A 72089-nucleotide genomic window follows, 5' to 3' on the forward strand; every position below is an offset into this window, starting at 1 on the left:
GTTCCTCCTAGGCTAGTCTTGGTGCAGAAGCCCCGCGGCTCCGGTTTTAGAATCCCCCAGCAGGCCCTCTCGGGCCAGAGATTTGCCCCTTTGTCTCTCATACGTACAAACCTCCCTCAAGAAGGACGAGTGACTCGTCCAAAGCCGCGCGGCGGAGCCGCGGTTCCCTCTCCTGTAAACTAAGCAGACATACAAGGATTAATTGCGCGAGCGACAGGAGCATCCGGCGCACGGCGGACAGTCGCTAAATAAGAAATTAACGGGGGATGGACGAGAAAGCTGGCTGGTAAAGAAGGCGATGGTAAAGGAGGTCTGGAGGGTGCTGGGTGGAGGTGCTGAGGGAGGAACCGGGCCGAAGGAAGGAAAGCAGACAGAACAGGGCCGGCGGGAATCGAGCGCAGCAAAACAGCTCCAACCTCAATCCAACGCCAGCGCCCGGCCGGCACAGCACGGAATCCCGGGGAAGGCGGAGGTGGGGGTCCGAGGCCCCGCCTGTGACCCCACCCCTTTCCTGGCCCCGCCCCTCCCAGCCCTGAGGCCCCGCCTCTGACTCCACCCCTGTCTCTCTCTCCGCTCCGCCCCTCCTCCTCGTCCCTCCCTCAAGGCCCGGAAGCGAAAGCCTCTCCACCTCTTCCGAGCGGGGTCACGGCCCGGCAGTCGGTAGCCTGGTTTCCGAGAGTGCGGGGCGGTCGGCGGGTCAGGGCAGCCCGGGGCCTGACGCCATGTCCCGGAACCTGCGCACCGCGCTCATTTTCGGCGGCTTCATCTCCCTGATCGGCGCCGCCTTCTATCCCATCTACTTCCGGCCCCTAATGAGATTGGAGGAGTACAGTGAGTGATCTCTAACCCCTTGCGGTGACCTGACCCTCCCACACACACACACCTCCCCCTCTGTGAGCTCCACGTGGTGCCGTGGAAAGAACTTGGCTCGAGGGTTAGGGAGAGCCGGGTTCGAATCCTGCCACGTGCAGCTTTGTGACCGTGGACAAGTTGCTCAACCTCTAGGACCCTCAGTATCCTCATCTGTGAATGTTTATGGCTACATCGTCTATGCTAAAATGCCGAGCCTCCTGTGAGACTCAGGTGGTCATGTATATGAAAGCAGCCCTCACATAAGTCGACGCTAAGTACCAGTTCATATTTACAGTTAAAATTCACTGAGTGCCTATTATACGTCAGGTTAGGCATATGTTGGATCGTTTCATTTGCACAAGCTCACCTTGAAGTATATATGTAAAACATGCCCATTTTACAAATGAGGGAACTGGGGCTCAGAGGTTTTATAACGTTCCCAAGGTCACACAGCAAGTAAGTGACAAGGCAAATATATCCAACCCCAGGCCTCTGTCCAGAGCCTCCGCCAAGCACCCAGGCTGGGAATGGTGACTGGGGGAGCCAGATGGAACCCTGATCCTCCTGAGTGGAAAGGTGCTTTTACTGCACTTCATTTCCACTCCCAAAGATGTTTTTTTTGAGTGGGACTGTTTCAAACCCAAACTGTTAACCTGGGGTTTTTAGTTTTTTCTCTTCTTTTTCCTCAAATTGTTTTTCCGATTCTGCTGGTTTCCTTCATGTTAAGCCGATTGCTCACATGGTAATGGTGAATATCCTGGGAGTAATTTTCCTTCTTAATCATTCCAGTCCTATCATTCTAAAAGCCAAACCCTTCTTCCTTGAGACCTATACCTCAGCAAGGATTAGCACTTTGATACATCTGAAACCATCTGTCAGAGAGAAAATATTAGACATTAGAGGCTCATTTTGTTCACCAGGAAACCCGAATCATCTTGAAGATGGAAGAGGGCCAACCCTGTCCCTTGGGAATATTAACAGACACTGAAAGCTTGGCGAATTGAAGGCAAAAGCTCCGTGTAAACGTTCTGCCCATTACAAATGTTACAGCAGTCTGTGCACACTCAGATTTCCTTGTAGCTTCTTGTCATCAGCCAAGACTGGAATGGCCACTGTGTTCTGCCTTCCAGCTTATCTGCATGCACCATGCGTGGGAGTAAGGTGGGCTGTGTGAAGCCCTGTGGAATCTGTTTCCACCATCCTTCTTCACCGGACGCCTGCCCCAGCGATTATATTAAGGCCACTAGAACTTGGGACAAAGGGTCTGCTTTGCATCCCATTGGAAAAGTCAGTTCGAAAACTAGAGCTGTGGTTCTCTTCTAGGGGTGATTTTGCCCCTCAGGATATTTGGCTCAATCTGGAGACATTTTTTCTTGTCACAACTTGGGATGGGGGGGGTCGAGTGTTGCTACTGGTTTCTTGTGGATAGATGCCAGGGATACTGGTAAACTTTTTGCAGTGCATACAAGACAGACCTCCATGACAAAGAATTACCTAGCTTAAAATTCAAGTGGTGCCTTGGTTGAGAAACCCTGCTTGAGATGAAATGGTCAAGATGTGGGCTTGTACTGTGTATCCCAGCAACAGTCTTTTAGGGATACTCCAGAATCTGTGGTTGTCTGAATGTCTTGAGACAGACAAATCAGGTGATGTTCATCTGTGGGTGAACATTTAGTGAATGTAACTATAATATCTGCATTTTTAACTGGAAGGCAGTCTGTGCCTTCCCACTTTTCTGGTTCCTTTTTTTTTTTTTCTTTTTTTCCGCTGTCACCCAGGCCGGAGTGCAGTGGCCTGATCTCGGCGCACTGCAGTCTCCATCTCCCAGGTTCAGGCAATTGTCCTGCTTCCGCCTCTTGAGTAGCTGGAATTACAGGTGCCCACCACCATGCCCAGCTAACTTTTGTATTTTTTAGTAGAGACGGGGTTTTGCCATGTTGACCAGGCTGGTCCCTAACTCCTGACCTCAGGTGATCCACCTGCCTTGGCCTCCCAGAGTGCTGGGATTACAGGCCCGGCCTCTGGTTCCATTTTGATTAATTTGGCCAACTCTTTTCTAGGGATCATAACTGATTCTTTTTTCTGAGACAGTCTCCCTCTGTCGCCCAGGCTGGAGTGCAGTGGCATGATCTTGGCTCACCGCAACCTCTGCCTCCTGGGGTCGAGTGATTTTTGTGCCTCAGCCTCCCAAGTAGCTGGGAATCCAGGCATGCACCACCAGTCCTGGCTAATTTTTGTATTTTTAGTAGACAGCATTCTGCCATGTTGGCCAGGCTGGTCTTAAACACCGCACCTCAAGCGATCCTCCTGCCTCAGCCTCCCAAAGTGCTAGTGTTACAAACTGACTGCTGTAACATTTGTAATGGGCAGAGCGTTTACACAGCTTTTGCCTTCAGTGCCGGCAACTGATTCTTTTAAACAGGTAAATATTGCTGAACAGGTAATATTTGTGGGAAGTTAACTATATGTTTGGCACTCTCTAAGCACTTCCTATATATTAACCCATTTAGTGTTGATAACAGCCCTTTGTGGCAGCTGCTATATGATCATCATCCCCATTTTATATGTGGACAAACTGAGGTGCGAAACAGTTAAATTACTTACACAAGGACCCACAGCTGATGAGTCACAGATCTGGGACTTGAATTAATATCCTTAATCCCTAAACCAAGACAGCATACTGCTTGTCTAAGGGGGCAAGAAAAGGCAATGGGGGAGATGAGTGTCTGCATAGCCTACTAGATGAATGACCCTCATCTAAGTCACTTCACCTCTCTGAGCCCTGCCTGTTTCCTCATCTGTAGCAGTGTAGTTCACTGGATTGAATTTACAGGGTTTGGGGTGAATTAAATGAGGTAACAGGTGTGGAAACACCTAGTATAGTCTTATATTAGACATTTTATTAAAATGTTTACAAAATAATGAGCCACAAGGGCAGGAATGTGAGACATGGAGATTTTAGCAGGTGGATAGGCCTGGAGCTGGCTGACCTCGCAGTAAACCAGGGTGAGGTGTTCATGATCAGGTCATGGAAACCCACTGTGTGGTTGGAGCTTCAGCTCATTCCAACACATTCAACTAATATTTATTTAGCATCTCACTCTCTTTTTTAGAAGAAACCTGGATTCTAGCAGTCGCTGGGTACCTGGCACTGTGCTGGTTGTGGACTGCACCTAACCAAACAACATGGTCAGTCACTAACTTCCATCGCACTCTTCCCACCCTTGTCCTGTCCACCTCGCTCCACCCATTCCTGGGACTGAGCTGCTTCCATTGTGTCCCACCTACTACCCATTCTCTACCTAGCAGCCACCGTGGTCTTCTCTGGTGACTTTTGGTTACTGGTTTCTATCTTATTTGCATTTGTGGTCAGAGAATGTAGACTATATGATTTTGATTCTCTGACACTGGTCAAGACTTGCTTTGGGGCCTGGTACAGGTCAGTTTTGTAAATATTCCCTGTGTGCTTGGAATGGTGGCTATTCTCTTGTTGGGTACAGAGTTCTGTATCTGTGTATGTTAATTACAGAGCAAGCTTCTTAATTCTGTTTGTATTTGGATGTCCTGCGGCCATGTTATTAGGTGCATACAATCTACAATATTCTGGATAATTTTTTCTAATTATCATTATATAAGAATTCTCTTTATCTCCACTGTTCTTCCCCATCTCTATTTTATCTGATTTTATTGTGCTACCGGATTCCTTTTTTATTTTTTTTTTGAGATGGAGTTTCACTGTTGATGCCCAGGCTGGAGGCTGGAGTGCAATGGCGTGATCTTAGCTGACTGCAGCCTCCACTGCTCAGGTTCTAGCAATTCTCCTGCCTCAGCCTCCCAAGTAGCTGGGATTACAGGCGCCCACCACTATGCCCGCCTATTTTTTTGCATTTTTTACTAGAGACGGGGTTTCACCGTGTTGGCCAGGCTGGTCTCGAACTCTTGACTTCAGGTGATCTACCCGCCTCAGCCTCCCAAAGTGCTGGGATTACAGGTGTGAGCCACTGCACCCAGTCCAGATTTCTTTTAATATTTTCCTAGCTTATCTGTTTCTCTCCTCGTACATGCAGGCTTTGTCCTTATGTGAATATCTTAAAACCAACATAAACTAGATATTTTAATCCGACTTGATAATCTCTTTTAACTATTGGATTGGATTAATTTTCATTTATTCTATTTACTGATATATTTGCATTTATTTTTCTCACCTTATTTTGTGTTTTCTATTCTTTTTTTTTCTTGAGACAGAGTCTTGCTCTGTAGTGCAGTGGCAAGATCTCGGCTCACAGCAACCTCCGCCTCCTGGATTCAAGTAGTTCCCCTGCCTCAGCCTCCCAAGTAGCTGGGATTACAGGCGCATGCCACCACGCCCGGCTAATTTTTTTTTTTTTTTTTTTTTTCCTGTATTTTAGTAGAGATGGGGTTTCACCATGTTGCCTAGGCTGGTCTCAAACTCCTGAGCTCAGGCAATCCGGCCGCCTCAGCCTCCCAAAGTGTTAGGATTACAGGCATGGGCCACTGTGCCTGGTCTTCTGTTCTATTTCTATGCTTCCTTTTTTCTTCTTTTCTGCCTCAAGCCTTCTTTATTTTTCTCTTCCCGCTAACTAGTTTGAAAGTTTTAAATTCTATTTTTGTTCTTTTGTAATTAAAGTTTAGAGTTGGTCAGTATCTTTACCCTTGAACAATACAAGGTCCTTATAATGCCTTAGCCTTTGTCCCATGCACCTGACATAATATATTTGTCCTGCCTGGTGCCTATGACTCAGCAAATCAATTAACACCATCACTATTGTATATGGTCACTGACTGTTTATCTTCACCCGCGTTGTTTACTCACTGACGCTTCTTACATCTCACTCCTTTCTAGCTTCAGTTTTCTTCCTTCTGACATACATCTGTTACTACTTCTTTGGTAAGAATTTGTAACTGGGAAACTGTCTTTGTCTATTGGAAAATGTATAGAACTGCAGGTCTTCTGCTGTGGTTTTTGAAAAGTTTGTCACGCCATCCAAATTTGATCATCTCACTTGCTTAATTACAGCGCTCCAATAACCCTTTGGTGTCTTGGAAGTCCAGCCAGAGGAGGATTATTGAAGTATAGTCATGTGCTGTATCATATTTTGGCCCGCGATAGACCACATGTATGACAGGGGTCTCATAAGATTATCATGGTGCTGAGAAATTTCTGTCGCCTAGTGATGTCCTGATGATCCCGTCCCTGTGTGGACCTAGGCTAATATATGTGTTGTATCTTAGTTTCTCACACAAAAGTTTAAAAAGGAAAAAAAAATAATGATTTTAAAATAGATGCCTGTAGAATAAAGATATATAAAGAAAGAAAATATTTTTGTATAGCTATAGATGTTTGTGTTTTAAGCTAAATGTTATTATAAGAGTCAAAAAGTTTTAAAAATTCAGAAGTTTATAAAGTAGAAAAGTTAGCTGAAGTTCATTTATTACTGAAGAAAGAAATTTTAAAAAATAAATGTAGTGTAGCCTAAGTGTGCAGTGTTTATAGAGTCTGCAGTAGTGTACAGTAATGTCCTAGGCCTTCACGCTCACTCACCACTCACTCACCCAGAGTGACTTCCACTCCTGCAGGCTTCATTCAAGGTAAATATCCTATTTGGGTATACCATTTGGAAAATCTTTTATACAGTGTTTTTACTGTACCTTTTCTAGTTTAGCTATGTTTAGACACACAAATCTTTACCATGTGTTACCGTTGCCTGCAGTATTCAGTACAGTACCAGGCTGTACAGGTTTGTAGCCTAGGAACAATAGGCTATATCACATAGCCTGGGTGTATAGTAGGCTACGCTGTCTAGGTTTGTGCAAGTACACTCTATGATGATTGCACAACAATGAAATCACCTAAGGACGCATTTCTCAGAATGTACTCCCACAGTTGGTGGGACACAGGACTGTATGTTAGTAAGAGCAGTGATCATATTCAGTCTTTACAAGCATCACTCTGATTGATTGTATGTTAACTAGAAGCTGGAAAGGTCAAATCTGGGGACAGGAAGGCCGTGTTTCCTGTGACCTCAGGGAGAGGTGACTGTACCCTAAACCAGAGTGGTGGCTATGGGAGTGGAGATAAGTGACTGCATTTGGGAGCCATATTTAAGAAGCAAACTGGTGGGCATGGTGGCTCACACCTGTAATCCCAGCACTTTGGGAAGCTGAGGCAGGAGGATCGCTTGAGTCCAGGAGTGCAAACCAGCCTGGGCAACATGGCGCGACCCTGTCTCATTTAAAAAAAAGAAAAGAAGTAAACTCTACAGGGGTCTGTGGCTGATTAGCCACGGGGCAAAGAAGGAGAATGGCACCCAGTGTTCTGGCTTCAGCAGCTGAGGAGATGGAGATGCTGGTCATTAGCTAGAAAACACAAGAAGGAATTGGTTTTAGGGGTGAAAAGACAAGTTAGTTTGCTTTTGGGCATTTAGGTAGCTTTTGAAGTTGAGGTAGCTGATGTGCTCTTTGAGATTTCCCATAGACAATGGAATATACCGATCTGGGGCTGAGATGCCGGATGTGAGCTGCAGCTGGAGATGGGGCATCATCAGCACGTGGCTGGGAATCAGGTCACTGCAGTAGGCAAGGGTTCCCAGGCAGCATTCAAAGATTGTAAGGGGCAAGCTGGCCTGGGACAGTGTGCTGGGTAACACCAGTGTCAGAAGGGCTGAAGCATAGGGGGTCAGAGGAAGAGAAAGGCCCTCTAAGGAGACTGAGGAGGAGTGGCTAGACAGGTTTTAAACCAGGAGAGGCTGCAGTCACAAGCCCTATAAAGACAGCTCTTCATGAAAAGGGAGTGTGGTCAGCAGGGTTAGGCTGCTTAGAGACAATAAAAGAGATAAGTGAAAATATCTATTATATTTAACAGAAATAAGTTAAAAGTGATTGGTTATATTGTTAAACATGCCTTCAGTGGTTTGGAAGTAGGCAGAAGGCAGGTTGCAGTGGATTGAAGAGTAAATAGTGTATTAAGTTGACTATTTATAGATGTTTGGCTGTATGGAGAGGAGAATGGCAAAGTTTCCAGCAGGTCACAGGGTCTGGGAAGAGTTTTCTTTTAGTTTTGGCTGGAAGAGATGGAGGGCCAAGAAAGTCTTAGACAGAGAAAGCTGCTGGAGAGAGAAGACAGTCCGTAGAGTGGGAGGTGACATGCGATCCTGAGCTCAAGTAGAGGAAAGAGCCTTGGACCAAAGGCAAGGTACCTCTTCCACCAGCTCAGGAGGAAGGATGATGTGGATGCTGCCATATCTAGGTTTGATGTTGGCAAGTTGCGGGCACTTCCAGGTGATGGCGTCTATTCTCTTTGTGACATGGGAAGTCAGGTCATTTACGAGTAAGAGGCACCAACTCTAGGCCATCCTCTCCTTCCTTGGAGCACTGTCTTCCCTGGGCCTCTCCACCATGGAAGGTCCTCCTGGGTTTGCTGTTTTGCTCCTGCCTTTCAGCCACTCCTGTTAGCCTTTCTTGTTAGGCCTTCTCTCCTGACCGTCGTTCATACATTTCATTCCCCAGGATTCTGAGACTATGGGGCAGAAGCCCGTCATTCTTGGATGGACAGGGCAGAAGCCTAGTCCCTGAGAACTGGGTTACTAGTAAAAGCAAGACTTAGGGCCAGCAACTGGCAAGGCGGTCCGTGTAGAGCCAAGTGTCAGATCAGTCCGGGCCCTTCACCTGTGCCAGCACGGGTATGGGGACAGGTATGTTCCAGGTTCTCTGCTGGAACAAGCATACAGGCAGCAGAAAAGAAGGGGAAGCCTGCTTAGGTAAAACAAAGCCAAGGAGATCTTCCATGGTTGCAGAGCAGGCAGCCACTGTCACCAGACTGCCTTATTGGATTTCATTTTGGCCTTCAGCATGATCTTCAGCTCTTTCGTTAACTTAATTAGCAAGGCTTTCCTAAGTGTTATGTGGAGTACAAGGCAGTTCTGTACATGATACCTCAAGTACTGAAATGAGCGCTGGACAGATGATGGCATCAGTGGGTCAGTGACCCAAAACCAGAAGTCTGGGTACAGTTCTGCTGTACTTCTGGAGGGAGTCCCAGACGCTTTTTAGCTTTCACCCTGTTTGGCATAGCGTGTTTGGTCTGAAGAGGCCACAGTTAGGGAACAGTACAGATGGCTAATCTGTCTTTGTTTCCTAGAACTAGACAGTGACCCTGAATATGGCCTTTTACAAATAACATGCATTTGAGGCCAGCCTGTGAAATTAGACAGAATAAGATCATTTTCTGTTATCCTCTTCATTTGAAATTTTAATTGGATGTTCAGAAGCATAAAATCACAGGGTTTGGCCAGAAAGGGCTTGAGCTCATTTCCATCCCCTCATTTAGTGACTTGTCCAAGGTTACTCAGCACATTAGTTGCTGGGTGGACACTAGGCCCTAACTCCCTTGACCTTGCCTGTACTTAATGCCCTGCCTCACGATGCCTGCAGACAGTGAAGAATGTTCAACAGCCAGCCAAGTGAAAGGCCACAGGGGAGAGCTGTGAGGCCTCAGTTCTGCTGCTTCTCAGTCCTGTTGATTTCTGCCGCACCTTGCTGCCCCTGCCCGAAAGGAGGCTAAGCCTAGGCAGCGCACGGTACTGGAAATCACCTGATGCAGAAAGAATTCTTACCTTGTAAGAGCATTTTCCTTGTGACATGCCAGGTGCTTAGAATATGCTTTTCAGTCCTTTCACCATATAATCGAATGAAATGCACAGGCAGACTGGGTCTTGTTTTCTAACTGGCATTACACAGTTCCCTGGATTCAACCGGGCTCTGGTGAGGAAACAGACCTGTTGACACTGTTGGGAGGAGTGCAGTGCTTCAAGTGGCCACTTGGTCCCCCTCAGCCAACTGGGTCGCACTTGCTGCTGCGGTCATATGGCTTCCCCTTGGCCCCTGGCTCACACTCGCCACCAGTGAACCTCCAGTTCTGGAATACCCCAGAGGCAGATGGTGTATGTATCTAGGTAACAGCAGCAACAAAAGCAACTGAAAAGCTTTTGGAAAAAATTTTATATTTGCTACTTTTTAAAAGATAGCTTCTTTGAAATAATCACCATGGAAGAGTCAAAATGGTGTTGGACTTTCTTATGCGTGTTGTACAGTTATGTGGTTTTTGTTAGTGAAAAAAGAAACTCAAACTTGGGGAGGCTGAGGCAGCAGAATCACTTGAACCTGGAAGGCAGAGGTTGCAGTGAGCCGAGATCACGCCACTGTACTCCAGCCTGGGTGACAGAGCAAGACTCTTTCTCAAAAAATAATAAATAAATAAAAGAAACTCAAACTGACAAAAGATCCAAGAACAGTGCAGTAAATTCCTATATTGTCCTTCACCTTGATTTACCAGTTCACATTTTGCCACATTTGCTTCCTCCCCCTATATATAACATACAGATACATACATATACACAGATATATGTACTATATATTATAATTATTACTGTTATTTTGCTGAACCATTTGAGAGTAGGTTAAAGACATTGTGAGCTTTCATTCCTAAACACTTCAGCCTGTATTTCCAAAGAACAAGGGCATTCTCTTATGTAATCACAATGCGGTTTTCCAATCTAGGAAATTTAACATTGATACAGTGCTATTACAGTTTGAGCATTTCTAATCTGAAAATGGAAAATACTCCAAAATCTGGAATTTTTTGAGTTCCAAAATGACACAAGTGGAAAATACCACACATAAGTACTTAATATAAATTTAGTTTCATGCACAAAATTATTAAAAACATTGTATAAAATTATCTTCAGTCTATGTATATAAGATGTATGTGAAACAAATGAATTTAATGTTTAGACTTGGATCCCATCCCCAAGATATCTTGTTATATATATATGTAAATATTCCAAAATCTGAAAAAAATCCTAAATCAAGACCAATTCTGTTCCCAACCAATTTCAGATAAGGGATATTCAACTTGTATGGAATATACAGCCCACGTTCAAATTTTGCCATTTGTCACAATTCAAGTTGTGAGTTGCTTTTATTTTATTTTATTTTTTATTTTTATTTTTTGAGACAGAGTTTTGCTCTTTCGCCCAGGCTGGAGTGCAGTGGCATGATCTCGGCTCACTGCAACCTCTGCCCCCCAGGTTCAAGCAATTCTTCTGCCTCAGCCTCCCAAGTAGCTGGGATTATAGGCGCCCGCCACCATGCCTGGCTAATTTTTGTATTTTTAGTAGAGATGGGGTTTCGTCACGTTGGCCAGGCTGGTCTTGAATTCTTGACCTCAGGTGATCCACCCGCCTCGGCCTCCCAAAGTGCTAGGATTACAGGTGTGAGCCACTGTGCCCGGCAGAGTTGCTTTTAAGTATTTATTGGCAGGAAGAAATAGGGAGGTAGGTTCCCAAGGTCATACCTTGCACCAGCTTTCATTTGCTTTTTTATTTTAGGTTTCTATCTGCTGGTCCTCCACTAGAGCACCCTCAACGAATAATCCTGAGACTGCTGAAGGAGCTGGGGCTTGAGTATCCTGCAGTGTTTGCATTGTTGTGAATGTTCAAGTAACAAGTCACACAGTTGATGTATTTTCCGGTGTGGACATTTGATATAAGGATATGTTTTTGTTTTTAAAGACTTAAACATTATTAGGTAGATTCTTTTACTACCATACAAAAAATCAGCCGGTCTGCATGTATTACTAGTTTTAATAATACACTTTCCCCCTGGACTAGAGATAACGTCCTCAATTAAAACTACAGATCACACCACTGCCTTAGCACCAGGGGGCAGAGTCGGGCTTGCTGAGACACTGGAGTGGGGAGTTTTTTAACCCAGTGTGCCATATTTAGGTTTAAATCATTTCACTCCTGATAGAAATGTGCTCACTAGTGAAGTTGGTAATAAGCTTATCCTGATTTGTTTACATAGTTAAACCCCTGACTTCTGCCATTACCCTTTTCCTGAGGTTTATATGCATTTGCTCTTTTCCAAAGATAGGGAAATAGCAGCTTACTGTCAACCTCAATCAAGATGAACTGCTAAATCGTGAGGGACTCGTTTCTGTTTTCCTTTTAGCGTATTCTGCATTCACAAATAAAGTGTCTTTGTGTTACATCATGAATTTACATAAGACTGCTTTGGCCTTAGAGTATTTATAAAACATTAATGGATTAAAGAACCAGGGGATGTAGATAGGATGCTAATACCTGGTTATCATTTGGTAGGAACTGGCTCAGCAAAGTGGTTTAAATTTCCTGACCAAGCCAAATTACAGAGGTGGTTGCATTAGGACAAGGATTATAAAGAGATTATGGTCTATTTAAAATAAATCTTCAGCCTTGCTTCAGCCTCATTAGCAATTAGCAAGAAAGTGTGAAGACAGGGATTTCTTTCTTTTCACTTGGTTCTCCATTGCATCATAAGAGGTTAGAACACAATTAGGCATTCGGTCCTTGCCACCAAAAGTCAGGTTCCTTTGATGCTTGGCAGTCTGCCAGCTTCTTTTGCCTTGCAGTACCTGCCTCTGGAGAATGTGTTTGGTACACCAGGATGTCTGATTTTATGAAATCTCTAAGTCTAGAATGCTTTCTGATAGTGATTTTTTAAAACTCAAATCTTCCCTCTTCCATAGTATCAGAAAATAGACCTTTTAGTTAGATATAGAAAATTAATTCTATTTTCGTTCCTGGCGAGACTGATGACTGTGGGCTTTTACATGTTGGCATCTTCCAAGAGCATGTTTGAGACATCCATACTTTGAGACTTACATGTCTATAGGATGGTGGGGCTCAGTTCTACAATGATTTAATGTCTTAAGAAATGAGGACACCTTTTTTGTTGAGTTATTTCAGAAAGTCTAACACTTTAGAGGCTCCATAATATCCACTCTAAATGGAAGAAATCTTTTGATATATCTTGAGAGAATCTTGGTTGCCATTCACCCGCTACTTTTCAGAGACGAACAGTGAAAGCATCAGGCCGCTTGTTGCCTGTAATAGGCCTGAGTATCCTATGTGGTCTCTACATCCCTCTTAGACTTAGATATCAGGATTCCCATAATCCCCATTGCCCAGTGTTTTATTTGCCACAGCAAAACTTAGTATTGATAAAACTATCAGGTCGGTCATTTAGGATTGACTTTCTGTCACATGACTAGAGAAACAAGTTCAATGAATATTAGATTTGGCCAAACCCTGTTTCTTGTACCTTTATATTTGTGTAACTTTATGAGAATCCAGAGGCTAAAGTAAAGAAAATGGCCTAATACTAAATAAGAGCTAAATGTGTATTTAAAGAAACACTGTCAGCCTGATTAAAACAAAGGTCCGATTACGACATTTCATTACTATAATTTAGTGGTAAACGTCCTTCGGCTCTAAGGCTTTCTCCTGAAAAGCTGTCATTTGTTTGTCAAGATACTTAAAATAATAACTCTTTGTTTTCACAGACCTTGGGTTTATTCTAAACCACTTAGAAAGATGTGTCAGAGTGCTTCAAGCCCACAGATATGAAATGCCCAATTTTTCTTGGCCCTTGCCTGTTGGACATCTCCAGAGAGACTGGCTTAGTTGCTGTCGCTACAATGCGCTTACTAATTGGCACAGCACCTGCAATCAATTAGGGAAGCTTCAATTATCCAAACCAAAGCCACCCACCCAAAGATTAATTTTCTGCTCTATTTCCTATCAAAAACATAGCATATTTAGCTCTGAGTCTGGTCCTTCGGTGGAGTGCATTTTAGACATATAAACTACATCGTTTTCTTAATTGTACTTTTTCCTTCAATTCAGCAGCTTTCCCCTCGTGATATCACGCCCACCAGTTCTTTCAAAATTGTTCTTTTTTTGTTGTCATTTTCTTGTCTTTCCAAAATGCTGAGATCACAGAGAAGAGATGTTAGTTGGGGAGCTTTTCTTTTGAAGTATGGATTTCTTTATTCTTTTGAAAATACCCAGTCTCTTTTGCATTATAGGATCTAACTTCCACAACCTAAAAGCTTTGCATAATAGCATATCTGAATTTAACAGCACTCATAAATACTGTTTTCTAATTGTCCCATGTCATTGGCCCATGTAAATACAAAGATTTCTCTCTCCCCGCCCCGCTTCTAAAGAATGATTTTTCTCTTGTGTTTCTCAGAGAAGGAACAAGCTATAAATCGGGCTGGAATTGTTCAAGAGGATGTGCAGCCACCAGGTGAACTGAAAAAAAAAATCAAAACCAAATCTTATTTGTACTACTGTGTTGTGTGGTTTGTGTGTGTTTGCCTTGGCGTGGAGAGTGGGAAAATGCCTTTTAGCTTAGAGACAAGATTGTGATTTTGCTATTTATTTCTCAACAGTTACCATTTATAGATGCCACCTAAGGCGTCATTCTAATATTTCACTCCAGAATACTTCTTGCGCTTTTGCCAGGTTCCTCTTTTCCATTTTATAAGTGGGCATAAAAATGTTAACAAGTGTGCGATTCGATATGAGACGTGAATAGCTGTTTGGCAGACTTATTTACCAAGCACCTATTTAAACACTCCCCTCATGGGAAAATAGTGTTTACTTGTCAGCTATTTGAATTGATGTGGGGTTCTGCTTTGCACAAGGGCTAAAAAGCTCCCTTTATGGCTGAATGGTTAGTTCCTTTAAGAGGATCCAAGTTAGCCAGGAATGAGAGGTTTCTCATTTATTAACCAAAGCTCTTATAATCTGTGGCAACATTCTTTTTTATTTATTTATTTTTTAACTAGGCCAGATGTCGGTCTTCCCGTTATGGGGTACAATTCCTGAGCCATTTAAAAGTCCCTTATGGCAGCCATGGCTTCCTGGCCATTTAATGCCAAGGTTCCGGCAGCCTGCTCACACCATCTCAAACTACACTGTAAATTGCACAGCTCAATTCTGATGTCATTTTGTTTGTTTGGGGTGGAGGAAAGTGGAAGGACATTTAAAAATGAATCCTGTTTTTATTCCTGTTTCTTTCCATAGGGTTAAAAGTGTGGTCTGATCCATTTGGCAGGAAATGAGAGGGCTGTCACCAGCTCTGATTAAGAAAGGAGATTTCTTCATGCTTTCGATTCTGCATGGGGTACAGTCAGTCACCTCACCAGAGAATGACGGCTGGAGAAGAAAACTCTAATACCATAAATGAGAGTGCTTGTAATAAAAGACTGTGCACAAGGATTAATATTTCCCTTCTTAAGTATCAAAAGAACTCTGGAACAAATTATACCATTAGGAAGGTTTTCATGATTCAGTAGATTTTCCAAAAATGAAGCTATCTCACCCAGCTGGGTTTGGAGCAATCTGCTTATTATTCTGTCGTTACCACTTACTCAAGCGAGCTGTGATATGAATACAAGCAACCAGTGGGCTCGGGAAGGTCCGGGTCTATTTTGCCATCTTCCAGATAAGAGATTTCAGTAAAAAACTGCCATGCTGAGCTGCCTTATAGAGCTCTTTGAAAATGTTCAAGTTGATAAAGCTCTTTGAGAACAAGGTACTTCGTGCACCTCATGCTGAAGATTGCACCATGTTGGAAAATAAAAATGAAGCAAGTCAAACTAGATGCATACACTTGTGTAGAAATCAATAATCAATTAATAGAAGTGAAAAAATAGACATTAAAATGATTTATTTCTACTTTGCAGTGGTGTCTTTTTGTAAATCGTCTTTTGTAAAGCAATTAAATTATAGTGCCGAGAAGTACAATTTGACTAGATTATATTTGACTAGGTATCTGTGTGCGATTCATCTGTTTGTACTCAGGTAAACGTTTTAGAGGTGAATAACAAATTTTTTGAGACAAATATTGAATGGTGATTCTCTACCAGGTACCTCACTAGGTGCTGCAAAGATGAAAGTGAGAAGACTAGTTGAGTATCCCTTATCCAGAAAAGCTTGGGAGCAGAAGTGTTTTGGACTTGAGATTTGTTTGGATTTTGGAATATTTGCATATAAATGATGAGACATTTTGAGGATGGGACCCAAGTCTAAGCATGAAATTTGTGTTTCATATACTTTATACACATAGCCTGAAGGCAATTTGATACAATATTAAAATAATTTTGTACATGAAACAAACTTTTGACTAAAACCATCACATGAGGTCAGGTGTGGAATTTTCCACTTGTGTCATGTTGTTGCTCAAAAAGTTTCAGATTCTGGAGCATTTCAGTTTCCAGATTAGGGATGCTCAACCTGTCTTCTTTCCTTCCTCCCTCCCTCCCTCCCTCTTTCCTTCCTTCCCTCCCTCCCTTTCCTTCCTTCCTTCTTCCTTTGCTCTGTCTAGCCTCTTACTAGATGATACGCTTCTGAAGTGGCACACTTTTTTCATTTTTATATGGGAGTGTCTTGCATATTACTGTAGGCTGCCTATGAGCTGCCTGATGACATTTTATTATTGTGAACCTGGAGTTTTCTTAACAGACAGCTGGCCCAATTAGGTAATTACTGTCAAGAAGACTTAAGGTTGATAGTTCTAAAACCAAAGTCAACATTTTCGGTCGGCATACCCATTCTCTAACATTTAATTGACTTGACTTACAGTTCACAATCCAGTAAAAGAAGTTGACTTATTAGGGGTACATTTGACCACTTCTTTTTTTTTTTTGGAAAGGGCACCAGGAAGTTATATAACTTAAAGTCAAACATTCTTTGGGAGCATGATTGAGATTTCTTTATGACCGAAGCGAGCATGTGGTACCATCTGCTTTGGAAGATGTCCAGGCTAAAATGACTATGTCTGAGTTCTGTAGAGAAGAACTATGGGGACTCGATTGACTGTCTTGGATGGAACAGACCCAGATTTATCTCCTGAGTGGAGTCTTTGTCCCAGGCCTGTTCTTGCCCTCAGCCCACCTCTTTACAGAGATAAAGGGGCTGTCTGTCCTGCTCAGTTGCCTTGACGTTTATAAAAGGATCACTCTTCATGTTGCCAGAGATGTTAGCTTCAGACTCTCTGCTGTCCACACGTGACAGAGGCCTAGTTGTAAGAGATGCTATTTATGAGGACTGACAGAGGGCCTTGCGATTTATCCATGAGTTTCCCAGGTGCGCCCCCAAGATGATGACAGAGCACTTGAAAGAGGGGGTCCTTAGTCAAATCCATTTAAGAAACAGAGTTAAAGTTGATTATGTTTATTTGCTTCTAATTTTTCTGATTTCCAAGAAAGGCATAACATTTGTCAAATGCATTTGATCACAGGACAGTTTTTATAGATTATCTCTTGGGAGTTGCGAACAAGCAGCAACTTTTGGGGGAAATCTTCCTTTATGTCAGAGATTCTTAAACTTTTTAATCTCAGGGCACCTTTACACTCTTAAAAATCAAGAAGTCCAAAGTGATTCTGTTTATGTGGGTTACATCTATAGATACTTACTGTATTAGAAATTAAAACAAATTGGAAAAATGTTTATTAAGTCATTTCAAAATATTAATAACAAACATATAGGTTAATATGACATTTTTGTGTGGAAAAATTTATTTTCCAAGACAAAAAATAACTTGCAAATCTCCTTAATGTCTGGCTTAACAGGAAATAGCTGGATTCTCACATCTGCTTCTGTATTCGATCTGTTGCTCTATCACACATCACATGGCCTCTGGAAAACTCCTCTGTATGCATCCATAAAAGGACGAGTGTAAAAAGGGCAAAAAAGCTTTAATCGTTTTCTAAAAATAGTTTTGACCATACAGACCCCCTGGAAAGGTTTCAGAGACCCCTAGTGGTCCCTGGACCACACTTTGAACCCACTTTTTTTTCCCTCTTTAGTCACGACTTTTGAGAATTATGTATCTGGATTGTGTTGATTCCTTTAAGGAGTTAGTTGTAATGGACTGTGCTTGAGCATGTCCCATATTCAGGGTGGTTAGAAGGGGAGGGGAGAAACTAACATTTGTTACTGCTATTACTGCAATGAAGTCGGGATCTTCGTTTTCATTGTCAAATAACATCCCCTTTAGGAATACTTGAATTTACATTTTTTAAATCTCAGAACCAGAAATAGCAACATTGCTGAACAGTTGGTACTTTTATCTTGTGAACATTTAATTGTGTAACTTGGTTCCCTCTTTGTACTGGCTGTCAGGAAGCTCAACCACATTTGTAGATTAGCTTTTATTTTTTATTTCTTTTTATTTATTGAGACAGGGTCTTACTCTGTCACCAAGGTTAGAGTACAGTGGCTCAATCACGGCTCACTGAAGCCTAGACTTCCTGGGCCCAAGTGATCCTCCCACCTCATTCTCCCAAGGAGCTGGGACTACAGGCTTGCACCATCACACATGGGTAATTTTTTTTTTAAATTTTTTATAGAGACAGGGTTTCACCATGTTGACCAGGCTGACCTCAAACTTGGGTTCAAACCATCTGCCTGTTTTGGCCTCCCAAAGTGCTGGGATGACAGGTGTGAGCCACTGCACCCGGCCTGTAGACCAGCTCTTTAAAAAGTGTTGAAGACCTTGTGGAATGTATCTTGGCCATTACCTTATGTTCACTTCATCCCCCACACCCCACCTCCTGCCCTTATTTTCCTTCCTGCTTTTCACTTCAGTTTTCTATCTTATATTGCATGTTAGACCCCTTGTTTTAAAATGAGGCAGGGCATAAATAATATGTGTTCACTAAATCACACTCTGGTAAGGAAAATGAAGTAAGTTCACAAATATGTTTAACATAATGTAGAATACTAAAAGTGCCTTTAAAGAGGTCAGAGTATCAACTAACACTGGACATAGGCAAACCCCATGTTCCTGCAGTCCTGCTTCTGGCTACGCAGCAAGAGTGCATCCACAAGTTTACCAACAGACATGTTCTAGAATGTTCATGGCAGCACTGGAAACTACCCAAATGCCCATCAGCAATACAATGTATGAAGAAACTGATGTATTCACAGGATGGAGTAGGATACAACAGTGAGAATGAACAATATAATCTCACCAGCAATACTGAATAAACTAAGCCAGTTGCAAGAGTACATACTTTTAGGTTCTCGTTAGATGAAGAATAAAAACAGGCAAAATTAAACCCTACACGTAGAGATCAGGATAGTGGCTCTTTTTTGTTGTTGTTGTTGTTGTTTTGTTTTTTGAGATGGAGTCTCGCTCTGTCACCCAGGCTGGAGTGCAGTGGCACAATCTCAGCTCACTGCAACCTCTGCCTCCCAGGTTCAAGTGATTCTTCTGCCTCAGCCTCCTGAGTAGCTGGGACTACAGGCACGCACCACCACACCCAGCTAATTTTTTGTATTTTAGTAGAAACGGGGTTTCACCATATTGGCCAGGCTGGTCTCAAACTCCTGACCTTCTGATCCACCCGCCTTAGCTTCCCAAAATGCTGGGATTACAGGCATGAGCCACCACGCCTGGCAGGATAGTGACTCTTCTTAGGGAGGATAGAGGTAGGGACTGGGAAGGGGCACAAGCAGGGGTTCAGGGTGCTGTTGGGTTCTATTTTTTTACCTAGGTGCACGTTACATGGGTGTGTTGAGTTTCTGAATATTCATTGAGCTGTACAAATATGTTTACTTTTCTAAATGTATGTTACACTTCAATTAAAAAAAGTTGGTTTTTGTTTTTGTTTTTAAGTGCAGAGGCTGGGCACAGTGGTTCATGACTGTAATCTCAGCACTTAGGGAGACCAAGGCGGGCAGATGGCTTGAGCTCAGGAGTTCAAGACCAGCCTAGGCAAATGGCAAAACCCCATCTCTATGAAAAATACAAAAAAAAAAAATTAGCCAAGGTTGGTGGCGTGGGCCTGTTGTCCCACCTACTTGGGAGGCTGAGGTGGGAGGATTGCTTGAGCCTGGGAGACAGAGGTTGCAGTGAGCTGAGATCATGCTACTACACTCCAGCCTGAGTGACAGACCAAGACCCTGTCTCAAAAAGAAAAAAAAGAAAGAAAAAGAAAAAAAGTCCAGAGATACACTTTAGAAGAAAAAGAGGTTGCATCTAATTGTAAAATCAGGGAACTTTCCGGAGAACCATGTTGTTCAGTGGCAGGAGGGATGGTAAGATCCTGTAGAGTTCTGGGGAAAATTAGGAATACTGTATGTAAGGTGCCTATTATAATATCTGGAACATGGCAGGGGCCAGATAATTGACAGCTGATCATAGATGGAGTAGCTGACACAAACAGAGCCATGGGAAATGAGAGTCAGACATCCAGTGGGTGACAAAGGTGCAGAGTTTGAGAGCTGCTTTGGTTTGGTTGCAGGTGTGGATGGGGAAATCACTATACCGTGGGCTTTACCTGTCTTGTGCACCACTGTATCCTGCCACCCGGTGCAGGCTTGGTGTAGAGTGGGCACTTGGTCAGTATTTGGAGGGATGGAATGATTAAATGATCAATTGAAAGAATGAGTGAATGGAGGAAGGGAATGTAGTTTAGGACCACGTGGCGGACTCCCTTAAATGTCAAGCTGATAATCCTTACTTAACTTAGGAAACATGAAGCATTTTAAGTCGACGGTGTTCTGAAAACTTTAAAACAAAGCCAGCATGCTTTCCCCAGAGCAGTTCTAATGATAGTGGTAGCCGGAGCAGTTCAAGGCTGTTTGTTGTTAACTGTCCACAAAGAGCTAAATAGAAATGAAGAATAAGCCTTCAGAAATTTTGATTTCTGATCAGATTTTGATTCAGATTTTGAATCTGATAGAGCAAAACTCAGACTTGCATTTTGTATTTTTTGTATTGTCAAATTTCTAATAACATTACTTTTTAGTATATTTTACAACGGTCACCATGGATTGGTAGCTAGAAACAAACAAAACTGTGCTCGGCCCCAGGTAGTTTGAGAAGCACTAACCTCAAGGATGGATCCCAGATGGTGTTTCCAGGTCCACGCCAGTCCGAGGCTCACAAGTCCTGTGTGCTCAGCCGACTGAAAGAGTTCCCTGCCTCCTAGAGGCTCCTGTGTTCTGAAGCATCAGCAGAAGAAAACCCCTTGTTGCTTAGCCCTCGGTGGGACTTCATGGACATGCAGTTTCAGTCTTCGGGGCTTCACTCACACCTGCTGCGTGCAGTGAGGCCTTCTGCCATTCATTCTACTTGTTGGTAACAAAGCGTACAACTCATTGCATCCCCTGTGCATGGGAACACAAGCGGAGCACCCAGGAGGCTGCAGTGCTGGTCCATGGACCGTGCCTGGCGGGCGGTGGCATTCACTCTCCAGGGAGCTCTCCTCCCTGGAGCTGGGATCTCAGCCAAGAGATGGCAGCCAGGTCAGCCTTCCTGGGATCGCCAGCTGATGGTAGCAGCTGGATGACCCTCACTCTTAAATGCTTCAGCTCTGCTTGGTAATCTTCCTCCAACTGTGATCACCTGAGCACACTGAGAAGAAACAAGGAGTCACTGCTCCCCAGGAGACCTGAAGAAGCTGAATACAGAGACTCCAAAGTCTTCTCCTCTCCCTAGGAGTCTGTCACCACACATGACTACAATAAGATACCAAACAATGAGGTGAGTTTTCCAGACTCTTTTGGTTGCAAGTGACAGAAAACGCAACCCCAAATGGTGCAAAAAAGCACATTTACTCATATGATTAAAAACTCCAGAGTCAAGATCATTTTTTATTGTCACAATCAAACATGAAATGAAAAAAGTAATTATATCCTTGTCAGTGGTCTTAAAATGTCCACATTTTTTTCACTTCCAAGACTGTTTCATAAATTGATAATCTCTTTTTTAAAAAAAAAAAAGCTTTGTGTACAAAGATGTTCATCACAGAATACTAACAACAATTTGGAAACAATTTAAGTCTAGAACTATGGTAAATGTGTTTGATGATCTATGAGAGAGTCATTTAAAATTATGTTTAAATTTTACTTGTACATATTTTCTTTTAAAATATTTTTAAATAAGTATGTATTATTTATAATGATGTCTCCCTTGATATGGACTCACATTACAGACATAAAATGCCTGAGCACAAAACCATTCTCTGGTTTTTATAATCAAGAGAGCAGCACTGATTTTTGATGGTCTCTGCCCTTTGAAAGTTAGGTCCATGGGTTGTGGAACAAGTTAGGTAGTAGACTGAGAATCCCCAAAGGGTTCTCAGTAAACTCCTAAAAGTATGTTTACATGTACATGTGTGTGTTGTACAGTGTTAGGGATCTCAAAACATTACCAAATACTTGTTCATTCATTAACTTATCTACTTCTTAAACATTTACTGTGTTTAATCAATCTCAAAATTGATTGATGAAAATCAACCTAAAAAAAGGGCTGGGCATGGTGGCTCACACCTGTAATCCCAGCACTTTGGGAGGCCAAGGCAGACAGATCACTTGAGGTCAGGAGTTCAAGACCAGACCGGCCAACATCATGAAACCCCATCTCTACTAAAAATACCAAAAAAAGTTAGCTGGGCCTGGTGGCGGGCGCCTGCAATCCCAGCTACCTGGGAGGCGGAGGCAAGAGAATTGCTTGAACCCGGGAGGCGGAGGTTTCAGTGAGCCAAGATCATGCCTTGCACTCCAGCCTGGGCAACAGAGCAAAACTCTGTCTAAAAAGAAAGAAAGAAAGAAAGAAAGAAAAAGAAGGAAGGAAGGAAGGAAGGAAAATAAATCAACCTTAAAAAAATCAGTAAAACTAATTATACCCAGAGCCTTCAAGAAAGAGTCATGCTGGGTATCCTAGATAGTCACAGGCTTGACCTGCCCTGGTAGACATTTTTCAGCTCTCTGTGCCCAACATCTTTTTCCCTTTCTCATGGACACATCTACTTCTACCCTCCACTCCCACTTTTACTCATCCCTGGCCCATTCTATCTCCCTGATTGGGTGGAGCTGACTTCACCCCATGCTCCAGGAGGAAGCATGTGGTCCAAGTTTGGCCAATCAGAATACTGCACAGACTCCTGCCCACATGGACTGGATCCAGGATGAGCATGTGACTCAAACCAAGCTAATCAGGTCTAGCTAGAGTTAATGTTGCCTGCTGGCTTTGTGGTCGACTGGAGGAGCTCTTGTTCACCAAAATTTGGAGCTGTTGGCAGCTATCTTGCCACCATGAGGGCACAGCTAGTTTGAGACTAACATCAAAGTAGAAGGGAGATAGAAGCTGGGTCCTGATGTTATTCAGGCCTCCTGGATTCACTTGCGTCTGAAGCAAAGATATCTCTGAATTTAAAAACAAAGTCAATAAAGTCCCTTTTTCTACCAGTTTGGATTTTTTGTCACTTGCAATCAAAAAATTATTGACAAGTGTCTTGGTTCATGTTGTGCTGCTATAACAGAATGCCTGAGACTGAGTAATTTATAATGAACAGAAATTAATTTGGCTCACAGTTCTGAAGGTTGGGAAGTCCAAGATTGAGGGGCCAGCATCTGGTGAAGGCCCTGTGCTGTATCATCCCATGGTGAAGGCAAAAGGGCAAAAGAATTTGGGTGGGGGACAGGGAAGGAGGCCAAACTCATCATTTTATGAGGAACCCACTCCCAAGATAACTAGCCCGCTCCCATGATAATGACGTTAATCCATTCATGAGGGCTCTGCCTAATCACCTCTTAAAAGGTCCCACCTCTCAACACTGTTGCACTGGGGATTGAGTTTCCAACACATGAACCCTAGGAGGCACATTCAATACACAGCAACAAGGCATCTCCATTTTATATTTTATCTTAACTATTTTTCTGAAATGTAATCCACATGGCATATCTACCTTAAATAAAAGATGTTAAATATAATTTAGTCTTCTCTTTATGACTTGGGCTTATTGTTATTGTACAGTATGCCTAAGGGCTGTTGAGGTGGGTCAGACAGTTACCCCTTCATTCTGTGCTGGGGTACATTTCTGTGCTTGTGAGATTTCTGGCTTTTCTGGTTTTCTTATCTCTGCCCTGTCTCACAGCTGTAGGGAGCAGATTCTGACTTCCTCTGATTTGCTCTTTCTAGTCTGCTGTGAGATTGGAAAGCAGTTAGCCAAAATGCTGGAATCTGGCATCAAATGAAAGCAAATGCTTTTAATGCGGGTTTAGAGGCTCTGGTATGGGTAAATTACAATGTTTTTGTGATGTTTTGGCTGCCTTGAGGTTTTTTGGTATTTGCTTTCTGTTTCTGCATTGTTTTGGATAGATGAGGTTTCCTGATGTTTCTGTTGGTTGAGTTTTTTTATTTTTTTATTTTTTTTTTACCCTAACAAGATTTTCACCACTAACGGATTGTGCAGTGTGAAGAAAACAGCTAGGGTTGAAATGTTTTATAACTTAGCAAAGTTATTCAGTTTTCTTCAAAGAAGGAAGAGTAACCCACAGCAGTTCTCTGAACATCAGGCTAATCTTTCACTTGTTTTTCTACTTTCCTAAAACATCCCCTTTATTTTTCAACGTCTAATATAGCATACACTGTCTTGCAAGGGGAGAAAAAGCATAGTTGTATCAGAGGAAGCAGTCCACTTAAGGCAGATGTGGAATCAATTTGGGCAAATGCAAGTTGCCAGTGTCTGTACTTTTCTGCCAGTATCTGTGCCCTGGAAAACATCGGAGCCACTTAAGCATCATAAATGCAATGCTGGTAAACATGTATAAGGGCCACACAGCTTGCCACCTTTGCTGGGTTGAGTGAAAACCCAAAGGGGCACACTCCCTCTGAGCAGTCTTAATGAAGACAACTGTGTTTAGAAAAAAATAATAACCAACGTCTGGTTTTGAAATTACTAGGAAAATGGCAGCTCTGGTGATTCATCTTGTGAAATAAGAAAAATCTGCTATCTAAGATGGCTATTTTTTTATTTTTATTTTTCCTCTCCCTCGATATGGACTCACATTACAGACATAAAATGCCTGAGCACAAAATCATTCTTTGGTTTTTATAATCAAGAGAGCAGCACTGGTTTTTGATGGTCTCTGCCCTTTGGAAGTTAGGTCCATGGGTTGTGGAACAAGTTAGGTAGTAGACTGAGAATCCCCAAAGGGTTGCTTCTGTTTCTTCAATGACTAAATGTGTGACTCCTTGTTCGGTTTCAGCTCCCCATTAACTCTGCACCAGCTCTTGCCAGACACAGTGGTTTTCAGGGACAATGTGAGTAATTGCAGGGAGTGAGTGTCAGAGGCCTTGCTACAGCTGGTCCCCAAGGCCCTGGCCTCCTGGATGTGTTTTCAGTAAAGGAACAGGAAGACAAATGAGAGCAGTTGCTTCTCTAGTCTCTAGAATCGCCTAACACGATCACACAAATATGGTAGGTATTAGGAGCTGAATTGTGTCCCCTCAAAATCCCTATGAATGTGACTATATTTGGAGATAGGGTCTTTAGAGAGGTAATTAAGAAAAGAAAAAAAAAAAACAAGGTCATTAGGGCGGGCCCAAATCCAATGACTGGTGTCCTTATATGAAAAGAAAATTAGGACACAAACACACAGAGGGATGACTGTGTGAAGACATAGAGATAAGACAGCCATCTACAAGTCAAGGAGAAAGACCTGAGAAGACACCAACCCTGCCAATACCTTGATTTTAGACTTCCAGCATCCAGAATTGTGAGAAAGTAAATTTCCATTGTTGAAGCCACCCCAGTGGTGGTTCTTTGTCATGGCAGCCCTAGCAAAGGAGTACAGTAGGTGCATGGCAATGTCTGTTGGTAACACAATCACAACACAAGGTAGCCATGCCATTTCATGGGAAATGAACAGTATACACGTGTAAAAAGCCAAAGGGGGAAGTGATCCCTCAAAGCTGGTAAGATCAGAGGAAGCCGTTTGTGGAGGAAAAATTTTAAATTGGTCTGGAGGCCAGGCTCAGTGGTTCATGCCAGTAATCCCAGGTGGGAGGATTGCTTGAGCCCAGGAATTGAAGACCAGCCTGGGCAACATGGCGAGACCCTCTCTCTACAAAAAACAAAAAAGAATTAGCAGGTGTGGTGGTGCATGCCTGTAGTCCCAGCTACTTAGGAGGCTGAGGTGGGGGGATTACTTGAGCTTGGGGGGTCGAGGCCGCAGTGAGCCATGGTCACGCTGCTGCGCTCCAGCCTGAGTGACAGAGTGAGACTCTGTCTTAAAAAATAAAAGGCCTGGAAATAATTGTAGTGTTTAGCTAGGTGAAGAGAAAAGAGTGTCCTACAAGGATTGAAGATGGACAGAGGGATGGAGAGGTGCAGGAAGGCACTAATGGTGTTCTGAGGGCCATGAGGAGATATGCTGGGCTGACGATTCCTCCACAGGTTTATCTCTGCCTACCTTCCCACAAGGGTAAACCTGAGGAAGATGTTCAGCCTCTAGCTAATGCCATCGTCCTATGAGACAAAGAGATTTTATTTTAGAGAAACATTCACAGAAGGTGATAGAACAATTGTTAAAAGTAAGTAATCCCAGCACTTTGGGAGGCCGAGGCAGGCGGATCACTTGACATCAGGAGTTCCAGACCAGCCTGGCCAACGAGGCAAAACCCCGTCTCTACTAAAAATACAAAAATTAGCCGGGCGTGGTGGCAGGTGCCTATAATCCCAGCTGCTTGGGTGGCTGAGGCAGGAGAATCACCTGAACCCAGGAGGCGGTGGTTGCAGTGAGCCGGGATTGTGCCACTGCACTCCAGCCTGGGCAACAGAGCAAGACTCCATCTCAAAAAGAAAAAAAGAAAAGAAAAGAAAAAGAAAAAGAAAAAAAAAGGTAAGAACTCTGAAATTAAGACCACCCAAGCACAGATCCTGGCTCTGCTTACCAACCCTATGACATTGGAGGAACTCCTTAATCTCTTTCTAATTCAATTTTCTAATCTCTAAAATGAGGAAGCCCCTTTCCTCCCCTTCCTTCCTTTACTCAAAAGAAAATAAAATGAGGATAACGCCTCCCCACTCCACACCCCTCTTTGAAGAGTCCATGAGCAATAGGGGAGGAGCACCCGGTGACCGGTACACGGGTGCGAGGGACGCTGGCTACACCCAGTCCCAGCAAGTGGTGACTCCCTCCCACTTTCAGCTCAGGCTAAAATCCTCACATCATCCTTTTTCTGCTTTTCCTCACACCTAAGGGCCAATCTGGCAGGAATCCAGGGGCCTCTACCATCTGAATCCACACACTGAAGCCTTCTCATCGCCTCCAGCATTATCCTCGCCACCTAAGCCCCTGGCTGCTCTCGCCTGGATTTCGACGACAACCTCCTGACAGAACTGTGCTTCTACTTTGTCTGTCCCTGTAATCTACAGAATTCTGTGACGGCCCTGTGTCTTGGCCTCCCTGAGTGTAGGGGGAGCTTTTAAATCCCATGGATGTTCCATCCATGATTAAGTTACTAATCGGCTGACTTTGAGGAGTATCCTAGTTGGTCTCTGCCTAGTCAGGTGAGCCCTTCAAAGGGACTCGGTCTTTTCTGAAGGAAGAGATTTGAGCTATAAGAGGAATTCCATTCACCTTGTTAACTGTCTATGGAGGGGACCACATGACAACGACCTGAAAGTGGCCTCTAGAATCTTAGAGCCATCCTCAGAGAGCAGCTGGCAAGAAAATGGGATCCCAGTCCTACAGCCACAAGGGATTGGATTCTGCCAACAGCCAGTGAGCTTGGGAGAGGATCTTGAGCCTTAATTTCAGTCTGGAGAGACCTTGAGCAAGGACCCAGCTAACCCATGCCTGGACTACTGACACAGGAAACTGAGACAATGAATTTATTATATTGTGTGCTGCTAACCCTGTGGTAATTTGTTATGCAGTGTGGATTACTCACACACCCCACTTCAGCCCATTCTGTGCACAGTAGTAAGAGAGATCCTGTTAGAACACAAGGCAGATCCTGTCTCCTTTCCTCCCAGAAGCCTTCAATGTCTTCCATTGCCCTTGCAAGAAAAGCCAAAGGCTCAGAACATCTTCCATGATCTGAGCTCTACCACCTCTGACTTCAGATCCTATTACTGTCTCTTGTTCTCCCTGCTCAGGATGCAATGGCCTCTGGACTACTCCAGAAATTCATCCAGCACGCACGTTTCCCCTCAAGGAGTTCGTTCTCTGCATCTGGAGTTCTCTTCTGCCAGATCTCCCCATGGCTCATTCCATTACCTCCTTCAAATCTGTTCTCCAAGAGGCTCCTTAATCACCATATTTAAAATGGTATTTAAATTTAAATCACCATAGTTAAATGCCCTCAATCCGGAAACTGCCACTCCTGATTCCCTCAACCTCTTATAGTACTGTAGAGTTTACATATTTAGTGTGAACATTATTCTGTAACACTGTATAATTCACTTATTTATTGTGTATATTACTGTTTCTTTCTTCACCTGTTAGAATGTACGTTCCACTAGTTCAGGAATCCATGTCTCTTCTGTTCATTGATATATCCAAGACATCAGAACAGAGCTTGGTAATCAATACTTGTTGAATGAATGGATAGATACTCATCATGAATTTTATCAGTGAGATGTTTTCTGTTTAGACTCTCTGGAAAATGTTGTTGATGTCTCACCCACATCCCCTCCACCTACCCTGGAGGTCATCTGGGGTAGGTAGAGGGGATGTGAGCAGGACATCACCCACCAAGAAGATGCATCCTGGGTCTCTCACCATGTACTCGTGGGGCAGGTCAGAATTGCTGGGGAGTTAACCCCAAGTGACAACCTTCAACCAGCTGGGAGGAATTTGATGGAGAAACACCCCAGCTTCCTTGCCCCTTGTGGGACTGAGCCCCAGTTGTGCACAGCGGCAGTCCACTGACTTAACTGACTTTCTTCCCTTTCCTGTCCCTCCTCCACCTTTCTGCATCACCTCCCAAGTAAACAACATGGACCTCTAGCCTCGTTTCAGGCTCTGCCTTCAGCCCAAAGGCACCCAGACCAAGCTAGTCTCCTGGTTTGAAGTATTAGGATTGCAAGCCACATTCTTAGAACTAGGCTTTAAGATTGACTAGTAGGTGAAACCTCAAATATTTACCCTGAGGAAGCTTGCAGGGTTCACTCACCTAAGAATGTTAGAACTAGAGGGACTATAGAACTCTCTTTGCCCAGTAGATCTCAAGACTTCTCGGGATGGGGTGGGTTATGGATGGTGTTCCTTCAAGGTAGTAGGGAAATCTAAAAACTGTTCTCAATATTCTGAAAGGCTGAGGGAAATCTTCCATTTGCCTATGACAAAACCGTGTGGGCTAAATGTTAAAATTCACTGTTGGGGGTTGGAGGCATATCACCTTCTTGTAGTATATTATTCTGATCAAAAGCTATTACAGTGGTGGATGTGTAATTAATTTTTACGAAGAAGCAAGACAATGTATTAATTAATCAAAGGCACTGGTGTTTGAAGGAATCTATAAGCAGAAACTTTCTGTGTAAGCACATTTAGAAACCGCTAAACTAATCCAATCCCCTGATTCTACTCAGGAGGCATCTGAGGCTGGGAAAGGCCAAGGGGCTTGGCCAAGGCCAATGGGCTGGGAGTGGAGGATGAGGCTTGAACTTGGACCTCAAGACTCTCGGTTTCATGTTCTCACTTTACACTGGAATGGAATGACATACTTTGGGGAATATGGGATTGTTGTTTCATCTGGAGAATATTTTGATAAAGCCAAAATTTTCCTTAAAAAGCACAGTGAATAGGATTTTATCCATTAGAAGATAAATTAGCTGCAATGAAAAAATGCTGAGTATTTACAACACCAAAAGAGCTCCTCTGTGGGAAACAGCTGCGTGGTATATGAAGAATAGTATGAAAGACATATTCACTCATTCTGGAAGCAGTGTGATGTAATTACATGCCAAGCATGGGACCTGGCATGTAGTAGATTCTTAGAGGCTAATTCTTCCATCAGGGACCAATCACATGTCCCCTTCTGGACCTCTTTCTCCTAATGTGTAAAGAGTGAGGGAGGGGAGGTCTTGATCTACTGGGAAGACCCCATATCAAGTCTCAACTTTGCCATGGGATTTTGGGTAAGTCCCTCCATCACCCTGAGCCTTGGTTTCCACATCTGTAAATAGAGGATTGATTATAAGCTCTCTATAATCCCTTTTAGCTAACAATTCCAAGTCTCATGGCCTAGATGCTCCCACATATCCCTTCCAGCTCTCACAACTTCTGATTTTATTGCATTTGGGATTTATTTGTTTTTGAGATTGATTTTTTTTTAACCTAAGTAAAAATAAAATGACATCTTCCTTTCAGTCTAGCTAATCCTAAGCAAGCAGCTCAGAGAAGAGCAAAGAAGTGTCAACTAGACAAATAGAAGTGAGGGCAGCCTCAGCAGGGGATGTTCTAAAACCTGTTTCCTTGCAGCCAAAGGTGATCCCTGGGCAATTACTCTCATCCATATGACAGCAGGTAGGAAAGAAAGATCAGGGCCTTGCTCTGACAAATCCAGGAAAGCTTATGAGCAAGAGGGATGTTCAAACATGGACTCCTTCAAAGCCTAGTTCTTAGCTTCCCTTTTGAAGGGATAAGATTGTTTCAGAGGGTATGCTGTTCTGACCATGGTCTTTCCAGAACTCTTATCAGGACCTCATGTCACCACAACCACCTGGTCTCTCTCCTGGTGGGTGTTCCAGGGACATAAGCTTTTGAAAGAAAGTCACCTACAGTAAACCCTGCATTAAATCAAGATTTAATTCTTGATCTGTTTTGCAACATATGTGTGCATATATATATATATGTATATATATGTGTGTGTGTATATATATGTGTGTGTGTATATATATATATATATATGAGGATATGCTGATAAAACAATGCAGTTGATTTCTGTTTTAAGCAGAACTTTTAGAAGTTATACATCCACATGATCAGGCACCCCAGACAGGCAGGTACATACACTGGCAAGGCCACCCCGGTGAGATAATTTTTAGAATTCCTCTCTCAGACTTGCTTTCAGAATTGAAGGCACAGTTTTTGGACTTTCCTCAATGACAGAGAATCAAGGTTTTTTAGGGGTGAATTTGAGTTTTGAAAGTAGCTTTAAGTCATTTAGAGCAAAGATTTGTGTATAAGGTGGATTCTCTGGCTGTTTAAAAACAGGCAGAAGAATTCTGCCTGATATATGGGGATGGAATGAGAAAATTAGAAAATCACCATTTTGCAACTCTTGAAGAAATAGTTGATCCAGACAGTGATCATCAATGAACACGTTAGATGAAAGGTTAATGAGGAACTTGACCTCAGAGGAATCAAGCTGTCACTACCTGAAACGATGATCAAACTTAGCATCATTGAAAATAGGACATTGTATGTCTCCTGCTGTAATGCAATATGTAGCACAAAGTCCCACCCGGAGGTGTTTCTGCCAAAAATGCCAATTGTGCTCCTAGAGCTGGCTTCCATTCACAGGGAATATGGAGGAATGGGGGAGCAGTAAAATGACTTAAATGCCAAATCAAAGAGGCAAAGACACAAATCCAGAGTGTGGGAAATTTTCCAGGACAACAGACCCAATTTCTCTAAGTCAGTGGTATGAAATAAAGATGGCATTGGGGCTATTCAAGATTAAAAGAATGAAGAGTCATAACTACCAAATGGAACATATAGGTCTTTTTTTTTTTTTAACAAACCAGCTGTAAAAGGAATTTTTACTTTTTTGTTTGTTTTTGAGGAGTCTCACTCCATTGCCTAGGCTGGAGTATACTGGTGTGATCTCAGCTCACTGCAACCTCCACCTCCTGGGTTCAAGCAATTCTCCTGCCTCAGCCTCCTGAGTAGCTGGGATTACAGGCATGTGCCACCACACCCGGCTAATTTTTGTATTTTTAGTAGAGACGGGGTTTCACCATGTTGACCAGGCTGGTCTTGAACTCCTGACCTCAGGTGATCCACCCACCACGGCTTCCCAAAGTGCTGGGATTACAGGCGTGAGCCACTGCTCCCAGCCTGGAATTTTTGCTTTTGAGGCAATTAGGAAATTTGCGTATGAACCAGGCATAAGACAATATTAAAGAATTATTGTGCATTTTGTTAGGTGCAGTCATGACTTTGTGGTTTTATGAAAACAATATTCACATGTTTTAGAGCTGCATATTGAAAAATGCAGGGATGAAATGACCTGATGCCTGGGATTTGCCTTAAAATACAAGAGCCATGAAAAAGAAACAAGGAGAACTTTTAAATGGATAAAGATAAAGTAAATGTCACAGATTCTTGATAATTATTGTATCTGGGTGATAGGTAAATGGGGCTCCATAGTACCAGTCTCCTTATTTGGGGCAGAAATTTTTAAAAAATAAAAAATAAAAAGGGAAGTAGCAGGGACTTAAAAGCTGGTCATTCTGAAGGTGGGCATCAGAGCACAGGCCCATGATGGTCCCTTGTCTTAGTCCATTCCTGCTGCTATCACAAAATAACTGAGACTGGGTAATTTGTATGAGCAGAAATTTATTCCTTGCAGTTCTGGAGGCTGGAAAGTCCAAAATCAAAGCAGCAGCAGATTTGGTGTCTGCTGAGGACACTCTGCTTTCAAGATGGCACCTTGTTACTGCACCCTCACATGGTGGAAGGCAGAAGGGCTAAAGGGCATAAACTAGTTCCCTCCAGCTCTTTTTAAGATCGCTAATCCCATTAGATATCACACTGGAGTTTGAGTTCCAACATGAATTTTGGATGGACACACACATTCAAACCATTGAACCCCCTTTACATGAATTAATAAATATATCTTTACAAGGGAAAGAAAAGGAGAAGAAGAAGCGGAGAAAGGAGAGGAAAGGAAGAAGGCAGAGGAGGAGAAGGAGGGGGAAAAAGGAGAAGAATGAGACACATCTGTATATATACCAGTATCTAATGATCTCTAGGAGATAGAATAATGGGTTTAGAATGCTACCATTTAGGTAAAAGAAAAAAAAAGGTAGGAAAGAGGGGGTAAATCTACCTATCTCTGGAAAGATGCAAAAGAAATCAGCAGTTATCACAGAGGAGACAAGCTGGTAGCTGGGCTGGGGTAGGAGGGACGTTGACTTTTATGCTTATACTGTTTTATACCTTATAAATTTTGCACAATATATATGTATTACCTCTTTAAAAATGCAATTTTAAAGAAAAACAAAACAACAACTGAAAAGAGCTGGGCATTCATTCCTCTGTTGGAACTCAGGGCATATCTAGTCTAGATCAGGTCCTAAGCTTTGAAAGATTTTAGGTTTGTTGAGGGGATGGTCACCTCATTTATACCTTTCTTTTTCAGGAACCACCTCTCACAGAAAGTGTGTGCTGAAGGGACGGGGCTAGGTGGCACCATTCTATGCCCAAACCGTGGCTTGGCATACGGTTAATGGCCCACCCTATTCCAGTATAGCTTCAGGAATTACATCTGCAACCACCCTGTTTCCAAATAAGCGCTCACTCTGAGGTACTCAGGGTTAGGACTTTAACATATTTGGGGGGAAGTACATTTCAACCCATCACAAAGAGCAATACTTTGTTGAACTAGGGAACTAAAAAAATGTATTATCTAACCATAATATAGCAGAAACTCACATTGGAGAAAGACTCAGCAATCGTAAAGCTGCAACCTCTCTAAGCCTAGTAGTTTAAGGGTCTAGGAGTCAGAAGGACCAATGAAACTAGGAGATGAAGGCCAAAAGAACGCTTGATGAGCCCACTGTGAGGCTGGTTAAGGCTGAATGGAGGAACCAGTCTCCTCGAGGCCAGGAGCCACCAGGATTTTCATATTTTAATTCTTTCTTTCTCTCTCTCCACTTGCACACACATGCACACACACACACACACACACACATTGGTCTCACGTTTCTTTCTTTGAAAAAAAATTTAAAATTGTTAAAATTGTAGTGAAATATGCATAATATTTACTATCTCACCATTTTTTTGTTTGTTTGTTTTGAGACAAAGTCTCACTCTTGTCGCCCAGGCTGGAGTGTAATGGTGCAATCTTGGCTCACTGCAACTTCCACCTCCCGGGTTCAAGCAATTCTCCTGCCTCAGCCTCCTGAGTAGCTGGGATTTACAGGCGACTGCCACCATGCCCGGGTAATTTTTGTATTTTTTAGTAGAGATGGGTTTTCACCATGTTGGCCAGGCTGGTCTCGAACTCCTGACCTCAAGCTATCTGCCTGCCTTGGCCTTCCAAAGTGCTGGGATTACAGGCATGAACCACCGCACCTGGACTATTTTACCAGTTTTTAAGTGTGCTGTTCAATAGTGTTAAGTACATTCACATTGTTGTGCAACCAATCCCCAGATTTCTTTTCATCTTGCAAAACTCTGTACCACTGAACAACTCCTCCTTCCCCTCTCCCCTCAGCCCCTGGTGATGACCATTCTCTTTTCCTTATGAATTTGATGTTTCTATGAATCTGACTATTCTGGGTACCTCATATAAGCAGAGTCATGCCAAATGTGTCATTTTGTGACTAGCTCGTTTTACTTAGTGTAATATCCTCAACATTCATCACTGTTGTAGCATGAATCAGAATTAATCTTCCTTTTTGGCTGAATAATATTCTATTGTATGTATATACCACATTTTAAAAATCCATTCATTCATTGATGAGCCCTTGGGTTACTTTTAGCTATTGTGGATAATTCTGCTACGGACACGGGTATACAAATATCTCATTGAGATGCTGCCTTCAATTACTTTTGGCATACCCATAAGTGGAATTGCTCAGTTATATGATAATTCTATGTTTAATTTTTTTCAGAAACCACCATACTGTTTTCCATAGCAGCTGCATCATTTTACATTCCCATCAACAGCACACAAGGGTTCCAATTTCTTCATGTTCTTACCAACATTTGTTTTTTTGATAGCAGCCATCCTAATGGGCATGAGGTGGGATCTCCTTGTGGTTTTGCATTTCTGTAAGTCATGTTCCTTCTTGGCTTGATCCTTTATCTTTAACCCTGTTCTCTTGCTACAGCTCTGAACAAGTCTGTCAGTTTCTTAAGGGTTTTGTGTTTTTCAAGTGTACTGAGATACTGATTATTGGCTTCTCTTTACAAGTTCTGGAGGCCAAGAGCTTTTCTGATAGACATATTATAAAGTTTCCAATTCCAGACAGTCAGTTTCTGACATGAAGCAGTGCAACAGATAATCAAAGAGTGAAGGTGGTAAGGCCAATTCAATCTAGCTCTAGTGTGTATGCTCCTCGGTGATGTGTTTGCAGAAGGTTTGCCTTCTAGTGAGTATTTGCGGAGATTTTAGGTATTACTTTTTAATAAGGATTCCTTTTATATTGGGCTGAATTCAGTAATTTCCAAGAGGGACAGAGTCCCTGAAGGGTGAGTGTGTTCTTTAAAATGTCACCGCCCCTCCCCCCATAAAAAATGTATGACTAAGGAAAGGCCATGTGAACATAAGGGAGAAGAGGGCAAGCAAGTGCAAAGACCTTGAGGCGAGAACTTGCCTGGAACTCCACCCAACCCCCAAGGTTAAGGAGGCCAGTGGGACTGCAGAGCCGCTGCGGGGGGTAGGAGGAAAGGGTTAAGGGGAGAGAGAGAGACAGCGCTAGCGCGAGAGGCCGTAACCATGGTGACGGAAGGTTTATTTGTTTGCTAGGGTTGCCAGAGCAAAGTACCACGAACTGGGTGGCTTCAAACACACATTTATCTCCTCACAATTCTGGAGGCTAGATGTCTGAAATCAAGGAATCAGCAGGCTTGGAGGAGAATCTTTTTCATGCTTCTCCTCAGCTTTTGATCAGAGCTGGCAACTCTTGGCATTCCTTGGCTTGTAGATGCATCAACCCAACATCTGCCTGCGTTTTCACGTGGCATTCTCCCTGTGTGCCTCTCTCTTGGTGTCCACATTTCCTTTCCCCCTTATGAGGACACCAGTAATATTGGGTTAATGGCGTACCCTACTCCAGTATGGCTTCACGAATTCATCTGCAACCACCGTATTTCCAAATAAAGGCACACTCTGAGGTACTCAAGGTTAGGACTTTAACATATTGAAGGGGGAAATACATTTCAGCCCATCACAAAGAGCAATACTTGGTTGAATTAGGGAACTAAAAAATGTATTATTTAACGATAATTTAGCAGAAATTCACAGCACAGAAAGATCCAGTGATCATAAAGCTGCAGCCTCTCTAAGCCTATAAATTTAAGGATCTAGGAGTCAGAAAGATCAATGAAACTAGGAGCTGAAGACCAAAGGAACGCTTGATGAGCCCACTGTGAGGCTGGGACTCATGGTTCCAACGTGCCTGAGGGTCTGTTCTCTGTCCAGTGGGTTGGAATGTGGCTCAAAAGGATGGATGGTAAGAACAAGGGCTCTGAGCTGGACCACCTGGGTACAAATCCAAGTGCTCTTGTTCACGGCTGTGTGATCTTAGGCAGGTTACCTACCCTGTCTGTTTCTTTGTTTGTTTGTCTGAAAATTGGGGAAAATAATAGAATCTGTTGCAAAGGACAATCGTGAGGATTAAATTTGTCAATATAGAAAAAGAGGTTAGAATGGCAATTAACACCTAGTCACGGCCCCACGGACATCAGTGGTTATTATTATTGGGGTAGAGCGGGGGAATAGTCCTGCTCCAATGATCCTCTCCAAGCACAAGGATGGTTCATTCAAATGCAAATACAAAAGAAGTTGATGAAGATCCTATTTTCAGAGGCTTGGGTGGAGTTCAGGGAACCAATAAAGGATGGTGAAGCAGGAGGGTACTAGCAGGAAGCCAGAAGGGGCATGGGGAGGAAGTGGAGTTAGCTGGATCTGGTGAGAGCCTGGGGAATGAGGCGCGTTACAAGCACCATAGCTGCAGCGAGAGGAAGCAGCTGCTGCCAAACCCAGGCTTAGCAGGGAGGGAGTGGGAGTCATGGAGCCTTTTTTTCCCCTGTTTTCCAACTTCCCAGCCCTGCTGCTGATTTCCGACTGAACCCATCTGGAAATCAAAGGGCAGAGCAATCTAGCAGATTCCAAGTCCTACAAGGACAGAGCATGGATCTGAGGGGTAAGCAGAGAATGAACATCAATCCCTTCCCCCAACACTGATCTTACTGGGGAATCCAGGGCAACACCATGAAAGTGGTGTCCATTCCCTGAGCCACATCACCTGGGAAGGGAAGGTACAGCAGACAGTGGTCATCCGGAGTTCTAGGTGCTTCCTACAGTCACGCTGGGGCCACACTAGTGCAAGCCAATGAACTATGAGCAGAAATGACAGGGTCACTTACTGGTCAAAGCAGTTAGGAGCCAGTGTGCCTCCCTCCACCCCTTTCTTCCTCTCACACAGTCACCTTGGAGGCTACCGTTTAAAGGTAGCGCAACTTCAAGATGGAGGAGGAATGCCCAGCTTGCATCAGACTTAACAGAAGTGGGAAGAAAACCTTGACTGGGTGAAGCCTCTGAGATGTGGGGCTGTGTCTATTACAGCAGCATGGCCCGTCATGCCCTGACTAATGCAAGAGAGGACCTTGGCCTGGAGATGTCCAAGGCAGTGGAGAAAATGTCCCTGCTGAGACTTGGAAATATGTTTGAAATAATGTAAAAGGAAAAAAATGTCCTCACCCACCTCCATGTCTGGGGGCAGCTGGAGGCTGACTATACTTGTTTCCAAAGGGCCCCAGCTGTGTCATCTGAGTGAGTCGGTCTGTGGGAAGAAGCAGGTAAGGGGAATGAGTGGGGAAACTAGACTGAAAACACGGCGCAGGTGGGGCGGGGGGGCGGGGGGTGGCGGAGGGGGTCGGTGCAGGAGGTCAGCTGGGGTCTGAAGCAGGGGAGGGGCGAGGGGTTGGGGAAGGAGATGGGGGAGGAGTACTTCTCACAGTATCCCCAGCCTGGCAAAGGCTCTAATTAGAAACGATGCATTTTTTATTTTAAGGAGCTGAAGTGCAAAGGTAAGTATTACACCCTTTGATGATCTGTTTGTGTGGTGAACATCAAAGAGGAGGCTTCCTTTCTGAAATTTAAATGTAAGGCTTCACCTTTCAGTGTCTTGCTGGTGTTTTAAATCCATGCCTAGCACATCACAGGGCTCACAGAGGGGCTGGAAAGAAGCAGAGGCCAGACTTGTGAGCCAGGCCTGGCGCAAGTCCAAGAGGCAGCCCAATGGTAGCCATGGGGACAGCTGGCACCAGGTAAGGGCAGAGCTTGGAGTCCAGGGGGTCCAGCAGTCAGTGACAGGAACCCTAGCCCTGGAAGCCCAACATAGAGATTAGAACCTGGAGAGCCATCAGCAGGGAACCCACTGCCTCAGTCAGCCTTGGCCTGGACTTGGGGCTGAGCCTTTGGGTGATGGAGTCACAGCACCCAGATATGGCCAGCAGGAAATGGCTGAGGTGGAAAAAGTAAGGTGAGCCAGACAGAGGCACCCAGGAGAGGAAATTCTCAACTGTGCATGGGAGCTGGGCGGTTTCCTCTCCCAGGAAGATGCATGGCTGAGCGGGCGGGATTCCTGATCTCCTAATGGGGATGTTGTGAGTGCTGTCCATCACCCTACGTGACCATTAGAACCTCAGTTCTCCACTGGCTGCATGTGGGGAAAATAGGAAGCTTTAGAAAATGATGCAGGGCAGGCGCGGTGGTTCACGCCTGTAATCCTGGCACTGTGGGGAGGCCGAGGAAGGTGGATCATCTGAGGCCAGGAGTTCAAAACCAGACCGGGCAATGTGGTGAAACCCTGTCTCTACTAAAAAAAAAAAAAAAGAAAAAAAATAGCTGGGTGTGGTAGCACATGCCTGTGATCCCAGCTACTCGGGAGGCTGAGGCAGGAGAATTGCTTGAACCCGGGAAGCAGAGGTTGCAGTGAGCTGAGATTGCACCATGGCACTCCAACCTGGGTGACAGAGCAAGACTCCGTCTCAAAAAAAAAAAAAAAAAAAAAAAAAAAAAAAAGGACAGAAAATGCCAGTGCATAACCCACACCCCAAAGCACTTCAATCAGAACCCTGAGGGGGCTTATAAGCTCCCCGGTGATTCTAAGGTGTAGCGAGGGCTGAACACGCTGAACACTGTTGCTTGAGAACAGTGGTTCTCCAAGTGTGGTCCCCACACTAGCAGCATCAGTATCACCTGCCTGCTGCTGTGCTCTGGACTGAATGTGTGTGTTCCCCAAAATCCATATGTTGAAGCCCTCATTCCCAATGTAATGGTATTAGGAGGGGCCTTTGGGAGATAATTGGGTCATGAGGGTGCAGCCTGCAGGAAGCGGATGAGAGTCTTTATAAAAGGGACCCCAGAGAGCTCTCTTTCCCTCTTTTTACCACAAGAAGATATCATGAGAAGACAGCTGGAAGCCAGGAAGCAGCCCGCACCAGACACCAAACCTGCTGGTACCTTGATCTTGGGCTTCTCAGCCTCCCACACTGTGAGAAGTAAAAGTGTGTGGTTTAAGCCACCCAGTCTAGGATATATTTGTTATAGCAGCTTGAACTAAGACACCTAGGAACTTGTTGGAAATACATATTCTCAGGCCTCACCCCAAACCTAGTGTATCAGAAACTCTGGGGATGAGGCCTGGCAATCTGTGTTTTAACAAGCCCCAGGGGGTTGCAGGCACAGTGAAGCTGGGGCACCACTGCCCCTTCCCCATGCCGACTGGCCATCACTCGGAAGCAGCCATCCTAAGGGGCACAGCGCCCACTGACGTTTGCTGAGTGCCTGCTGTGAAGCCAGTGCTGTGCTGAGCACTTGCACACTTTCTCTTGTCTAATAATCCTCCCAACATATCCAAAATAGAGATACTATGATCCCCATTTTACAGAGAAAGAAACTGAGGTTTCTAGATGCTGCCCAAAGACTTACCAGCTGGTCAAACAGGGAGTCATGGTTTTCTGACTTTTCTACCAGGTCTGACTCCAGAGCTCCAATAGTCCTAGCTATTCTATGAGGCAGGGACTTTATTTTTCTCTGACAATCTGGAAGTACCCTGAGCTGGTGATGGTGCAGAAAAAGGAGAGGATGGAACAGCTGGGCTGCTGTGGGCTCCTAGGATCTCCCTTCTCCTCAAGCCCCTGCTGTCTCTAAAGAGAAGTAACACTCTGTGAAGCTCTGGGCAGGTTGCTAAGAATGACTAAACCATTGTGCTTCTCCCTGATGGACCGAGCCTTTGAAAGTGAGCCAGCTGTGTCTTTCATCTCAGCCAGTTTCCCTCCCAGCCTTGCTGCAACCCTGCACTATTTGGAACAGGTGTTCTGGGAGCCAAGGAACTCTGCACGCCGCTGCAGGGCTCCAGGCCCCCTTTGCCTGCTGAGTAACCTTAGCATCGTGTCCTGAGAAGTAAAGATGAAAGATGATGCCTTAGAGATGAAAGATGGTGCCTCAGAGCATGGGGAAGACCTGGAAAAAATTCCTGTCAGTTTCTCCACACACTGAATGCACAGGGAGACAGCGTAAGGGCTGGTAAGAGGGTGGTAGGAATCCACCTCCTCAAGGAACTCCTATCAGCACTGTGTTATTACTCGGGGTTCCCTAGAGAAACAGAACCAATAGGAGAATACATAATATATATAAACTTCTATTGAAAGATTTATGATAAGGAATTGGCTTATGTGATTATGAAGCCTGAAAAGTCCCAGGATCTGCAGTCAGCAAACTAGAGACCCAGGAGACCCCATGCTGTAATTGCAGTCTGAGTCTCAAGGCCTGAGAACCAAGAGGGTAATGAGGCGCATTACAAGCACCATAGCTGCAGCGAGAGGTGTGAAGCTCGGGTGTGAGGTCCAGCACGCTGGAGACCCAAGAAGAGCTGGTCCTTCAGGCCGAGTCCGAAGACAGGAAAAGACCAGTTCAAGCAGTCAGACAGGGGGTGTTCCTTCATACTCAACCTTTTTCAGGTCTATTAAGGTCTGCAACTGATGCAATGAGGCCAACCCATATCAGACAGGGCAATCTGCTTTACCCAATCTGCTGATTCAAATCTCACCCAGAAACATACTCACAGATGCACCCAGAATAATGCTTAGCCAAATGTCTGGGCACCCCATGGCTCAGTCAAGTTGACACTTAAATTCACAGTGACACACATCGTAAGAGTTTTCCTGTGGGGCCAGTTTTCTTGATCTCAGCACTGTTGACAATTTGGGCTAGACGATGTTTTGGTGTGGGAAGCCACCCTGTGCACAGTGGGACTTTTAGCAACATCCCTGGCCTCCACCCACTGGATGCCAGCAGCCCCCTACTCCCCAAGTGTGACAACCCCAAAAATGTCTTCAGACATTGTCAAATGTCTCCTAGGAGGGGGGCTAGATTTTGTCCCCTGGTTGAAAGATATCCACTGCTGTAGAGCTAGAGGCTGAGAACCCACTCCTTTCTCTAAGTGACATTTGTCTGCTCATTAGTGGCTCTCAGTCTGGCAAGGGGTTGCTCAGGGCAGAGAAGGATGGGTGCTTAGAAGATTGGCAGTACTTCACCAGCACCTGATGTGAGCTACTAAGGGAATTGGGTGATGATGTTACCACTAGATCACAGTGACAGCTCAGAGGTCTGTGTTTTGGAGGAACTTGGTAAAAGTCAATTCTGGTGGTCTTTGAGTCAAAAGGATTTTCCTGGGGCCATGATCTATGCTACCTCCCCCTCCTTTCCTCTAGTAATGGACCCCAGACCCTGGTTACACGGGGAGATATGGGATCTAAGCTGAGCCAACCAGAGCACTTCCTGCCTCTGGCCCCTTCCCTAGGTCTTTCGCATCAGAGCTTGCAAAGAGTCGTGGCTTCTCTTCCTGGCTGAGGCAGTATTAGAATGTGAGTGCAAAGTTTATAGGGAAATTTGTCTACTATATGAAGTAAGCTGGTCTGAGAGTGAGGAAAATGGAGACGAGAAACAGAGTGTTTTGATAATGTTGGAATTCCGGCTTCCAGGAGCTCCTAAGCCATTTTCCTGTCCTCCCTTTCTGTGGCTTTATTATATGAGACAATAAATTCCAGCTTTTGCTTAATAAGTTTTACTATTATGATTTATAATAAGATATATTTATATAGTCTTTGTCCAGGTTTCCTGGCATGTGGCTTCTAAAATCCTTGGAATCTCCAAGGTGATAAGAGTGTCTTTTGTATGCTAATGAGATGACTGGTGCTGGGATCCCCCAGGTAGCTTCAGGATGGGAATAGGTCACAGAAAAGACCAAGGCATATTAGAAGGTTGGGACTTTCAGCCCCAACCCTCAACCTCCAGGGAGGGGAGAGAGGCTGAAGGATAAGCGGACCACCAATGGCCAGTGATTCCATCAGTCATGCCTACGTAATGAAGCTTCTGTAAAAACTCAACAAGAGTGGGTTCAGGGATTCAGGGGGCTTCTGGCTAGCTGAACTCACGGAGGTTGCCAGAGGATGGTGTGCCCTGAGAGGGCATGGAAGCACCATGCCTCTTCCCACATGTCTTGCCCTATGTATCTCTTCATCTGGCTGTTCGTTTGGATCCTTTAAAATATCCTGTTAATAAATGGGTAAACATAAGTAAGGTGTTTCCCTGAGTTCTATGAGCAGCTCTAACAAATTAATCAAACCAGAGGAGTCATGGGCACTCTGATTTATAGCTGCTTGTTCAGACATTGCAGAGGCCCGGACTTGTGACTGGCATCTGCAGTGTGGGATATCTTGCAGGACCGAGTCCTGAGCCTGTGGTAACTGATGCTATCCAGGTAGATAGTGTCAGAATTGAATTGAATTGAGTTAGAGGACACCCAGCTAGTGTCTGCCAGAGAATCTGCTGCAGAACTGCTTGCTGGCTTGTTGGTGGAGAAAACCCCCACACATCTGGTCACAGAAGTCTCTGTGTTGTGTTGTGAGAGTATAGTAGGAGAAAAACTATTTTTTCCCCACACATAAGTATATGTTAGATTTCTTTTGCCTACATCAAGAGAGGCTTGAGTTATATAAGGAGGTAATGGGGACAGGCCTGGGATTACGGTGAGGCAAACGAGGTACTCAGGGCCCCCAATTTAAGGAGACTGTCACTCTCAGGCCTGGGCAAGGGCAGAGTTGGTATCCATGGTGAATGCCTTTTAAATTTTGTGTCCTTGTCACTTGTCTTGCCTCATACTTCCTGGCCCTGGGTGGTAATCATGGCATTTGGCCACAAATGGGAGTCTTGACTTTCTGTAAAGTGCTTCAGGGAACTCAAAACTCTAATTGTCCACTGGGTCCTTTGTTTGTTCACTTGTTAAAGAAACATTGAGTACCTACTGGATGCTCAATGCCATGATAGGTGCGGGGAGGGGCAGCAGATGAGTTTCCGTCTCCAGGAGGTGGACAGCCTGCAATAACTTGAGTAATGTATCTTATGGAAGGGGAAGTATGTTTTGCGGTGAGCATGTGTAGCAGGAAGACCTGCAAGTGGATGCTGGAGCTCAGGGCTGGAGCAGAAATACAATTTGGATTGCTGTGTGTGTGTGTGTGTGTGTGTGTGTGTGTGTGTGTTGGAGATTGAAAAGAAATCCCAGACAGAGGGCTAGCACATGCTGAAACATTCTCCATATTCACTCAGTAGACACTGTTCAAAGCCCATCAGGAACCAGGGGATGAGTTAGCCTTTGGGGAAAATCATCACCCTACCCTCAAGGAATTCACCCTAACAGTGAAGGAACCAGACAAGTTAGCCAACCTTGACCATGCAGAGTAAGGCATTCTATGGAAGTACAGTCAGGCACGCAATTCAACCAAAGTGGGCAAAGGAAAGCTTCCAGGAGGGCTGATATTTGCTCAAGCTGGGTCTTGAAGGATGAGTTGGTATTAGAACAAGTCAAAGAAGAGAAATCAGGGCAAGCTAAGAAGAGACCAGGCAGCAAAAGGCACCTGGCCATGGAGGTGAAAGAATGCGGTACGATGCTTTCAATGATGATTGGGTACCCAGGATAGCCCATGTGATCCAATATGGCCTCGAAGTACTATACATTTACAAAGAAAAACAGTAGAAATAATAATAAGTGGAGTCACATCTACCTCATCTTTCAGGAAGTCCCACGCACCAGCTTTTCTTCCAGCACTGGAACAGATAGCTGTTTTTTTAGTTGAGCACAGGATGAAGCAGTTGGCTTGCATTTAAGGATTTGTGCTGCATGAAAAAATACGTATCTTTAAACTGGAATGAAATTCAGTGCACCAAGATTTTGCACCATTAGAGTCTGAGAAACTAGAAGAAATTGAGATGGACCAAGGCAGCTCAGATAGCACACTCCCTCCAGGGCATTGATAATTGAGGAGAATGGCAGACAACTGCCTACACTTTTAATTGTTTCTCTCCCTCTCTCTCTGATTACATAGATTTGAAAATTCACATATAACTCAATAGTACTATTTGCAGGGAGCAAATCCTCTTGGGAGAATAGATACTGGCACCAGAATGCCTGGGTTTGAATCACAGCTTCACTTTCTAACTGAATGCCCTTGGGCAAATTACTTCTCTTTGCCTCAATTTCCTTATCCATAAAATAGGGATAATAATACTCTTAGGAGAAATAAATGAGTTGAAGTATTTAAAGGGCTTAAGTGCTTTTTAAATAAGAGTTGTTTCATTGTTTTTATTGGTTAAATAGACTTAGAGCACCAGTCTTACCAACATTTCAGACTCTGTTTCTGTGGGAAAGGCAGGAGGAAGCCTGTTTCCCACCCACAAGGGCCATTGCTGAAGGGCTGATGGGGTGTAGGGAAGATGTAGGAGACCAAGGCTGGGGTGAGGACAGTTGAGACAAGGGAAGGGAGTATGAAGCTCAGGCTGAGATCTCACCCCCACACCACCTCTGCATCAGGCCTCCTGTACAGATATCCAAGTGTGCACTGCTCTTTGGTGCTAAGGAGAGCAAAGGGAGGGCTGGAGTGGGCAGGCGAGGCCAGACGCCTAGGGACCACCAGCAACTCTCCAACTGGCCCATAGCTGGTTGGGGCAATTTTGGCCAGAAGAAAACACTGAAAGCTTTGTCGGGGCTGGCCCAAGGTAACTGATGTGAGGCAGATTTGTCTTTGATTGGCTCCTCAGCCCCCCAAATCCTCTGATGTCCTTATTTCCTTTCTGTCCGGTCTTAGCCCCACAAGCCCAGGGTCTTTGTCCCATGAACTTAGGCCCGGCTGCCCCAAACATGTTCTTCCCCCTTCCTAGGCCATCATGGCACCAGGTCAAATCCTTCTTTTGCTCTCAGACTTCTTCAGCCCACAACTTTGCTACTCAGGAGTGGTCTGCAACCCAGCAGCCTTGGCATCACCTGAGAGTTTGTTAGAAATGCAGAATCCAGTTGGTCATGGTGGCTCACGCCTGTAATCCCAGCAGGCATGGGAGGCGGAGGCAGGCAGATCACCTGAGGTCAGGAGTTCGAGACCAGCCTGGCCAACGTGGTGAAACCCCGTCTCTACTAAAAATACAAAAAAAATTATCCGAGCATGGTGGCAAGTGCCTGTAATCCCAGCTACTCAGGAGGCTGAGGCAGGGAAATTGCTTGAACCCAGGAGACGGAAGTTGCAGTGAGCCGACATCGCGCCATTGCACTCCAGCCTGGGAAACAAGAGTGAGATTCCATCTCAAAAAAAAAAAAAAAAAAAAAAAAAAAGAAAGAAAGAAAGAAAGAAAAGAAAAGAAAAATGCAGAATACGGTCAGGCATGGTTGCTCACACCTGTAATTCCAGCACTGTGGGAGGCCAAGGCTTGTGAATCGTCTGAGCTCAGGAGTCTGAGACCAGCCTGGGCAATATGGTGAAACCCCATCTCAGTAAATACATACATAGATAAATGCAGAATCCGAGTGAATGGAATCTGCATTTTTCCAGAGTCCCCAGGTGACTCGTGTGCATGTGACAGTTTGAGGAACACTGGCCTAAGCCTATTTGATGGCTTTCTCTTCAGACTACCCTCCCATGGCCCTCGTTAACCACCTGAGAACTGACTTTATCAGCTGTACAGAGAGAATGGTCCTCCTGTGATTGTTCTGATGGGTTTTGGGATTGGACTTGACCATCTCATGTTCCGTTCTCTGGCAGCTGTTCCCTACCAGTCTTGAAAACACTCCTCTCCTTTGAATTTCCCACAGCAGCACATACAAATTTTACTAAAGGCTTGGGCTGGCCGGGCGCAGTGGCTCACGCCTGTAATCCCAGCACTTTGGGAAGCTGAGGCAGGCAGATCATGAGGTCAGGAGTTCGAAACTAGCCTGGCCAACGTGGTGAAACTCCATTTCTACTAAAATTAAAAAAACTAGCCGAGGCCAGGCGCGGTGGCTCACTGCCTGTAATCCCAGCACTTTGGGAGGTCAAGGCGGGCAGATCATGAAGTCAGGAGATCGAGACCATCTTGGCTACCAGGGTGAAACCCCGTCTCTACTAAAAATACAAAAAATTAGCCTGGCGTGGTGGCGGGCGCCTGTAGACCCAGCTACTCGGGAGGCTGAGGCAGGAGAACGGCACGAACCCGGGAGGCGGAGCTTGCAGTGAGCCCAGATCGCGCCACTGCACTCCAGCCTGGGCGACAGAGCGAGACTCCATCTCAAAATAAATAAATAAATAAATAAACAATAAATAAATAAAAATTAGCCAGGCGTGGTGGCTTGTGTGCCTGTAATCCCAGCTGCTCGGAAGGCTGAGGCAGGAGAATCACTTGAACCCGGGAGGTGGAGGTTGCAGTGAGCAGAGATTGAGCCACTGCACTCCAGCCCAGGCAATAAAGCAAGACTCCACCTTGGGAAGAAAAAAAAAAAAAGGCTTGGGCTACATTGCAGCACAGCAAAAACATTTTATATATATATAATATATATATATTTATATTATACATATTTATATTATTATATGATATACTAATATATATTATATTAGTATATATATTATATATAAAATATATATTATATATACACACAGACAAAAATGCCTATATATGTGTGTGTATATATACATAATGTCTAATTATTTTTAAAAATCAAAGTATTATATCTGAGTTTAAAAAGTCATTAGAGGCTAAAAAGTACATCAATGTGTCACTTCATGACAGGGATACGTGCTAAGTGCGTCACTGGGCAATTCTGCCATGCAACCATCACAGCGTACTTACACAAGCCTAGGCTGTATAGTATAGCTTATTGCTCCTAGGCTAAAAACCTGTGCAGCATGTTACTGCACTGAATACTGTGGGCAGTTGTAATACAAAGGTATTTGTGTATCTAAACATATCTAAACAGAAGAGGTACAGTGAAAATACGGTATAAAAGATTTAAAATGGTACACTTGTACAGGCACTTACCATGAATGATGCTTGGAGGATGAGAAGTTGCTCTGGGTGAGTGAGTGAGTGAGTAGTGAATATGAAGGCATAGGATATTGCCTTATAAACACTGTAGACTTTATAAACACTGTACACTTAGCCTACACCTAATTTATAAAACTTTTTTCTTCAATAATAAATTAGCTTACTATAACTTTTATACTTTATAAACTTTTTCGTTGTTTTAACGTTTTGACTCTTGTAATAACACAGCTTAAAACACAAACACATTGTATACCTGTCCAAAAATATTTTATTTCTTTATTATATCCTTAGTCTAGAAGCTTTTTCCTATTTTTAACAATGTTTTCTTTTCAGAGACAAGGTCTCACTTTGTTGCCCAGGCTGGAGTGCAGTGATACAAACATAGCTCACTGCAGCCTCAAACTCCTGGGCTCAAACGAGCCTCCCACCTTAGCCTCCCAAGTAGCTAGGACTACAGGTGCACACCACCATGCCTAGCTAATTTATTTTCATTTTTATTTTTAGAGATGAGGTCTCACTATGTTGGCCAGGCTGGTCTCAAACTCCTGGCCTCAAGTAAATCTCCCACCTTGGCCTCCCAAAAGTGCTAGGATTGAGCCACCATGCTTGGCCAACACTTTTTAATTTTTTTTTTAACTTTTAAAACTTTTTTATTGAAAACCAAGACACAAACACACACATTAGCCTAGGCCTACACAGGGTCAGGATCATCAATGTCACTGTCTTCTCCCTCCATATCTTGTCCCACTGGAAGGTCTTTGGGGCAATAACGCACATGGAGCTGTCATCTCCTGTGATAACAATACCTTCTTCTGGCTACCTCTTGAACGACCTGCCTGAGGCTGTTTCACAGTTAACATTTTTTAATAAGTGGAAGGAGCACACACTAAAAGAGTGAGAAAACATATGGTATAGTAAATACATAAACCAGTAACATAGTCATTTATTATCATTTTCAAGTATTATGTACTGCAGCAGTCCCCAATCTTTTTGGCACCAGGGCCAGTTTCATGGAAGACAATTGTTCCACTGGATGGAGGGAGGAGGATGGTTTCAGAGGCATTAGATTCTCATAATGAGTGTGCAACCTAGATCAATCGCATGAGCAGTTCACAATAGGGTTCTCGCTCCTATGACAATCTAATGCTGCTGCTGATCTGACAGGAGGCAGAGCTTAGCTTCGCTTGTTTGCACACCGCTCACCTCCTACTGTGTGGCCCAGTTCCTAACAGGCCACGGACTGATACCAGTCCATGGCCTGGGGATTGAGGATCCCTGATGTACTGTACATCATTCTATGAGCTTGACTTTTATACAACTGGAAGCACAGTAGTATCACCACACCAGCATCACCACGAACACATGAGTAATGCATTGCACTACCATACAAAGGCCATAACATCAGTAGGCAATAGGAATTTTTCTGCTCCTTTATGATCTTATGGAACCATCATCATATATGTGTAAGTCATTGACTGAAATGTCATTATGCAGCTTATGACTGTACAAAAACAAAGAACAATAATCTCTTCATCTCCATCTTTTAGGCAACCATTCTTTTAGGTTTTTCTTCTACTGTAAATACAGTGCCGGTTCTTGATTCAATTTTAGACTTTATGGCTTGGCTTTCTATTTTGGTACATGAAGATTTAGCTCTTTAAAAATGCCTTATGCCCCTTTGTTAAATCTCTAAATATAGTTTTATCACAATTTCCTGGTCAAACCAATATTTAATGCTTTCAATATTCAATGTATCCCTAAAATCAAGAAGCTCAAGCCTTTCAGTTTGAGCAAAGTTTCTTACCTTATTTCTTTAATAATTTCCTCCGCTGCACTGGATTCATTATTTCCTCCATCTCTGGGATGAGTATTTATTCATCTCATTATATCATATCAGTTTCACTCACTACAGAGACTTCCAGTGTCCCAGATAACATATTTACTTTTGTGCAACTCTTTATGTTTCTGTAGTTAATAACTGCATTATTCGTTGACTTTTTTGAGCCTGTGACTAAGTTTCCCGTATCCCACTATGGCTCTGTTTAATGTCTTTTTATACAATTTTCCACTTGGTCACGTCTGCCAGATAATTTATTGTTGTTATTTCTCACCTTTCTCCTCTCAGACAGCCTCCCATCTTCCTACTCCCTAAACCCACTGCCCAATTACAGCCCTGAGACTTTTCTTCACCCTCCTTGCAGGAATTCCCTTTGCCTCTCTCCTGTGGCTCTCATTTTCTAGATCTTCCTCTTTTTGACTAAGAAAAGAATTAGCTATTGCTAGTAGCTCCTTCATTTTGACTAAGAAATATCTTCCAGTAACTTCAAGAAATATAGAAATAGCTATTTTAAGACTTTGAATATCTGAAAATATCTTACTATATGTATGCTCACAGGTATTGACAGTTTGGCTAGGTATAGAATTCTAGTTTGAAAATTATCCTTTTTCTTATAATTCTGAAGACATTGCTCTATTGTCTTTAAGTTCCTACGGTTGCTGTAAAATGCCATCCTTAGTCCTCATCCTTTGTATATGACCCTTTTTTCTCCTCCATCTCTCTCTCTCAGGAAGCTTTTAGTCTTTAGCCATTTCACAAAGATGCATTTGTTTTCACCCATTGTGCTGGGCATTCAGTGGGTCCTTTTGATCAAGAAGCTTATGAGTCTGGGGAATGAGCTTCAGTATGGGCTAAATTGTCTGTAGAAAAAATATAATCACCGGTAATTTAGAACAGGTAAGTGCCATGTTTGAGCTGAGACTTAGAGAATTAATTTAGAACTAGTAATAAAAGGGATTAGAGGTAGATACACCATAGATAGGAAAATTAATTTGAAGCTCACTTTTCAATATCCGGTTTAATCAACAAATATTATGCCTTCTGTACAAAAAGTGCTGTTTTTTGTGTTTGGGGGGCATATGAAGGAGAATCAACAAGATATTTCCCTCAAGGAAAAATTCATTAAAGAAACAAATCATAAGAATAAAATATATTAATCAATTTACATAAACAAGTAAATATATATAATGTATAATATTTACATTATTATATATGGGTAAATTATCTTATATTATTTCTTTAGTAATTTCCACTGTATTATAGTCACTATTTTCTCTTTCTCAGGAATTCACTGGAAGGTGATCCTTCTGGGTTAACATTTCTATTTTTTTTTAACTTTCTGACAAATATATTTGACTTTCTCTTTTAATTAATTTTAAATTCTGGCCCTCATATTTTTAATTTCCTAGAGCTCCATTTGACAAATCAAAATGTTCTAATGATCCCTGATTCCTGTTTTTACTTAATATCAAGGATCTCAAAAGCTCATTGTAAGCTCAAAGACTATTAGAATGTCTGCGGTCAAAGTGGAATAGGATAGTTGTCAACTAATGGGCCTTATTCATGAGTGGTTAAGGGACTAACTGATTCTTTCAATAGGGAATACCTAATGTCAGTATCTATAGGCCTCTTGTAAACACAGAAAATAGAAGAGGACTGGGGATAACACCATTCAACAGATTTTCATTTTCCCCCTGTTTTTAGTTCAGCATCTCAGCCCCATCCTCCTCTGTGCCTGGTGTCCTTGAGTCTAGGTCTTCTCTGATTCATTTTTTCTAGAATTTATATCTCACGTCTACACTGGAGGTAGGGTTGAGGGTGGTTGCCTAATTGGTAAAGCAGGAATGGGGACCTAGAAGGTCTAACTGCCCCTTATTCATTTCTTCAAAGATGTCTCTACTTTATTCAGAGTCACATCTTCCTTTTTGCACACTCAATGCCTCCCATTCTAGGGTGGACAAATGGATTCGATTCTCCTCAGTATCCCCTCAGGCAATCAAGTTTACCCTCCCTGGTTCTGCCAAGAGGTTGGTCATTCCTCCTTCAATTTCCTCCATCTACTTTCTCATACTGTAGTTCAGGGTCACAAAGGGTCTCCATGCTGAATCAAAGATGTATTTGTTTGATGGTTTTCATCTTGTTGTTTGAGGGTGATTTTTGAGAAAAGAAGGAAGTGCAAATGTCATTTTCTTAGCCATCGTAAAATTCAGCAAACAAGTTAAACATTGCTTGTCTTAAAGCCCCTCAGCAATTTGTGTTGGTGGGGATTCCAGCTTAGCCATGTTTTCTCCTAAGATGCTGGTTTCCTGCTGTGGCGTTGACCTCTTTTCCCCTTAACTCCTTACAATTCTCTCACCCCTCCGCTTCCTCTGCTTCTCTTCATTTTCTCATACAGAGAAGTTCGGACCTCCCTTTGTTCAGCTTCTTTCAGATTTTGTCCAGGGTCCTTTCTTTTCACTCAGATGGTGTATTAGTTTGCTGTGACAAATTGAGACAGCCAGATGGGAAAGAGTCCCCAGAAAAACTCCAACCAGCATGCGCACTGGAAGGAGTGTGCACTGGGGTGGAGCCACAGAAGTTCGCGGGGAGGAGCCTGGCCCCTTCTCTTCCTGGGTGGTACCTGGGATTCAATTTGCCAGGTGGAAAACATACACTAGCAGGATTCTCGCTGGCTTTGTGGAGGGTGCCTGTTTCCCTGCGCTCCTCACCCTTCAAATTGTCTGTGAGCCGAATTTTTTGTGGCCATGTGACAAGGACCCCCATCTTTAGCTGAACTAAGGAAAGAGTCCTACAACAAAATTACCACAAACTGGGTGGCTTAAAATGACAAAAATGTGTTCTCTCAGTCCTGGAAGCTAAAAGGCTGGAATCAAGATGTCAGCAGGGCCATGCTCCCTTGGAAGAATCTAAGGAAACATCCTTCCTTGCCTCTTCCTATCTTCTGGTGACTGCTGGCAATCCTTATCATTCTTTGGCTTGCAGTTGCATCACTCCAATTGCTGCTTCTGTGGTCGCAAGGCCTTCTTCCTGTAGGTGTGTCTGTGTGTCTCCAAATCTTCCTCTTAATCCTTATTAGGATTCGAGTCTTGTTAGATTTAGAGCCCATCCTAATCCAGTATGATCTCATCTTCACTTGATTACATCTGCAAAGACTTTATTTCCAAATAAGGTCACATTCTGAGGTTCCAAGAAGATGCATATTTGAGGGGCACATTATTCAACTCACTATTCAACAAATGGTTTATACAATGTTCTGCTGAACAAAGAGTGGTTCTCTCCCTAAAAACTCCTCTTATAGCTCTTAAGATAAATTATATATATTTGCCCCTCACCACAGTAACTCTTTAATCTTAGGCCTATTGGGTTTGTTTCTCCAGTTATTCTTTTTTTTTGAGATGGAGTCTCCCTCTGTCACCCAGGCTGGAGTGCAGTGGCGTAATCTCGGCTCACTGCAACCTCTGCCTCCCAGGTTCAAATGATTCTCCTGCCTCAGCCTCCTGAGTAGCTGGGATTACAGGCGCACACCACCATGCTTGGCTAATTTTTGTATTTTTAGTAGAGGCGGGGTTTCACCATATTGGTCAGGCTGGTCTCGAACTCCTAACCTCATGATCCGCCTACCTCGCCCTCTCAAAGTGCTGGGATTACAGGCATGAGCCACCGTGCCCGGCCTTTCTCCAGTTATTCTTAAGTGGCATTAGCTGGGTATTGGTACATGAGAACTCTTTGCATTCTCACAGTGCCTAGTCAGTGCTATGTACATACCAGGTGCTTAGCAAATATAAGAAAAGAAACTTTTGTTATGGTGTTTGCTCAGTGCTCTGGTGGGAAAGTCTCTCTAAGAACTGATGATTACCTTTCCAGGGATTTTGCTCTCTATAGTTCCCATGGACAACCTTCTGTGGGTCCTCAGTAATCACTGAATACAATTAACACTCAGCTCAATATGTAAAGCCCCTCACCACCAGTGTGGGAGCCTCCCTAGTCTCACCTCTCTTTTAGTCTTTGCTGTCTCTGTCCATGCTCCAAGCCATCAGACTCTTTCCTAGCCCAGAGCTTTTGCTTGGCTATACCTCCCGCCTGACTGGGTCTCACTTCCTGTATCCCCCAGCCTTCCCTCCTGCTAAACATTTACTCATCTCTCAAGACCTGATCCAAAAGCCACTCCTTCTGTGAAACCTTCTTGAATTCCCATAAGCTGAATTCACATGTTCTGCCTTAATGCTCCCCACCATGTCAACACAGCTCCATTTTAACATTTGCCACACTCTGAGGAAATTCTTAATGTATGTGTCCACTTCTTTCCAGACCGAGATGTCTCTTAGGTATAGTGTCTAGCATAGCGTAAACTCAATGATGTTTGTCCAATGAAGCCATAATGGTGGAACTGATGATAAACAGGCATAGGAGTTTTCTGGGTCTTCTTAACCCATGCCTGGGAAGCTGTTGTAAAATTTCTTAGCATGGTCATTCGGTATTAGGGGAGGGAATGTTAGGGGTCTATATGAGAATCTAAAATCTGTATTAAGAATCCATCAATGCCTATAATCCCAGCACTTTGGGAGGCCGAGGCAGGAAGACTGCTTAAGTCCAGGAATTCAAGACCAGCCTGGGCAACAGAGCAAGACCTCAACTCTATTTTAAAAAAAAAAGAATCAATCCAAGGTGACAATCTTTAATGGCTTGTGACCCTAGATAATACAGGACAGTTCTTTCCCTGTGGGAGGCTGGGGAGGGTGTGGAGTCCTAGGGAAGAGGGGTGCCTCTTCCTAGGTTCTTCATCTTAGTTGGGGTCCCTCCACTTGGCTCAAGTCTTGGGGGCATACTGTATGAAGCTGAAGAACCAAGAAGCTGGAAAAAAGAAAGTGCTCAGGGGCTAGCACTCTCTCACCATCTCAAATGGACTGTAGGATCCATCTATCTGTGTATGGCTCCTCTCTCTTGATGAGGCAGACATTTCCAGAGCCTCGTCTGTATTCCTCAGAGCTTTCCGTGTGCTTCTGATCATTGCAGCTGCCAGTATATCTGCATCTCTGTGTCGAGGGAATTTTTTCCTGGAGCCGTGGAAGGCAGCTCTTTCTACAAGCACAGGGTTTGAATTCCAGGGAATCAAGTGCTACGGGAGCAGTCCTCAACCAAAGACTCCCAGGAGTTGCTATATAAATATCCTAACTACCTTACCTCCTGGCTGGGGAGAGTTCTGAGGTGTGCATATGACACAGTTTCCCCCTGGGTTAAGCTCCAGTCACTGCCTTCTGTGGCTGGCTCAGTAATGTATCACTTACCGGCTGCCTTCCTTTCCTAGTATCACTTCCCCAAGTCCTCTTCTGCAGTTTCCTGAGACCACTTCCCAAATAAACCACTTGCACTGAAATCGTTGTCTCAGAGTCTGCTCCTGAGGGAACTCAAATGAAGAAACGGGGCCACCCTGGTCTCTTTCACTTTTGTTCTGTGCTCTTCTTGTTACCATTTGATTTATCCTTTCCTCTAATCTCTATATCCTTTAAAAAAATCTCAGCCGGGTGTGGTGGCTCATGCCTGTAATCCCAGCACTTTGGGAGGCCCAGGCGGGTGGATCACCTGAGGTCAGGAGTATCAGCCTGGCCAATATGGTGAAACCCCGTTTCTACTAAAAATACAACAATTAGCCGGGCATGGTGGCGTGTGCCTGTAATCCCAGCTACTCGAGAGGCTGAGGCAAGAGAATTGCTTGAACCGGGGAGGCAGAGCTTGCAGTGAGCTGAGATCCACCACTGCACTCCACTGAGATGTCTCTTAGGTATAGTGTCTAGCATAGCATAAACTCAATGATGTTTGTCCAATGAAGCCATAATGGTGGAGTTGATGTTAAACAAGCATAGGAGTTTTCTAGGTCTTCTTAACCCACGCCTGGGAAGCTGTTGTAGAATTTCTTAGCTCTGGGCAATAGAGCAAGATTCCGTCTGGGGTAAAAAAAATCTCATATCTCTGCCTTTTTCATGCTTTTTATTTATTCATTTTAGTAATTATTTCTACTGTTCCATGATGCACACCATCTGTATCTCCTCATGGCTCTCACTCTGCTCCTGCTCCCTCTCCCTACAGCCTTTCATTTACTATTCCCACTGCTAACTGTCTGGCTCTGCCCTAATTTCTCAGTTCAAATCCACCAGGGACAAATTTAATGACCCAGCCATCTTTTTTTGCATAAGGCACAGGCTCCTGGGTGGATTGGCTGCACTCAGGTCAGCTGATCACGCCCTGTCCAATCAGAAGAGAGATGGGGCAGGAATATAGCAGAAGGTTTAATGGCCGACCCCAAGGAGGAGAGTGGGGGAGCAGTGGCCTGTCTCCCATTCCTTCATATGGACAATTGACATTGTCTTAACTTGATTTTAAATATAACTTCAATGTCTCCTTTGCAATCATATTGTCTTCTTAGGTCTCTCCAATACTGAAATTTCGAAGCTGCTATGATTGTGCATAAATTAAGACTTGGCCACCTAAGGACTGGACCCTCGGTAGGGCTGTGGGCAGGACCTTCCCTGGGAAAAGGAAGCGTCTGTGAGGCCAGTGTATTTGGCAGGTTAATACGCCAAGCGTTCTGTGAAAAAAGTCTTTTTTGAATGATTACAAAACCTTGGAAAATACAGAAAAGCACAAAGGAAGAAAATAAAAGCCACAGGAAATCCCAGCACTCCGAGATAATCACTCCTTGAATTTTAGGGCCTTTCCTTGTGTGTGTGCGTGCGTGTGCGTGTCTACTTTAGAGGGAAATATTTCTTCCCTATAAAGAGGATTGTCCTACATATGCTGCTTTTTATAACCTGCATTTTTTTTTTTTTTTTTTTTTTACCTATCACTGAACGTTTTTCCGTGTCATTAAATATGCTTCTACCAGCCTCATTTTGGTGTCAGCCTGGCCTTCCGATGCGGGGCTTCCCGCCCGGCTGAGCTGCCTTCTCAACCCTCCCCTCCCCAGGACACTCAGCTGTGAAAGGCGCTGATTTGCACAGGTCAATCTAATGAGCTCATCTCGCTTCCCCCTACACGTTTCAGTTGATCCGAGGCCGAGGGCTGCCAAGTGGGGCCCGGGCTGTCTGTGGTAGTGGGAGCTTCCCCAACAGCCGTAGACTCTCCGGGGAAATCACCAGTCAGCTCTCTACAGCTTCCTCATTCCCCACATGCCATGTGCAGCTCAGGACACCGGAAACTCAAATCATCAAAAACCGGAGCTGGAAGCTCCCTTAGGAAGCTGCTCCAGCTCCTCCAGCCCCTCAAAAGCCAGGCTGAGAGAGGGGAAGTGGCCCATGCACACTCAGCCAGGGAGTCGGTGGCAATGCCAAGACTCAAGTTGTGTCCCTTTAACCAAGCCCGGTCTCTTCTTGCCACCACCCCAATGCCTGTCAGGAGCTGGGGTTCTCCTCCTCCACCCATCAGCTCTGCAGGGTGAAGTCTCCATGGCATTCCCAAGTCCCAGGATGAGCTTGCCAACTTAATAGCCCTAGCCCAAGGCTTGACCTTGGGGAAGGTAACTGCCCCACCAGCCTCCTCTGGATCAAGTCCCAGTTTCACATCCCCGGACATGGTGCGGTTAGAACAACTGCCTTTCTGACTCTCTGAGGTGGCTGAGTAAACATTCTCGCAACATCAGGTCTTCCTGCCACTAGGGCCTATGTTGGTGAAGCGCGCTGGGCTTTGGAGACTGTCACTAGCCGCAGAGACTCTCCTCCAGACCTCCAGGCTCTCAGTCCATGGAGCAGATTCTGGTGGCTGGAGCAAGCCCAGGAGTCTGGGACAGCCCTGCCCTTCCAGTGGGCAGTCACTTGGAGATGCCCTCAGGGCTAGCCTGGAGCCCACGTGAGGAGTCTGGTTACCAGGGGAACCTGAAGGAGACTTTGCCTCCGTGGTGATTAAAGGAGTCAGGCCCAGAGTGTGCCTTGGGAAGCAGTTCTTCCAGCTGAGAGCCAGTTCACTCAGTGTGAAATGGAAGGAGGATTATCCCAGTGCCCCATCTAAAGTTCTTAGGAGTCTCGGGCTATGTGCCTGATTGCAACAACCCTGGGGGCCTGGCAGTTAAACAGCATGAAAGGAATTCCAAGGCCTCATTTCCCCCTTTTTACTGAGGCAATCTTGGCCGAGCCCCAGCCCTGGGGATGCCCCCATGGCACAGGCGGAGCTCCGGATGACCCTTTTTCTCATCCTGCCAGCCGGTGAAGTGTTTCCAGCTCTGCATCGTGGCAGGCCACTTGTGCTTTATCTTCCTGGCATCTTTCTTCCATTTGGTGGGACAAGAGTCTTCTCCAAACACAAGTCCCTTAGCGCTTTTTCTGCATCTTAAAGCACACACTGCCTTGTTTCATCTTGAATCTACTTCCTTTCTCCTGCAGATTTTCTTAAGCAGCAAGCAGGACCAAACAATTCCTGGTGGTGGCTGTGTCTGCTGAGAACTAATGCCGTTTTGTGTTAGAAACTAGAGAAGGAGAGAATGCCATCCTGGAGAGTTGTCCTCATGGAAAAGATGGGGAGAAAACTCTCCTGTTTGATGCATGAGAACAGACTATTCTTATTCCCTTGGTGACTGAGAGCAAAGCCCCATGCCCCCGATCCTTCACTCAAGCAGCTCTCATCAGGAACCCTCTGCTAACCCTTACACCCCGCCTCTAGGCCAAGAAACTGGAAATCTTACTCTACAACTTTTATGAGTTTCCATTCCTTCAAAGACAGTGTCATTCTCACCATTGCAAGCCAGCAAAAAGATTTCCACCATCACCAGGGGAAGGAGAGAGGCAAGCCAGAAGAAGGAGGTGAACTCCTCTGGTGGCCCAGGCCCTGGGTCTGGAGCAGGACAAACACCTCTGAGCTTGGCTACCAAGCAGAAGCAACGAGAGTTGGAAGGAAGGGTGGAAACCAGGGGACAAGGAGAAGAAAGGTGGGTGGGAGAAAAGGGAGGGGGTGATCCGGACAATGGAGCCCCAAGATTACCAACCTGCTGCATGGAGTGGAAGACAGAGCTAGGAGGAGAACCAGGCTCTGCTGAGGCAGCCCCTGCTTCCTAACCCTGCTCACGCATGAAGGCAAGAGACCAGCGATACCAGTATTCCAGGGAGGGCCAGTTATAGAATTTTCGAGGCCAGTGTAAAATGAGATTGTGGGCCACCTCACTCAAAAATTATTAAGAACTTCAAGATGGAGACTGAAGAGGATTAAAGCAAGAGTGGGCCCTTGAGCATAGGGCCCTGGTCAAGGGTACAGGTCACATGCCCATGAAGCCATCCCGATTCCAGTGCTTTGATGGCCTAATTCAGATGCAGTTTATTGAGGGACATAATAAGATCAAATCGAGGGATGGAAGTTATATCAATAATACCTAGTTATTGAGTACCTGCTGTATGTCAGGCTCTCTTCTAAATGCCTTATATATGTTCCCTAATTCAAACTTGATGACAACTAAATGGGGCAGGTACTATCATCTTCTTCATCATCTCCCAGCTTAAGACACTGAGACACTGAGGTTGAGTGATAGAACCATTGTGACCATTAGTTACTGGAAAGGCTAAGTAATTTTCTCAAGGACATCAAGCTTCCTAAGTGAAAGAGCTGGGATTTGAATGTAGGGCCAGGGCTCATGCCCCTAATCATTTAACAGTGCTGCAAACTTAGTGGGCAATTTCAGCCAAGAGAAACTTCTTTACAAGGAATCATCTTCCTGCAGAAAAGGAGGTTCTAAGTAGAGGTGTTCAGAGAGCCATGGCTGGCAACATTTGAAAATAGGCAGGATCCCCTTTACAAAGGGGAAGCCACCATTGCTATGGAGTTGGATGAAATAACGACAATCCTCATAAGACCTACCACTTTCTCAGTATTTGTGATGAGTCAGCAACTATGCTAAGCATTTTATAAGCACTTTTAGAGCCCAGAATATTAGTGCCTTGTCCTGTTTTATGGAAAAAGAAACAAGCCCAAAGGCACAAAACTTAGAGCTGTCATTCCCTAGAGTCAAGGAGCCAGGATGCAACCCCAGATCAGCCTGCCTCCAAAGCCCTTGCTTTCAACAGCTGTAAGATACAGGTTGGCGTTTAAAGTCCCTTCTACCCATAAGATGCAATAATTCTGAATATCCATGGGGAAATGATATTGCATCTGCCTGTGAGCTTTCATTTTCGCCAGTACTGATATTTTTACTGAGAGGTGGGAGGCTGCCAGGGGCCCGTGGAATCTGTTCCCTGTCTTGTGTCTGTCCTCAGGCATGTAGGACCAAATCCTGGCCAGATCCCACCGATTCTTCCTCGCACTCTACAGTCTGAGCTTTGTTTAAGTAATGGTGAATGCCTGTATTTCTGATTTCATCTGTGCTTAACAAGATAACTTCATAAGTGCTGGTGTGATGTCCAGAAAAGTTCCTGAAGTCTCACTTTCTTTGAGCCAGGAAGCTTGTGACAACTTCTGTACCTCATACTGACCTGCAAGATGCCCTCTAGAAGTTACAGAGTTAAAGCCACAAGCTAAAGGGCTTTAAGCCCAAGCACAGGCTAAGGGCTCTTCCAGTTTCCTGTCTCTGCTTCCAAACTAGCCCACAGGGATTCTGTCTTATGGTTCTGGAACTGTCTGCACCAGCACGTCCCTAAGGATATTGGAATCCTAAAGGGCATGTGCCAGGACCCAGACCTCTGCTGCTCTAGACACCCCGCTCTTCAGAAGAGCAATACATGTCACCTGTACTAGTGCCTTAGGGCTGCTGTAACAACAGAAAGTTATTCTTCCCCAGTTCTGGAGGCTAGAAGTCTGAACTCAAGGTGTCTGCAGGGCTGTGCTCCCTCTGAAGGCTGTAGGGTAGAACCTGTTCCATGCCCTCTTCTTAGCTTCTGGGGTTCCCAACAATCCTGGTGGTTCCTCGTCTTGTGGATATATGGTTCCAATTTCTGCATTTATCATCCCAAGGCCTTCTTTCTGTGTCTGTTTTTTTCTCCTCTTTTTTTCTTCTTTAAGAGACAGAGTCTCACTCTGTCACCCAGGTTGCCACGGTGCCATCATAGTTCACTGCAGCCTTGAATTCTTGGGCTCAAGTGATCCTCCTGCCTCAGCCCACCAAGTAGCTGGGGCTACAGGTGCATGCCACCACGCCCAGCTAATTTTTAATTTTTTTGGAGATGGAGTCTTGCTGTGTTGCCCAGGCTAGTCTCAAACTCCTGGCCTCAAGCAATCCTCCCGCCTTGGCATCCCAAAGTTCTGGGATTATAGGTGTGAGCCACCACACCTGGTCTCTTCTCATTTTATAAAGACAGCAACCATATTTAATTAGGGCCTATCCTAATGAAATATGACTTCATCTTAACTTGATTACATCTGCAAAGACCCTATATCTGAATAAGTTCATGTAGGGGAGAAACTATAATTTCTCCCCTCCCTTTTATGTTCTTATTTGAGACACTCTCTGGAAAACAAAAGTCAGATTAACAAAAGAGAAACAAGCAGAAATGTATTAATGCATGCTCTGCCTATCATGTGGAAGAGGCCTCAGTTCAAAAGTATTTATCTCTCAAGCTAGTGACATAGAAGCCTTGCTTAAATAATATTTTAACAAAGAGCCATAAATCCTGTGTAGTGACAAGACAAAGGAGAAAGCAGTTTCAGTGTTTGAAAAAGTGGGAAAATGTGGGAAGAGAGTAAAATCTGTTCCTAGATTTTCCTGGTGCCTGCAGGTGACTTCTCTGGGCTGATAAGCAAGTGACGTGTCTTAAGTAAGGAAGGATTTGTGTCCATCATCAGGCAAGTAGAGGCCGAGGCAGCATTCCCCTGCATTTTCAGTGTCTTTAACTTAACAGTCCTCACTATTTTGAGAAGAAATATTTTGGTTTCCTGCATTCACAGGGACCTCAAGTTAGCACATCAACATATCTTTTTAGGGAACACAATTCCACCCACACATGGCCCATACCTCAGTGAACACACATGGTGACTGAGGATGTGCGGTGTGTATATTGCTAGGGACACTTATATAGCATTTCCTGTTTGCCAGCACTGTTCATCATTTAACCCTCACCATGGCCCTACAAGTAGGTTCTGTGAATATCCCCATTCTGCAGATGAGGAAACAGAGGGCCATGGAGGTTAAGCAGCTTGCCCAAAATCACACTGTACTTCACACTGACCAAGCTACCAAGAGCAGACCTGAGCTTCACACCCAGGGTGGCAGAGCTCTGAAGTCTCAGGTTATTCACCAGGACATTGTGCAGCCTGCGGGGAGGAGAGGGAAAAGGAAGTTGAAGCTCTTATGTCATCAAGAGCTTTAGACCCATTGAGACCAAAGCACTCTGCAACAACTGGGCAATTCTACAAAGGGAAGCTGTGGGCTCCATGCTGGACACCGTGGCTTCTGATGGATCATTTCAGGTCATTTATCTGAAGCTGAGTTTCTTCATCCATCAGACAAGACCATGGAAGCTGCCCCACTGTTGCGGGAAGTCAGGGACCCCAAACAGAGGGACCAGCTGAAGCCATGGTGGAAGAACATAAATTGTGAAGATTTCATGGACATTTGTTAGGTCCCCAAATTAATACTTTTTAAATTTCTTACGCCTGTCTTTACTGCAATCTCTGAACATAAATTGTGAAGATTTCATGGACACTTATCACTTCCCCAATCAATACCCTTGTGATTTCCTATGCCTGTCTTTACTTTAATCTCTTAATCCCGTCATTTTCGTAAACTGAGGAGGATGTATGTCGCCTCAGGACCCTGTGATGATTGCGTTAACTGCACAGATTGTTTGTAGAGCATGTGTGTTTGAACAATATGAAATCTGGGCACCTTGAAAAAAGAACAGGATAACAGCAATGTTCACAGAACAAGAGAGATAACCTTAAACTCTGACTGCCGGTGAGCCGGGCGGAACAGAGCCATATTTCTCTTCTTTCAAAAGCAAATGAGAGAAATATTGCTGAATTCTTTTTCTCAGCAAGGAACATCCCTGAGAAAGAGAACACGTCCCTGAGGGTAGGCCTCTAAAATGGCCCCCTTGGGTGCGGCCGTCTTCTATGGTTGAAACTGTAGGGATGAAATAAGCCCCGGTCTCCCATAGTGCTCCCAGGCTTATTAGGACGAGGAAATTCCCACCTAATAAATTTTGGTCAGATGGGTTGTCTGCTTTCAAACCCTGTCTCCTGATAAGATGTTATCAATGACAGTGCGTGCCAAAACTTTATTAGCAATTTTAATTTTGCCCCGGTCCTGCGGTCCTGTGATCTGGCCCTGCCTCCATTTGCCTTGTGATATTCTATTACCTTGTGAAGCCCGTCATCTCTGTGACCCACACCCTATTCATACACTCCCTCCCCTTTTGAAAATCACTAATAAAAACTTGCTGGTTTTAAGGCTCGGGGGGCATCACGGAACCTGCTGACATGTGATGTCTCCCCCGGATGCCCAACTTTAAAATTTCTCTCTTTTGTACTCTGTCCCTTTATTTCTCAAACTGGCCGACGCTTAGGGAAAACAGAAAAGAACCTACATGAAATCGGGGGCAGGTTCCCCCGATACCTCACCCATCTCAAAGAATAGCCGTGAGGCTCAATACCAAGGCTTGTGCTGGCCCTCGGAAGCCCTCTATCTGTAAACTGCCCATCCACCTGGCCCCCACCTCCTTCAGGTCTGCCCAAATGCCACCGTGGTAGAGCGTGCTTCCCTGGATGCTATATCTACACTAGTGCCACCCACCCTACCATCCATTTTATGTCCTTTCCTGAAATTCTGACTACCTGACACCTTAGATTTATTTGTTTGTAGTCTACCTTAACCCCTTTAGAAGGTAAATTCCAAGGGAGCAGGAGCTTTGTCTGTTTTCTTTCTGTTGCACTCCCAGTGCCTCCACCAGCGCCTGCCATGTAGCAGGCTCTCAGCAGTACTTCTTGACTGAATAAGTGAATAGCTTCATGTAAAGTGGTGGTTCCTTCTCCATTACATGACTGGAGTGGAGGAGGAACAGCTTTTCTGCTAGAATGGAAGTTCCACGAGAACAGGAAACAGGAGAGTACTCAAGATACATATCTATTACATGAATGGAAGAGGAAAGGGCTGATGGGGAGACGGAAACCACGCTGTCCCCTCCTCTGGCGCCCAAGAAGTCCAGGAAAGCTGTGGTTGGACCTGAGCTGGGGGACTTCAGAAGACTGGGCGAAGGAAAAGGAGCCCTGTAGCCCACAAGGATGGGCTGTGAGCAGGCGACGTGAGGGGTGGTGGGGAGGAGGCAATGGCAAGACTCATTGGAACGTCAGGACTTAAACAAGGCTAGCATCATGGGAGAGAAGTGGACTGGTGGCCTCTGACTATGAATTACTTAGACGCTGGGTGAAATGAATCATATTTTCTTCCCAGCCATATGCCTCAGAGACTTCACTGATAAAGAATTTTAAAGTATGGAATGATGAGAGCTATTGAGTTTAACCTGTCCTCCCCCAGCTCCCCTCCCCGCGCCTCCCCATCTCCTATCACCAATGATCTCAGGCTCCACTCAGGCCGGGGCTCGTCTATAATAACTACTCAAGCAATTAAACCACATCCAATTTGATAAATCTGAATATTTCAGAGGATCCTGTTACCTCCATCTTTGGGCCTGGAGGCCTACATTTTCTCATTAAACCTAACTGGCTTGTAAGAGGAGCTGACATCTGGGTGATAAAGCAGGCAGGGCCTCTACCTGCTCCTGTCTCTCTCTCTGATTGTTGGTTGCTAAACAGCTTCAGCCTGTCTCCCTGGGGGTGCTGGGGTTTCAGGGACCGGGAGGACGCTCCCTCCCCTCCAGCACCACTCCTGCTGCTGAGAATCTCCTTTAACACTGGCCAACACCTTTCATTCCAGCTCAGAACGACAAGGCTGAAAATTCAAAATGCCCCAGGAGAAGCAAAGTACTGGTTTAAATGAATACTAAAGTGCAAATGACAGAGCGCAGACCTTTTGTCCCTGGAAGGCAGATTTTAAAAAGCAAGGAGAGGAAAGGTGGTGTGGGGAAAGAGAATGGATTCTTTACTATCTCAGTCCTTCCACTCACTACCCTGGGACTTAGAGCAAGTTAATTCACCTCTCATCTGTAAAAACATGAGAAAGCTGCAGTGGCCAAAGGAGCTGCCTGCAGGTTCCAGGCTATGCCAAACCCCACCCTCTCTCTGTGCCATTTCTCAGCGATGTCCTCACCTACCTCCTCATCTTTGCACTTCCCTGGACGTCTTCCCAGGGTTGGATGGCCATCATCGAGTACACATAGTAAGGTCAGTTACAGTTGACCTTCAAACAACATGCGTTTTAACTGCACAGGGCCACTTATACACGGATTTTTTCTTTCAACCAAACGCAGATCAAAAATACAGTATTCTGGCCAGGCGCGACAGCTCACTCCTGTAATCCCCACACTTTGAGAGGCCAAGGCGGGTGGATCACCTGAGGTTAGGAGTTTGAGACCAGCCTGGCCAATAAGGCAAAACCCCGTCTCTACCAAAAATACAAAAATTAGCTGGTCGTGGTTGTGCGCAACTGTAGTCCCAGCTACTCGAGAGGCCGAGGCAGGAGAATCACTTGAACCCAGGGAGTAGAGGTTGCAGTGAGCCGAGATCGTGCCACTGCACTCCAGCCTGGGCGACAGAGCGAGACTCCGTCTCAAAAAAAAAATTTTTGACAGAGTCTTGCTCTGTCGCCCAGGCTGGAGTGCAGTGGCACCATCTCGGCTCACTGCAAGCTCCGCCTCCCGGGTTCACGCCATTCTCCTGCCTCAGCCTCCCGAGTAGCTGGGACTACAGGTGCCCGCCACCACGCCTGGCTAATTTTTTTTTTTTTGTATTTTAGTAGAGACGGGGTTTCACCATGTTAGCCAGGATGGTCTCGATCTCCTGACCTTGTGATCCACCCGCCTCGGCCTCCCAAAGTGCTGGGATTACAGGCGTGAGCCACTGCACCCGGCCAAAAGACAATAATTTTAAAAAATTTTAAATAATTTAAAAAATAATAATTTTTTAAATAATTTTTTAAAAGAAGGAAAAAAAGAAAATACAGTATCCTCTGGATTGGAAACCCGCAGATGCGGAGGGCCAACTTTTCATGTATACGTGGATTCCACAGGGGCCACAATGTGACTTTGTTATGCACAAATTTCAGTATATGGGGGTATGGAACAATCATTCCTTTACACCAAGGGGTAACTGTATTTACTTGTGAAGTCACTCTCCCTTTTTCCTGCCACATCCACCCCTGCCCACACACACATACCCCAGACAGACAGTGATAACCTAAGCGTGCGAACCCTTCCTTATTCTCCTGCAGGTCGCCATTAAGAAATCAGCAAATGCCTCTTCAACAGTTGAGAATTACTTCTGTTAAGGAAACATTTTCAAAGTTGGAAATAGAACAAGAAAAAAGACTACATGCCTTTAAAAAACTTTACTTTTAATTTTCAAATCATAATTGTGTATATTTATGAGCTTTTCATGTGATGTTTGTTGGTTTGTTTTAAGGCAGAGTCTCACTAAGTTGCCCAGGCTGGACTCAAATTCCTGGGCTCAAGTGATCCTCTAGCCTCAGCCTCCAGTGTAGCTGAGACCGCAGGCATGTGGCACCATGCTGGACTTTTATGCCATGTTTGGATGCAGTTTTCTGCATTGCCCTTTCAGTGTCATGCTGACGCATCCAGTTTCACCAAGGATCACTTAATTCTCTAGGAGAACTTATCTACATTTGACTTTGCTATTTACTATTGAATACGGCCCAGACACTGAATATCACATGTAATTAACACACAGACTTTCATTCTGCAGAGATGGAAATAATTTCTTCCTGGTAGAAAAGATAAGCTATGGTTTTATTGCCATGTAGACCATTAACCATTTTTGTATCTAACTACCAATCTTATTCGAACAGCCTCTGTCTTTTTTTTCTCTTACCTATCAATATCTCAAATATTATTGAAATCGGCTTTGCCGTTTTGAGTAATAAGACTTTGATATGTGTTCATTCTATATTTTATAAAAGACATGTTTTTAGCTTTGTGAAAATATTTTGATCTCCCGCAGGAACTTAGGGAGTCCTAAATAATAGCAGCCCCAATCGTTGTGTTTTCATTTTTAAAAAAATTTTTTTAGAGATGTGGTTTCACTCTGTTGCCCAGGCTGGAGTGCAGTCACAGTTCACTGCAGCCTCAAACTCCTGGGTTCAAACGATCCTCCTGCCTTAGCCTCCGAAGCAACTAAGACTACAGTCACACACTACTATGCCTGGCTAATTAAAAATAAAACTTTAGAAACAGTGTCATGCTATGCTGCCCAGGCTGGTCTCAAACTCCTGGCCTCAATTGATCCTCCTGCCCCAGCCTCCCAAGTAGCTGGGATTACAGGCACAAGCCACCATGCCTGGCTATGTTTTTGTAAAGCTAAGCCTTGTGCTAAACACTTTATATCCACTTTATATCTAGTCCTCATCACAAACTTATAAAGCAGATCTTTATTTTATCAATGAGGAAACTAAGTCTCAGAGACACTAAGTAACTTGGCAAAGCTAGAGATACAAACTGCATGCCAGGAACTTTATCTACTCTCTTTAATCCTCATAACAATTCTATGACACAGGTATTACGATCCCCATTTTCTTTATTAGAAAACTGAAGTTTAGTTACTGATATCACCATTCGTAAATGAATAAAATTAGGATTAGAGACTCTACACTTACCGACTCCTCTATACTTTTTCTTCACTGACTGGGTGACTTAGCTTATGGGGAAGTTTATGATGCCCAGCACATTACAGAAAATGTTCATTTCTCTTCCGTTGGAAAGTTTGATAGTGAGGAGATGTGGTTCAAATTGTTAGATAGCCCCATGAAAATGTTTCAATTTTCCCTTTCTTCCATAAAAATAGATCCCACAATTTTTAGCTGGGCCCTGACCATCCCAAATAAGGATTACATTTCCCAGCTTGCTTTGCAGCTGTGTGGCCAAAATGATTAACTTTATTAACTTTTGGCCAATAGGAAGTAGGTAAAACTGTCATAAGGCTCTTTCAGGGACCTTCCTTAAAAGTTGGTTGATAAGCACCTTCTTCTCTATGCCTTTCTCCCCCACCCACCTATTAGGAACATGAGTGTGAGGTCTGGTGCTCTAGCTGCAACCCTGTCCCCCACAGGGACAATACTGGGTCTGGAGAAGGTAGAAGTCTGAACTGGAAGGAGGCTGGGTTCCTGAGGGCTTAGTCAAGCACCCCACCAACCCCAGAATGCTGACTTCTGGGCCTTCGTGTGAGGAAGAAATAAGCTGCTGTCTTGTTTAAGCCACTGTTTTTTTTTTTTTAGGATCTCTGTTGCTTGCAACCCAAAGTATCCCAACTGATACAGCACAAAGAAAGTGGAGAAGAAGTCTCAGAGGCAAAATTGGCCTTCTGCAAAGAAGTGCCCAGGAGTGGTCTTGACACTAAGAACCAGCCAGAATTGCCCTGGAGAGCCCAGCAGAAGGAGCTGTCAGGAAGACAGATACTGAATGGGTTCTGACAGCCACAACTCACCCTGACTTGCGTCACTGCACCCTCTGCCAGGCCTGCTATTTTTGTGGCATTATCAGGAGCCACCTGTGATGACATTACAGCTCCACTCCAGCACCCACTGTCCGTCCTCTTCTGAGTGGAAATAAATGGCACATCACCAAAACTATCACGGGGCAATCTTGTAAGCACTCGCTTCTCTTCTTGTGAGCATGAGGAAGAAATACCTTCTGTTCTGCTTCACTGAGCTTTGCCCATTGGCTGTGCAAGAACAAAACATGTGGTCTCTTCAACAGTGATCCACAAGGCAGGGCACAGAGCCTTTGAACTTGCTAGAAATCTAAAATTTTGCATTCTTCCAGGCTGCTGGAGGAAGAGTAGGATTTGACTCCCCTGCACATTTGGGCCGGGCTTGGGAGAGCTGAGGAAATGGTAATATTTGGCCAGGAGTTTTGAGACTTCTTCCATGAGGATCCCAACAGAGGTGTCCTCTGCTGGGTCTGCATCTGCCTCTGCTGCTGGGTGCCCACTCCTGGCACCTGGCTGCCTTTGGCAATGTCCCGGCTTCGTTATATACTTTGCTATGTGATTTTGGATACAATGTTCCTCACCTGCAAGATGGAATTTATGACAGTTTCTGTTTCAAAAGGCTGTTACAAAGACTAAATGAGGTATTTCAAGTGAAGCTTTCAGATACCTGGCACATAGTAAGTGCTCAATAAATATTGCCTGTTATTGTTATGGAGTAATAATAATACAACAGAGTTCCTTATGTGTGCTAGACATTGTACTAAGTACTTTACATATATAAACTTTAAAAAAATTTTTTGAGACAGTCTCACTCGGTTGCCCAGGCTGGAGTGCAGTGGCGTGATCTCAGCTCACTGAAACCTCCACCTCCTGGGTTCAAATGATTCTCCTGCCTCAGCCTCCCGAGTAGTTGGGATTATAGGTGTGGCCACCATGCCCGGCTAATTTTTGTAGCTTTAATAGAGACAGGGTTTCACCATGCTGGCCAGGCTGGTCTCAAGTCCCTGACCTCAAGTGATCCGCTCTCCTCGGCCTCCCAAAGTGCTGGGATTACAGGTGTGAGCCACTGTGCCCGGCCTATATAAACTCTTTTTGTCCTGACAATGACTCCATGAGGACTACTATTATTACCACCACAACCCCCATTTTATAGATAAGAAAACGGCAGCATAGCTGGGACATATCTTAGTCCGTTTTCTTCTGCTATGACAGAATACCACGGACTGAGTAATTTATTGAAAAAAAGGTTTATTTGGCTCATGATTCTGGACACTGAGAAGTCTAAGGTCGAGGAGCCTGTATCTGGCGAGGGCCACCCCATGGTGGAAGGTGAAATGTGAAACAGGAAAATGGAAGCTAGCACACCCCATGCTGGAAAAGGAGCAGGAAGGAGGAGATCCTGCGTGCTTACATGACTGCAGGCCTTTTGATTCCCAGCACACCTGGCTCCTTCTCTGCTCAGGCCTTTTAAATGCTGCCACTTCCGCCTACCTTTTTTCTCTCCCTGACCTGCCTCCGCTGTCTCCTGGGCACCTTCTCAGCCCTGGCCTGACCCTCTGTTTCTCTCGCACACAGCTCCTGCTCTATTTGCTCTATTTTCACTCTGGGTTCCTATGGTAGGGGATTCTTTACTCCATGGTCCCTTGTCCTCTGTCCTTCTGCAAGTTAGACTGTAAGCTTCAGGAAGGAAGGGGAAATGCTGGCTTTACTCCTTGCTGTGTTAACACCCAGCACGCAGGGGATGCTGGTGCACAGTGGACATGTAGTAATTTTTTTTTTTTTTTGAGACAGAGTTTCGATCTCTCTGTCGCCCAGGCTGGAGTGCAGTGGCACAATCTCGGCTCACTGCAGCGTCTGCCTCACAGGTTCAAGCGATCCTCCTGCCTCAGCCTCCCAATTAGCTGGGATTACAGGCACACACCACCACACTCCGCTAATTTTGTATTTTTAGTAGAGACAGGGTTTTGCCATGTTGGCCAGGCTGGGTCTCAAACTCCTGATCTCAGGTGATCCATGTGCCTCGGTCTCCCAAAGTGCTAGGGTTACAGGCATGAGCCGTAGTACCTGGCCTGCAGTAAATATTGAATGTGTCATTGGGTCTGAATAGAACTAAGAGCAGGGATTTCCCTTCCGAGGCAGCATGTCTCTGCTGATGCCTGCAAGAATCAGGCCCTCACTTGTGATGAGAGGCTGCTATGTGTTAGGCACTTGCTGTATACCTGGCCTATTCCAAGCACCTGACATGCGTCTTCTCATTTAACACTCACAACCGCCTAGTGGGGTGTGTGGTCCACTGAGGCTGCTATCACAAAGGACCACAGCCTAGCTGGCTTCCACAACAGAAATTTATTTTCTCACAGTTCTAGAAGTCCAACCTGAAGGTGTCAACAGGGTGGGTTTCTCCTGAGGCCTCTCTCCTTGGCGTGTAGATGACTCTTTTCTCCCTGTGCCCTCACGTGGTTTTCCTAATCTGTTGCCATCCTAATATCCTCTTCCTATAAATACAACAGTCGTACTGGATTAGGGCCCACCCTAATGACTTCTTTTAACTTTCTCTCTTTAAATACAGTCACACTGTGATGTACCAGGAGTTAGGACTTCAACATATGAATTGGGGGTGGGAGCGGGAGATAGAATTCAGCCCATAATAGGGTGGTAGCTATTATTGCCCCATTTCAGCTGAGGAAACTGAGGCACAGAGAGACTAGATAACTTACCTAAGTCCACAGCTAACAGAGGGTAGAGCCAAGATCTGAGCCAGAATAGCCTGACTCCGAGGCCAAGGTGGGCAGATCACTTGAGACCAGGAGTTCGAGACCAGCCTGACCAACATGGTGAAACCCCATCTCTACTAAAAATACAAAAATTAACCAGGTGTGGTGGTGTGTCCCTTAATTCCAGCTACTCAGGGGGCTGAGGCACGAGAATCGCTTGAACCTGGGAGGTGGGGAGATGGCACCACTGCACTCCAGCCTGGGCAACAGAGCAAGACTCTGTCTCAAAAAAAAAAAAAAAAAAAAAGCCTGACTCCATAGCCGGAGCACAGAACCACTGCCTGGACCCCACAGCAGCCTGCAGAGGAAGATCTCAGACCAGCTGAGGAATTCAAGTCTCAGAGGTCACACCTCTTGCCCAAAGACATTGATGGGACAGATGGCAGAGCAAGAACTCCAAACCAAGTGTTCTGGCTCCCAGCCCAACCCCAGACCAACCTCCTTCCATCGAAAAGGGAACAGCAAAAGCTTCCAAGAAGGTAGGAAAGGGTTTGAGAATAAGAAGCAATTTGACTTTCCCATGACATTACTGGGAGATTAATGAAAAAATGGTTCCCTCTAAGAGCCTCTGACACACGCCTTATAGGCAGGGCACCTGTGGTTCAGAACAGCCCCAGACAAAGCTGGAGAAGAAAGCAGCAATCTCACCACCCCATCCCCCAAGATTCTCACTCTCCCCTGAATTCCCCTCTCTGTATCCCGCAGCCCCTTTCCCTTGCAACAACAAAACAGCCATAATAATACTCACACTTACCAAATGACTACTGTGCTAGGCCCTATTCTAAGTGCTTTTTTTTGATAGAGTCTTGCTCTGTCGCCCAGGCTGGAGTGCAATGGTGTGATCTCGGCTCACCACAACTTCTGCCTGCTAGGTTCAAGTGATTCTCCTGCCTCAGCCTCCCGAGTAGCTGGGATTACAGGTGCCTGCCACCATGCCTGGCTAATTTTTGTATTTTTAGTAGAGTTGGGGTTTCACCGTGTTGGCCAGGCTGGTCTTGAACTCCTGGCCTCAAGTGATCTGCCCGCCTCGGCCTCCCAAAGTGCTGGGATTGCAGGCATGAGCCACCACGCCTGGCCCTAAGTGCTTTTATGTACTAATTTATTTAATCCTCTCAACAACCTGTGGGCAGAGCATGGCATTATGACCCTTTCTATTTTATATATAAAGAAGTGAATGCACAGAAATTTGTCAGAGGTCACCTGGGAAATACTTGCTGCAGGCTGAATTTGAACCTAGGCAGCCCGGCTCCCAACCAACCCCTCATCCATTCTTCACACTGTGGAGTGGATGGCTGGTAGGGAGTTAATGGGTTAGCTCTCCTTAACTACCCCTTCACTTGTTCATTCGCTTATCCACCCAAGGAAAATTTAACACGCCTATTTTGCTGACTCTGCCCCAGCCCCACACGGGATTCCCCTGTCTAGGGCCTTCAGTCTTGCAGGGCAGGGAGACCCTTAGAAATGACAGGGACCCTATATAATAGGATTGTGTCCAAGAGGCTCTGAGGCAAAGAACAGGGGGATTCACAGCGTAAGACAGTCAAGATCGGCTTGATAAAGGCAGTGGTGGATAGGCAAGGTCTTGAAGGGCAGGTGGGTGTTTCCCAGGCAGATAAAGGGATGTTGCCTTTGGAACATAAGAGAGAGCTATGGTGGGTATATGTGGAGATGAGAGTGGGGTGAGGCAGGAGGAGAGCGCAGAGGAGAAGCTAGCTGGGTGCTGTGCTGAGGAGGTGTTTCATCCTAGAGGCCATGGCATTTTAAAGACCCTTTGGGGCTGGAAACAGCATGGTCTTCAAACTCCATAGTAGCTTCCCATCATACATAGTCTAAAACCCAAAGTCCCCACTGGGGCCTAGAAGGCTGTACATGGTGTGGCCTCCCAGCCCAGGATCCCATCTTTGCTCTCATCTCCCCCCTACTCTGCCCCTCGCTGTCTGCCCTCCAGCTATTCCTATCTTCCTGCTCTTCCTCAAACAAGCCAAGCCTATGACCTAGACATTGAACTTGCTGCTCCCTCTGCCTGGAACTCTCTTTAGAGGAGTTTGGCTTAATTGGCTAATTACATTCAGCAGAGCTTTAGCATGGCTCTCAATAAATGCTTACTTGTTAAATGAATGAATGAGGTCTATTTTATGATATTT

General features: G+C 44.6%; 1 protein-coding gene across 1 annotated transcript; it reads left to right on the forward strand.

Annotated features, from left to right (window-relative positions):
- Positions 1–298: 298 nt before the first annotated feature.
- On the forward strand, positions 299–15440 carry SMIM20 (small integral membrane protein 20). The gene is given in 5 exon segments (XM_054485033.1): positions 299–319; positions 321–492; positions 601–831; positions 13948–14004; positions 14787–15440. Coding segments are annotated over 5 exon segments (519 nt in total). The 3' UTR covers positions 14825–15440.
- Positions 15441–72089: the final 56649 nt, after the last annotated feature.

Source organism: Pongo pygmaeus, chromosome 3 (assembly GCF_028885625.2).
Source record: "Pongo pygmaeus isolate AG05252 chromosome 3, NHGRI_mPonPyg2-v2.0_pri, whole genome shotgun sequence".
Lineage (NCBI taxonomy): Eukaryota > Metazoa > Chordata > Mammalia > Primates > Hominidae > Pongo > Pongo pygmaeus.